The sequence below is a fragment of the Apteryx mantelli genome, chromosome 3 (genome assembly GCF_036417845.1).
Source record: "Apteryx mantelli isolate bAptMan1 chromosome 3, bAptMan1.hap1, whole genome shotgun sequence".
NCBI lineage: Eukaryota > Metazoa > Chordata > Aves > Apterygiformes > Apterygidae > Apteryx > Apteryx mantelli.
In genome coordinates, this window is record NC_089980.1 from 22894879 (window position 1) to 22966371 (window position 71493).

Sequence of the window (71493 nt, forward strand, 5' to 3'; positions counted from 1 at the left end):
TTTCCTAGAACAACTATTAAAACACTGGATATCCTTTGTAACCATACAGACATCCCATCCCTTTCCTCACCTTGACAGATACTGAAGACCAACAATGTCCAGGGACAATAAGCTCTGCAGTTAAGTTGCACTATCTGCAAAATGTATTTCCTTTGACCAGCTTTAAATTTATTACTTTGATATTACACTGAACATCCCCTTCTCCTGGAGGAAAGCAGGTGTCCTCAAGAGAGCTCCTGGTAAACCCACTGGCTAAGAGGCCAGGTTTTACAAAATTGGGAAATAAAGGAGGAGAAGACTTATAAAACCTACTAGCACTCTTAGGAGACTTTGTTTTGTTTTCAGTAAAATATGGGGAAAGGGCAAGAAGGATCCAGACTTTAATCCACTTCCCAGCAGTGGTGGAAACCCAGAAGCACCAATGCTGTATGAAAGCTGATTGATTGTAATTACTCTCCTATTCTTCTATTATTTACCTGTCTATACTGCTCCATATGCCAGTTGCAGTGGCTGCCTAGCTCTTGGGGGTACAGGGTGGCTCGTTTCTGTCAGCATCGTGTGGAAACGACTAGTTTGGGGGCAGATTGTGCTCCCTGCATGCCATCTGTTGATAAGGACCTAGTTACCTCCTAGATTAGATGGCTCTCAAGACCACATAGTCTAGCTCCTGGGTATTGTAGGACCAATAAAACTGTGGATGTGCACTGCAAATGGCTTCCTCTGGCTGTCGTTTACATGAGATCTTAACAAAACCCTGACATCAAGCAGTAAGTGTCTCCACAGCAGTCCCACTGATTTCAATGATACTACTCAAGTAGTATCTCAGTGTGAACAAGAGCATCCATCTGGTCCTCGGAGATGTAGCTGCACCAGCTGAAGGATCTGTCAAGCATTCCCCAAGCAGCCTGTGCTCGTAGACACAAAGGCTAGCACAAAATTAGGCCAGGGGAGTATGCTGATAGAGTGATAACCAGAATAACGTGAGCGATGGATAAAGACCCGGTTACAATTCAGGAGTGGTTCCCCAGTGTAATTAGGAAGTGCACTGTTATGCAATTAAGAAAATTAGTTAGAAGTAATGCAGGTTGAAGACGTGTTACAGCACAGACGTTTCTAACTCTGTGGTGCTTTTAAGATCTGCTGGTGGTTTAATTGGTTTTGTAGTGTCTCTGAATGAGCTGTATTCCCGGACTTCTCTATTGACCCCTCCAGTGACAGCTGTCATAATTTACTACATCTGTCAGAATTCTCTGGCCTACCAGAATGAACATCAACCAGACCTGCTGTTCGGTCTTTGCTCAATGCAGTGAACCTCTGTGGCCTGGTCAGGTTCATTCCCGTTCTGGCTAAACACATCATCCTCAAAAAGGCTTCTGTTCTGGTTTAGTCATCTCCACCCGTGCACGCAATGATCATGAGTTCAGGGGTGGAAACATTTCGCCACCGAGTATCCTCAAGCTAATTATCACTATGTTGCCAACTACTTGGAGACTTGGCCAATGTAGTTTACATACCTTTGTTTTCAAGGAACCCTGAAACAGAAGTGTTAATTCAGAATAAAACAAAAATGAAATAAAGAGAAAATCACCTGCCTCATATTTGTGAAAACTTCCTCTGCTCTACACATCGGAATTCAGAGAAGTGATATCCTGGTTAGAAAAATACCATGTTTTTCAAGATATGCTGGTGTGTATGCGCTTCACAAAATGAACTTTGTCTTTGAAAACTGTACCTCCCTACTGACAATAAGACATCGCCGTTACATAACACCATCTCATCCCAGCATGGTGATAGGGTACCAGCTACAGAAGAAAGAGATACCCTTAAAACTAGAGTAATATTGGCAGTCGTATGGATAGAGCTGGCTCAGGGCTGCTTATGAGGACACGCAAAATTGAGCCCATGAGTGATGGCGGCCCCGGTCCCTTCTGCCGCAGGGTGCAGGAGTCAGAGAGCTTTGGTGGTCGGTCACCTATGCCAACCGGCCACCTATGGGCAGCCCTTCATTTGGGGACAAGACCTCAGGCTACACTGCCCCACGGAGGGGCCCTACAGCCAACAGCACTCCCTCTCACACAGGCCTGCTCTTTCCCTGGCACATGAACATTTGGGTTTGTTTTTGTGCAGCAGCACAACTCCCACAGGAAGGCTGGGAGGCGCCTCCCCACCTCTACCACCACCGAGATGGGGATGGGGATGGGGATGGGGATGGGGATGGGGGAGGCTCACCTGCGCCATCTGCAGAGACGGGGGGCTTGAACCAGAGCTTCTCGTGCCCTAGTGAAGTGCTTGGTCTGCTCCACCACCACATGTGGGAGGCAGGTGGAAGTGGCAGGGAAACAACTCCTCCTTAAATGTACTTCAAATGAAAGCAGTGCCACCACTGTGCTTCGAAAGGAGCCGGACCCTCTTGGTAAGCTTCAGGTATGCTCTAAGGTGCCCCTTGGACTGAGTCTCTCAGAGGACTTTTGTCTGGAGAAACATCTAGTAGCTGGAGCCTGGGTGGGCTTGAGTCTGAGCAAGATGCCAAAGACTGAGAACTGTCAAAAGTAGGAAAGCTGCGGTGCCTCCAGAGCTGAGGCGTCTCACAGGCAAGCAGCAGCTGAACACAGGCAAATCCGAGGACTGTAGCTTGGGGTCAGGGCCTCAGCTGCAGGGGGGAACAGTTTAAGTGACTTCCCCAGTGATACCCAGGAAGTCATTGGCTAAGGGGAGACCTGAACTCAAATTCCTAATTAAGAAGACTGTGCTTAATCTATCTACTGCTTTGACAGAACACATAGGGAACACCCCCGTGTGACCCACCTCCTTTTTAAAATGATGTTTTGTTCTTGGTACTTGTGTTGCTAGCATTACTATACAATGCAAGACATGAACTGCAAAATTCTTTGTAGTTTCCATGAAGCCTGTTTATTCTTTGTGCTTTTGTCAGCTTGGACACTAAAATGCGGTTAGATGATTTCTCTTCCAAGCTTTCATGCACCAGACCAGCATGTCTGAAATTCAAACATTATCAGTCTACATGAAAACATGCAAAAAATCTTACCCTGCAACAAAGATGTGCTCAAATTAAATTATCATGAAGAAGGCTGGCACTCTGCTGGAAGTAACTTCACCTTTCTTATTATTAAGTTGACAACTGCTGCTTCAGCTAGCTCCTTCTCACAGGATTTTGACTAAGGTGTTTTACAGATTAGAGGTCAGACTGGTACTTTTTCATTTCCTCATTTTCTTTGAATCCTCTTCCTTCTGTTTCAGTCATTCCATGCTGATTCTTTCTGAAACTAAAAGCATTTTCCAAGCCTCCTGTTACAGTTACCACTTCCTCAGCGAGGTTTTCCCAGCAGCAAGAGGCCACGCAATGCACAGTGCAGCATCCCTGTGTTTCAAGGAGCCCGCGCGTGCAACCTGAACACCAAACGAACACCCCGAGGGAAAATCGCCGGCGAAGCAAGAGTTTCTGCTGCCCTCTAGTGAGAAGACCCCTGGAGGTGGTACAGCGCGCTGCTGCCGGCTTGCGGCGCGATCTGATGCAAGCAATCCTTTGCTTAGTGACCGTCACAGCTCCTGATCTCCAGCCAGCTCCACTGAAAATTGACGAACAAATATCACGAGCTTTTGAAAGGTAGCAAAACACAATATACCATAAACTGTGTTGGCCACAGAGCCCCTTGAACTCCCAAGAGAGCATACCCGCTTCGGCATGTGTGCTGGGTAAACTTACACAGTAGTCTGAAGGTATCCTTACAGCTTGTGAAAACATATACAGTTCTCCAGACACATACAGTTTTAAGCTGGTTAGCTGACTGAGTGTGCCAGATATCTTGCTTTTATCAGTTACCGAATAAAACTCTTCAAATAAAGGGAAAGGTTTTCTTTCCTGGACAAGCCTACACGGATGCCGTTAGAGACGAATGACGTTAAAGCCCAGGTGTCCAGAGAGCCGTGCCCAAGAACCGGACAAGGAGTACTGGCTAATGGGGCAGAGTGAGGGAGATACAGAACTGAAAAATCTCCGGAAGTCCCAAATCCTAGGCTGTCTGCAGCTGAGCTGTACCAAAAGGATCCCAGTCACTATTAAACTGAACAGGGGTGGTTTTATAACTAGAGCAATGCGACACTGCCCCATTCTTCTCTCTCGTCCCTTTCGAAGCCTCGGCAGACCAAGCAGCGGTCTGGTGCCTTTTGTGACAGTGTCGGGGCAGTGTCAGCAGCAACGACGATATGAGAAGGAGGTTTTCCAGTGGGAGCAACTGAGGAGGAGGATGGAAACTCCCTTGCAAAAATGGCTTCAGTGCCATATCTGCTAAGGACGGCAAGGTACGTTTGGTCAGTTTGGTGTCAGGTGCGTTGGAGCCAGTGGGGGCCCGGTGCAGCAGGTGTCTCTCCCTCGCAGTGCAAACTATACTTGCTGGCATCAGAGGTGAGTTTAGGTGAACCTCCAGAAAGCGTTGCCGTCTCTGTGCCTCAGCCCGCGGTGTCACTGATGACTTAGGCTTGTCTGGGTCTACTCTCTGCGCCTTGTTGTTTTCCACACAAGAGAGGAACACTGAAACATTTTACCACATCAGCATCTTAAACATACAGTGAAGATAAAAATGTGACCCTGTGTGCAGTTAGGAGAATAAGAAAGAGAATATCAAAAAGGAGGTGGGAACACAGGGAGGGCTGAAATGCTGGAAGACACTGGAAGGCCCTTACCGTTGTCTTCTCTATGACAGCTAGATCAAGCTAGTCCGTCTAAACTAGCTTACGGAAACTTTATTTGCTTGAAGGACCATATTGAGATGCAGGTTAACTAGCTTGAACTTAAAGCATCACTGAGGGTTTTTGTTTTGGTTTTTTTTTAATGTACAAAGAGGAACTGAGTTAGAAAAAGTATCCAAATCACTCCTTGAGCTAACAATGTAGTTTTACACATTTCAAAGTGAGTGGACAGACAAGAAAAGCAATGTTTCGTAGAGTTTTCCAAATAAGAAGAGAGCAGTGGGAAAGGCATTTTGTTTTTTGAGTCAGCCCTGTGCGTTACGAAGCAAGTGCATGTACCTTCTTCCCAGAAAGCAGCAGGAGTCAAAGAAGAAAGTTTTCTCCAGTTCCTGACATCGCTCAGCTCCCACACTGCTGAAAAGCGGATTCACTCAGCTTCCTCCTAGCTGTTATCCCAGCATTTGCTCAGGTGTTTCTTTAGGCCATCACCCAGAGCCATTCCTACAGATTATTTTTGGCTTCACAACCTGTCTTTTGCATATTCACCCCTCCCCAAGCACCATAACCAGCAAAGCCCTTCCGCCCACGCAGGCAGATGACTTGGCACTGATGGGGGCCGACATTTCAGGTGAGAGCCGTGTCAAAGAAAGTCAAAGGCTGAGGAAGGAGGTAATGAGCGGCCAATAGTAAAAACTGAAGTCATTTGCTGTATTAAAGAAAGAGAGGATTTTATGCTGTACGTGCCAGTTCTGCAGAGAGAGACAGACACCATGGCAACAAGCTTGTCAGGCACTAGCAGGGCACTACTTTGAGATTAAATATCACGAGGGACATCATTAGTGGTGGAGAAACTTCAAAACCTTTGCAATTTGGGTTTGTTTCGCACCCAGAATCTCACTGGCTTTTCTGAACTTTATTTGGATCTCCAGTGTGTAAGTTTAGACCGGGATAACAACAGCAGCCTGGGATTCTGGATGCATCCCAAATAGGACAGAAAGGAAAAATGTGCTCACAGTATCTCAGCACTTCCAGGCAGGCCAGGCTGGCTAATTTATATGGAAATTAGGACCCAAAACGTACAACTGAGTCAGGTTCAGCACGACTGTCTGGATTGAAAGGACGAAATGAAGTCTGAAAAGGACTGTTCCTTCTGTCCTTACTCATAAGCCATGAATGTGCTCATTAGCCTGCGGTGATGAGAAAGGCGAGAGCCCCATGTAAACCTCCCATTCTGGGAGGATGAACAGGTGACAGATAATTGCGCATGCTAGGTTTGACTCTTTTTATACTCCAAGCTCTTAGGCACAATCCCAAATCACAGTGATTGTCTTGTACCTCATGCAGACATTTCCTCTGGTGCGAAGCTGGTGGCAGATGCTGATGTGGTAGGATTTATACCCGCAGGAAGTTCGTGTATAAGCAACTGCAAGACAGTTAGGCCACAAGGAGCTTGAAAGTCTGAATCTGCACTAATATGAATCACATTTTACAGGAGCAATAGGCAGAGTTCAGGTTTTCAGGGCACCCGGCTGCAGTGCAAACAAAACATTTCTACAGTGAGAGGAAGGAGAGAAGGGGAAGGTTTGAAGAGCCACCGCAGAGCTTCCAAGGAGGCCTCTTTGGCCCCACCTTACTTACAAAGCACAGAAAGTGCCACGTAGCAAGGTTCTTATAGTAATGATGAACATATCACAAATTCATGAACTCTTGCGCCTTGCCTGCATTATGATTCTGGCAAAGCAGTATTAGAGCGCAGGGAGCCCAGACGCCCAAGCGCTTGCTCAGCCCACCATGCCTTGATGCTGCTGCCGCCATCGGAGCTGCTGCAAGCATCTTGGTCAACAGCCCACCAGGGCTAACCAGGAAACTGATGAACACAGACATTTGTTCAGCTTGTAGCACAAGGAAGGAGAATAAGGGGACCTTAACCATCGTTTTGCAGACGCATCAAGTAAAAAGGAGAAGTGCATTCAATCCCATGAAAAGGCTCATTTTTCAGCAGTCGTTGGAGACCTGATAGCCAAGTGCTGTGCTCAAAGGACAGATGAGAGAGAAGTGGCTCCTCCTGAGCTGCCTGCTTCCCAAAGATAAAGCAAGATGGAGTGCAGCTCTCTGCCCAGCCTGTACGGGAGGGTGAGAGTCATTGAGATAACTATGAAATGCATTGTAATGGGGGCATCTCACTTAATGTGAGGGGAGAAGAACTGGGAGCATGCAATGGATTTCTGTGCCTACTTGTTTCTTCCCAATCCTGTTAAGAGAGGCCTCTCTGCGACCATAATTGGAATAAACTGATGAATAGCTGCACGTGAGCAGAAAGCTAATCCAGAGCTGCAAGCAGTTAGCTCACCCCGCTGCATCATTAGCAAGGAGATGTGGTGCGTACTCAAGCTACGGAGCAGAGAAGGACATGTTCTTCTTACTGAACAGGCAGAGTATTTGCTAGAAAAGCGCAATGGTTCTTGAGACCTAAACTTGTCCCAGGTAGCTCTCTCTTCCAGTCAGGTGGAGGGGTGAAGATTCCCGTTGTTGGTTAGCAGGCAAATATCTACCACGAGAAACTGGTGGCAATATAAGACGGCTGTGTACATGTCATGACCAATGATACACGCACAGAGACGGCAGGGGAAAGCTTGCAGTTGCCCTCACCGGTTGTTTTTACCCTGCAACCTGAACTAAAAGGTGTTTATTTCTCTTTTACTGGGAGAGGATTTCTAAATGAGTGTAGCAAATACCATCTACTAGAAAGGTAGAGTAAGGCACTGAAACAGGACATAGTTCCCTTTTAGTCAGACAGCTATAGCCAGCACCAATGAGAAATGCTAGGAGATGCCAAACAGAAACTTGGAGGCTGTCATGAGGTATTCTGTGTTCGGAGACAAGGAGCAACCAACGTTTCCTTCCTGCTTAAGAAAAGAGCTTAGGGAAAAGCCAGCATGGAAGAAAGGACTCTCTTAAACATAGCTCTGAGGAGACAGGGAGCTAGAGCCATGGCCCCACTGCCCGCTTTGAGGGTACAGCTCTTTGTCTGCACTCCTTTGGCTCCCAGGTTGAAGTGTCGGAGACGTCATCGCACCAGATCATCACAATACTGTAAGATACAGAAAGCTTCTTCTAATTACTGAAGAGGCTGCTAGATTATCTAGCCTGCAACAAATACAGTTATTCTTTATAAGACCATGAAATTAAAGGCAAAGGGATTTTTTAAAGCACAAAGGTTTTACAAGATATTAGGGAAGGAGAGCGCTGTTAGCCAATGACTATTAGCTTCTGTTTCTTCTTTAAATCACGGTCCACCTTAGCACATCCATCACACCCAAGCTCCAAGACCCCTACAAGAGCATTTTATATTCCTCTCCTCATGTTTGCCTTTGTGATCTTCTGGACTTCAATCACCTGAAACGCCAAACCCCATCCTTGGGCACTGAAATATGCAAATGGACAGGTATTCAAAGGAGAAAATCTCAGCTGACGGAACGGCAGGAACGTGCCTACGGCCTCCCATCCCTGCTCCTCTGCCTGGAAGAGTGAGCCAAGCCTGACGGACAGGTGCCATCATGTTTGCCTGCTTCCCCGTTTGGGCTTGGGGCCATGTCCATGCCCGATCCCTGCGTGCTTTCAGCAGCTCCTCTTGCTCCTCAGGGCTCCTTCACCCCAGCTTCTGCTAACACTTGGCAGAGCCAAAGCAGGCAGCTGGCTAGGAAGGGAGGTGGCCAGAGCAGCGAAACAGAAGATAGCTAAGGTACATGCGCACTGAGTTTGTGCTGTTCATCTGAAGTCCCGAAGACACCTGTGGATATGCCACACCTTGGAAAATGCCACTTCCAATAAGGTGGGTACCTTCTCCCACACTGTGTGGCACTCGGAAAGGTCCATGGGCACCTAAGAAACGCTGGACAAAAAGCTTTTCTTTTTCATTCCCTGCGGCTCGTTAAACACAGTTTTTGCCCTCACTCAGAGGGCAAAACAAATGCTCGATACTGCAAGCAACAGAGATCCGTTCCTGGATTTTGAACACTGCTGAGTTATGGTACACAGTTAGAAGACAAATCAAAGCCACCCAGACCCATCTGTGGAAAGTCAAAACTGTGACACTTCAGCATGACACCAAGAAATAATCTTTGGGCAGGAAAAGGAGGACAGATCTGGATTTGCTTCTTTTATTTGCGCTTTTTTTGATCAGGAACATATGTATCTTCTAACTAACAGGAGATCATTTCATTTTTCATTGGGCTTAAAATAACTTGCCAGTAATCAAAAAAGGTTTCTCTCTCTGCTGTCTGTGATTGATAGGCAGAAGCCAAACAAGTCATTCCACGGTTGTAAGAGCTGCAGAGGTCTCTGCTGAATTCATCTATAGTGCTTCAAATCAGTGTGCAGCACAGCCACTGTGGGAGAAACAGAACAAGGAGTTAGATCGTCTGGAAGGGCCACGGCAGGGACACGCTATCATGGCTCTCGGTAATGGGCTCTGAGAGAACATGCTGCGGAAGACTGGAACTGTATTTTTATGCTTTATGTGTAGGATCCATCTGCGCTGGAACTTTGGGGAAATTTATTGCTGGGATGGACTTCAGACATTGCATGTGGGGTTTCTCTTGAGGAAGGACAAAGTTCTCCAGGGCAAGCTGCATGCTCTTTTAAAATTCTAGGGCCAGATTATGCAAGGTACGCAAACGTAATTGGATTTAAATAACTCTGACTGAAGGCCATAGGGCTTCCTAGCCATCCTCCCCCCTTTACAGCCAGTCTTCAGCTGAGAGGACTAATTCAATGGACCTCTTGGGGCCCCTTCCAGCTCTGTTTCCTGTGATACATTTGGATTCCGCAAAGGGAAGACTGAAGCTGATTGCTTTTATTACAGCTTCAACAGGAGAAATTTGCATTAACAACAATAAAAAGAAGACCTGGCATCTTAAAAGGTCTCTTCTAATTCTGGCAGGTGGTTCAGGTCATTTTCTGCCAGACAGGAACAGTTTTCTACTGTCTGTTTTCTAATGCATTGACCACTGCCCCCCTGAAAGTGGACAGTAAAACACACGGTGAAAACATTTCCTCAAACAACTTTAGGTGTTTTGAACATATCTTTACTTTTTTGCTCATAGAAAGTAAGTGTTTGGTCTACTAATCTGGACAAGCCTTCTGAGCTGATGAGCTTTTTTGCATAAGTAAACTTTCCCTTTGAATCAGTATTTAATTTAATACTTACAACAGTCATTTTACAGAAATGAATTTTAGTGGTGTCCATTGTTACAGCTTAACCACGTGGTATTTTAATTTGACTAGCCTCACCTCAGCCAAAGAGAGCTGGATGACTCCACTCTTGTCTTTGTCTAGGAGCTGGAACACTTCTAAAAAGCAAGAGAGGGAAAAAATGCATATAAACCACAGAGTTTGGCATATAGAGAATCCCTGTCTGACAAAAGGTAGACGTCTGGCCGTTTGCCACGACCTGCTGCAGACCTACTGAGAATATTACAGCTGTTCTTCTCCTTTCCTCTTACAGGTAATTTCTAAGCCACTTCACAGGGCAGAATAGCTAGAGCTACAGCAGCAAGCTGGGAGTTGGCAGCAGGACAACTACAAAATCTAACACGCTCGTATCTGATATGATTTGAGGGGTGCACATGTAAATCAGGTCTGAGTCAGCACTCTAGATGATAAATGGTACCATTTAGAGGAGATGGGACAACTGGGGGCCACAGCACTGAACATAAAGTGTAGATAGCCATAAACCAGAAGAGCCAACTCCATGGCCGCTCAGACGGAATGGCGTTTGCCATTTCTCTGCTGCTTTTTGAAATAGGCACATTTTTGCTGGCTCCCTCACTTTTCCACGCACTTTGCCACATTCAGAGTTAAAAGACACCAAATACTTAATAAAAACCCAAAGTTATCAGGAATCCTCCTTGGCTGATGGCACTTGGCTGATGGCACTTACTGAACAGGGTCTCCAGGCGGATCATGCAGGCCACAAAGCCATCAAAATTGATGGTCAGTTTGCTGCTGGCATAGCGGACGGCAATGCTTTGCTGCACTTGATCGTTGAGAGTGAAACCTGAAGGCACAGGAAGCACACAAATCACTGCCGCAGCAGGTTAATACGCTGCCTTTGATGTGAGTCGTCTGTGGACTCCTGCAGCCGCAGGCACACCCGGAGCACGGAGGGGGTCCATTCATCCCAGAAGGTCTGCTGGGCACCTTTAAAGCCCATTGCACTGCGGTGAAGGCAGCCACAAAGCTCTCCCCCAGCATTTTGTCAAACTGCATATTTAACATTGTTTCACAGCATTACCAGTCCTCTGGTCCCCATATAAACCCATGATTAGTGAGTCTAGAGGATCCAGATAAAGAGCAGTGATGGCAGCAGAGCAGATTGCTCACGTAACACGTTGGGCTTTACTCAGACCCGTATTAGTGCTATTTGCGTCTCTGGATCATTCACATAGCACTCCACTGGGCACAAAAGAGATCAAAAAACAGTGCTCCTCTAGATGTCCCCGAGCTGGCAAGCCCTGCTGCAAAAGTGAATAGCACAGATCAGAGAGGACACGGTTGGGGCATGCCTTGATAAAGCTTGCGCCATCTCTAGTGTGGAGGAAGGTGGTGGGAGGAAATGAAGGGAAAAGAGGCTTTGGGCATAGCTTTGAGAGAGGATGGTTAGACTGGGAAATAATGAGGCCAAAAATAGAGCAAGTAATAATCAGATGGACAAGCAATGATCACAGCATAGACAAAAATATTAATGGTTGAGAATGCAGAGGAGAGGATGGGGTTTGACGTATATAACAGCAAAAGCACTTAGCGGCAAGTCGGGAAGCAAGAGCGGCACTGGCAACACTGCGATCTAGGAGACAGAAGCAGAGCAGTTAACATGCTCTGCTGGCCTCCCAGGGCTTGTTTTTAGCGGGCGATCACAGTGGCCAGAAAGCCTCCCCAGGCAGCATACCCACCCGCCTCGCTGAGGGCGTTCCGCATCTCATGGAAGTCCATGGTCCCGGAGTAGTCACTGTCCACTTTCTTATAGATGGCCTGTGGCAGAGGAACGAGGGAATGGGGCAGCTGCTTTTAAAAGCGCGCCTGCACAGCAGCGGGGTTGTGCGAGCACAGGCGGGCAGGCTCTGACTTCCACAGCTGGATAACAACAGCAGTGAAGACATGGTAACATGAATTCACCAGGGGCTGGCAACCAGAATGAAATATCAGGGCCCTTCTAGGCTCTAACCTTGGTTTGCTAGTCCACCCTGGAGCCCATGCCCTGCCATAGGCCCTGCTCTTGTAGCTAGACTGATCATGCCTGCCTGCGCTGCATCCACACCACCACTTTGCTGTGCAGACACAGCCTTAGCTTTCCCATGGGCTGGGACAGACGCTGCCCCTATCAGCCAAACCTTCTACCCTTTGAAATGTTAGCGAGAAGGGAAACATTTCAAGTAGCTCCTTGCAAGCAAGACGGACTGGGAAGCACATTCCCATGGGCTGGCAGCCTGCCTGCCTTCACGTTACCTGGTGACAGACAGAGCATTGAGGAAAATACCCTATCATTTGGCAAACACCACAGCAGACAAAGTCCGTTTTGCTTAATATTTCAGACGCAAGGACAGATGCTTCCTACTGCCAGCAGGTTTGTTATCCAGCACTGGAAAATACGTAGGCCTAGAGCTCAGGCTGGAACTGGCTCTGAGGGCTTGCTCTGCTGACCTAAGCCCCTCCATGGACCCAATGCCTCCAGCCTGAGGGGAGCTGAGCACTTCTTCACGAACATCCATGAAAGGTGCTCCGTGCTGAGCAGCATCAAACATGGTAGCAACAGACTTGCTTCAAAGGGATGTCATCAAATAGCACAGGTCCAAGTTCGACCTTCCTTTAAACTGCTTGATTCTTGGTGAACTTCTTGGGATATTAAACCCTCCATCAGAAAAGTTATTGTAGCATTTCTACAAGATTTTAAAAATACAAAGCCAGGCTTTTGGTAGATCCTGAAAATGTATGTTTCTTGTGTTTGCTTCAGCAGTTAACTGGCAAACTCTAGCGCCAGAACATGTCTCAGCGACCCTGGTGCTCAGGCGATAATGTAACACACCACAACAGCAGAGACAGGCAGCAGCTTTAATAAAGCAAGCAGCCGAGAGAGACTCTGTCTTTTGTCCAGCAGTGAAAGGGAGTTAATGTGGCTTTTCAGAAGGTATTGCAAATTATGGAGAATGGCGGGGCTAAGGTGAAAGAGGCTCTGCTTGGGCCCTTTTAAATGGAAGGTGCTTCTGAGCCCTGGATCAAGCTCCAGCTGCGAGAAGGGAAGCTTACATGTATATCTGCCTTTGGTGGCTTAACCCAACCTCACTTCTGGATCTGTACTTCACAGTTGAGAGGGAAGGGGAGACAGTCAGAAATAATATCTTACCAAATACTTTTGAATCTTCATCCAAAGTGTCTTGACTTCTACAAGTCCCAAGGAGCCAGTCCCATTCATCTGGGGTTGTTAAGGCAGGGTTCGAAAATCAGGATTCCTCTATCCTCACCAAAGCTGGAAGACAACTAGTTCTGACAAAAACAAATCACTCAGCACAGGGTAATCTTAATGCCACATTAGCTCTCCTTTGTAAAGTATCTCCATCTCCTACAGACAGGCCCACACTTTTATATTTGCTTAGGGAAAGGCATGCCAAGACTCTCCAGGCTATCTGCACTCTCAAGGAATGATTTACGGGATTGCTGAATACACAAGCGTGATTAGATCCACCCATATTTTGTACGGTTAACAGTGGATTAAAGTCCTTCAGGAAACAAAGCATCTGCCTTGGGGTGGACCCCTGTTAGACACCAGAGGCAGGAACCGCGAGTGAACTGCGAGAGCTCGTCTCAGGCTACGCCGTCGTCTGCACGTCCCTCAGGGCCCTGCACATCCCTTCCTGCAGAAGACTACGCACACGCTCTTGGCTTTCCCCCTCAGACAGTTCCTCCAGCCCCTCTCTGCCCCTTTCAGCCCCGTGCTGTGTAGGGAGAGCCTGACTGTAGAGACGGAAGTGGAGGTTGTGCTTAAAACCCAGACTCCTGCCAAGCACGCTGTCTGTGTGTCTTAACCTGGCCCCTGGTCTGGGGCGCCCAGGCTCAACGTCCTGGCTTCTCTCCACTGCTGCTCTTTAGGGAAACGTTTAGGCAATGGGAGACGTAAAGCCGATGAGAGAAGCAACCGGTGATGAAACAGTTGAGGTTGCTGCCGCCCTGAGCTGACAGAGCTTGCTCGGCTGAATTTTATGCCTTCGGTCAACAAAGACACGTGTGCCGAGGCAATGAAATGCAAACTTAGCCTTATCTTATCAGAAAAACTTGCAACAGAGATCCAGAAACTTTAACAGTGATGAAATGACATTTAAAGGATACATCTAAAAGGCTGATCATCTCCCTGCAAGTGTTAATGTTGAATCCATCGCTTTTAATATCCTTTCCTGCACACAAAGGAAGCAAAAATCAAAGTCAGAAGTACTTTTAGACCAACATTTCTCCACATGCCAGCCACATCAAAATCTCTCTAGCACGGTAAATGCTCGGTCATCTCTTCCACTATTTCCTCCCAGCCGTCTCTCTCACTTTATGAACAAATGGACACTAAAGTGGCTGTTTTAGTGCAGGGGCAGGGGATGCTCTCATTTTAGGGGGTGGTAAGCCTCTATCTGCCCACAGAAATCACGCAGCAGCACAATAAGAATAATTTCCCCTGGTGAAGGGGGAGCGATTTGGCAGCTCTTTGAAAGGGAGTGCCGGATGGTATTTTTCCCCCGCCCCGTATAAGAGGTTCAGCAGGTCAGAAGAAACTCAGCGGGGCTGGGCGGCGAGAGGAGCAAGGCGCTGGCGGGTCCCTGGCCGCATGCGAGGCTGCGGCACCGCTGGCCGGGAGCTGCCCCGTCCTGCCGCGGCTCCCTCCCCTCCCGCTGAGCCCTGGCGCAACTCGTGTGCCGCGCTGCAGCAGGTGCCTGCTGCCCCGCTCAGCCTGCAGCGCACAGTGCAACTCACGCTTTGCCAAAAGCTGGTTCAGGATGGTTTGAAGTTCAGCTGCAGTCACTTCACAGTCCTGGGCAGGAAACACAGCACATTAACGGCAAAAGCAGTTGAAGCAAACTGCCTTCATTCTCTGTCAGACATCTGGAGACTATCATACCTCCAACCCTCTTCTAAGGTGGGTAAATCTTTACTTCTTTTCTAACGCTTCCCATTTTCCAGCAGACAGCCCATGGAGGAGATCCTCAGAAACCACAAGTATTTCCTACCCTTTCAGATGGGAAATAAGCCTTTTGTCAGGTGCCGTGGGGACATGACCCAGCAAATGTTAACTTTTTACCAGGCTTGGCTCGACTGATTCAATGTCTCAGTTTCTATCGCGACTAAAGGGGTTCGGGATTGCATTCGAGATCTTCCAGGCTTATGGAAACTACAAGCAAGCAATACCAAAACTCCCCTCTCACAAGACAGAAAAGCCTTTCTAACTCTAAAGATGTTCTCATTCTTCAGTGCCTGTGGCCACCTATTCATCAGGAGCAAATGTGACGTGACAGCTGCGGGCTAGCGCAGCAGGCTTTGGCAGATACTGGCGTCTGTCAAATACAACAAATAAAGAGAAATTTCACCCAACAGTTTTCTAATTCTACACTAAAAGGAAGGAATTGCCCAAGTAGCCAGTTGTCACAATTAGGTGCTAACTCCACAGATAATTTATTTCACCATGGAACAATATTTTCACAGTCACAACTCCCATCAGCCCTATTTTCAGAGCTATTCCTTGCCTTGCATTACCGAGTGAACAAGTCACGTTCTGCACCGATAAGAGGAATAATGTAGTAGACCTGTTCTATTGTAGAACAAATTGAGCTGGAGCTGTGAGCTAACAGAAGGGGAGAACTGCCTGGTTTCCGAAGGCCAGACAGTAAAAGGAATTGGCAGGCCAAATATTTGCATGATCATAACAGAGAGGTCACAGTCTTTTTCTTTCATTTTAGTCCCCTTACCTCTCCCGAAAGCTTGTGAAACGGAGTCTTGAACTCTTCAGCTATAACTTCGTTATCGACATGAGGCTGGAGGAAAGAGATGATCAAGAATGTGATTTACGACGTGGTACTAGAAAGTGAGATATGGGTGTCATAAAGCAACTTTACAGGGGACCGTTTACAACCATGGAAAATATCCACTTGCACTGCAGCAGTGGCAAAACAGAAGCGCTCCTTAAATCAAGACCGGTCAGGGGGTTGCCTTCATTTGGGACTAACTGCTTTCCAAGACTGAAAATGTTTTGAAAAGGCTTTCTTGCAGTATCAAAATAGTCTTATAACTACAGAGCAAATGTTGCTGTACCCGGCTACAGGGAACATGTGGGTGTCTTAGTTCACCGGTTCCTTGGAAGTACAATTTTGCAGTTTCCCTCCGGCTTCAGCAAGACTATTTGTTTCTATGAAAAAGATCATTCTGTGCCCTCCCCCCGTCTCCTACCTATATTACACAAAAGGACAATTTAAGGTGTTCCTACCCAGTCTACAGCTTCTGTGCCTCATGGGCACAGTTACATGAAAATACACATGAAACTAAGCCAGAGAGATGTGTAAAGAAGCCCTGTAACCAAAATGTTTTCTCCTGAGCCCAAACATATACTGTGATCAAGTAGCACAGTACTCAAGAGAACAGTAAAAATCTTACATCAATTTTACCGCACCTTGAAAGAAAAGTGTGTTAGAGAAAAACAGTCTGCCCAGTTAAGGTGTTTACCTCATACGGGTTTGCAGCCACCACATCACCAATCACCCTAAGGAAAAAAACAAATAAAACACAACAACCAGTAATGACTAGTCTACCATTTGCCCATAAAATAATTAAGAAAATAACATGTTTTAATACAAAAGGCATTGCAAAATGCACAGAACAAGCCTCTAGTTTCCCCGCTTGCGGTGCTCCCCATTTCACCCCTGTCTGTACCACCTCATTTTAAGATAGTTTCATTGGGAAATCCAGCTTTCTTGTTCATTAGAAAACCCAGCTTCGTTGTTCTTGCCTCGTATCCAGACTCCTCGGTTTTTCATTCACCGGCTGCTATTGATGAAACAGTCCTTTTTAAAACCATCTCTTCATCACCGTACTCCCAGGTCCTTCCCTGCACTCCTTAATAGGGGCAACTTCTACTTTGTAGCCCTGGGGGCTCTAGTTAGGACATCGCTGCTTGCTGGAGGCCATCTGATAAGCCGTGACTGTGTGTTATGGATGTGTGTGCCATACAGGGAAGACTAGGTAATCAAATACGTCCTAGAAATGGGTCTCTTTGGCTGGTTAATTGCTGGTTAAGGGGAAGCGTAGGGCACGGGACATGGGTCTCTCGCACAGAGTGCAACATTTTCCTTCGTGTCTCTCACCAGCAGAAGAGGACGCTTTACAGAAGACACTTACCGAGTTTTAGCCTGTTTCTCAGAAAAAACTCGAAGGCAGAACTCCCCATTTTTGTCAGGCTCAAAAGTGGAGGGCACAATGATGTACTCGCCCCGGGGCAGCTTCATGCGCCTGGAGACTTCGCGCAGGTTGACGTAACTGTCAGACCTGGCTGCTGGTTTGTTCCTTGCAAAGAAATCGCGGTTCAGATGAACATCCGTGTTGTTTTCCAGCTGTGGAGAACATGTTTTTGTTAGAAACCATTTGACAATTGACTGGTAAGCCAGACACCCTGCTTCAATTTCATTGCTTAAAAGCCATCTCAAGAAGTTTTTCTTAGCATGAAAAAATAAATCCCTGAGTGACAGCGTAAAAGATAAGCACCAGGATTCTGTCATGGGAAACAGTCAGGCAGATAATGAGAAGGGGAAAAGTGTCTTGCTCTATAAAGACTATCTTTTCACATGCCTCTTCACAGTGGTATAAAGATAATTTAAAACATCATAACATCCACTCAAATTTGGTCAAATTAGTACTTGCTATACAAGTTGTCCCACCTATTGAGCATTTTTTCCTTTCATAGCCTGTTCATGAAAAAGATTTTGATTTTACAAATGCATTTCTTTGGAGCAGTTTATGGTCTGTGATAGAACTCCCAGTTGCATAGGAGTTATGCTCTCTGATTTCTTTAAACAGACGGAAAAGAAGAGCAAACAGGACAAAAATACTAGCATGAGGGTGAGATTTTTCAGGTCAGATTAGAGGATTTAGCCAACTTCTACTAATAATATTAAAGATATGTACATAGCCCTTTGGATTATGGGGTAAACAGTACTCAACTTTTCCGTAATATCCATATATCATTAAACAAGTGATACACTGTATAGCTCACAAAGCACTGATGGAACAAGGAACAAGGAAGTAAGAACAGCATCTCTGCTTTTGAACCTCACAGTCCTGATTTTTGCTCCACAGGGATGTCCTTCAAAAAGTATGAGCCAATGATCCACAAAAAGAGTTGTATGTTTGACACAGGCTGTGGAACATGACATACTGATAAAATTTCTGCCTGTCTAAGATCAGAGCATACAGAGGTGTTATCAAACATTTTACGATAATTCAGTGTTTTTCTCATAAACTGTAGCGTAACAGGGGTTTTCATCTTTTTCTGTTTTGAAGACAAGACTGGATTTGGGATTTTTTTCAACACCCCCATCACTTCTCTCCACTCAAGCTTCAGCTACGTGGGGCTGCAAAGAACAAGAAGTCAGATCGCACATCTTTTTCATTGCGTACAGTTCATTTTCCCTTGCATCTGCAAGGCTGTTAAAGGAGCAAAATTAATTAGTTCCTGACCACACATTCATTTACTGAAAGAGAAGGAAAGGGTTGAAAAGCCCAGGAAACATTGGCAGCACAGACCGCTGGACTTAAGTAAATGAGCACAGGCTGTTCCTACTGCCAGATAGCCCTGGGGTCTCTTTCTTCAGCAACGAAAAGTCTCTTTACCTTGATACTGACATCTCTGAGGATTAGGGAAGGTTGAGCTGGGTTTCTTCATTAACGGCAGCCCCAGCTCAGAACAATAAAAGGAATGGAGAGTGCCCCAGAGTTTGGCATTTCTTCCAAAAAACATTAGCTACATTTTCTCACCTTTAGAGTGCAGAGACCCTGTTCTGCCTTCGTCTTTAATAAACAGACAAATTCTGACCTCTGCTGTACAAAATCAAATTTCAACAAGGATAAAGGAGATCAAGATTGGGACTCAGATCTCCCTAATAAAACCTGGTGCCCCAGTGCCTTGGAAATGGTTATGGAGAACTTGAGATATTTGTGCAGTGACAAAGGAACAAAGCTCTCCAGAAGAACTGTCATCAGCAAGGAGGAAGTCCTGCTGGTAGTTTAAATCTCCAGTGCGACAGGAGGTGTTCATTTGGAGGCTAGAAGTCTTCAGCAGAGATTACGTACCTCCGGAGGAATCTGAAAGGAAGAGAAAGAGCTGATGTTAAAGGGCTGCTACGCACATTCTTCAGCCATTAGAGAAAAACACCAGATAAAGCCTCATTCAGACACTTATTGTTCATTCCCATTTATAACCATATACTGTAGTTTACAGCTCTGCATGAAGTTCTGTCTTGTGCTAGAGCTGTTCCAAAGGAAAACCAGGATTTTCAGCCAGACAAATCTGTACAACACTTAATTGCTGTTCTCCAGATATGATGGTGTGAATGATACTGTTGGCTGGAAATATTTGGATGAGCCTTGAAATGTTCAGTCAGGAGACTCAACAATCGTTTAGCCCCACCTTGCAAAACTGACCTCAGAATTTCTCAGAGCAGACCTAAAATCTGCAAGTCTCCTGTTATGGGAATGCTGATAAAAAATATAAGGATACTGTCACCGGCCATCAGCCTGAGGATGAGTACACTGTTGTAAGGCAAATGTAATGAGCAACAAATTTCAAGAGTTAGCCCTTGCTAAATCAACTAGACAGCTATGTTAATTGGTACCTCCGAATACAAGGTAGCTTTTCGAAACACAATCAATTGTCTTGGGAGCGCAAATTCCAGTGAGAGCCAAAGGGATTGTGCTCCCAAGTCACCAAAGAGCTTTTGGAAATTTCACTCGTACAACGCTTCTGGACTACCTGAGATGGCTCCTGGGACCTCAGGCCTTGTTCCTTATAGCCAGCACAGCAGAAGTCAGGAGCTCGGGGATAGGTCCTGTTACAGGATTTTTCACCACGCAGTTCCAGCTACATGACCTATAAAAGCTCTGCAGGGCAGGTGGGCTTGAGCACACACCTTTTTGCTTTCTCTTATAGAGATCTGCTTTAGATCACCATCCGTGTTGGCCTAACTGGCCTTCCTCAGCCACAGCAGCAGCTGCAATGATGTACATCCACAGCACTGAGTGACCCTAGGAACTTGGATCGTGGCTGGATGTCTACGCCAGGTGGCTTAGCAGCCACTTCGTTCAAAAGGAAGAGTTTGTCTTGTTAAGAGTCACTTGCTTCTCTCCCCTCACATCACAGAAGTTAGAGATGTCACTGTAGAATTTTTCCCTACATTATATTTACAGAGACAGAAGCAACACTGGGGAAATCAAAAAAAAAACAAAAAAAACACCCTCCTGAACCAGAACAGTAGCATGGTAGACAATGAATCAAAACAATTTTCAAATGCAAAGAAAAAAAAATGCAAGCAACTACTGAGCACTAACGGTAGGCTGTAATCAGAGCCACTTATCTGGGATTGCCAGGCACCATGAGCCTGCCCCCATTTAGATGCTGAAAGAGAAGGCTCTCCATAAGACTGTTACAAATTAATTGCCCATACTTCTACACCTCTCTCCTGTTAAAGTGGGACAAAAACTGAACCAAAATTTGTCTCACACTTCCCGTATTATGTGCGTCAGGAAAAAATGAGAGAAGGATTTGAATCATCAGGCAAAATCCAGGTCTTCTTGAAGTGTAGTGTTCAATGTGAAGATGTTGCACATTACTAATTTCTTCCAGGGGAACAGAACCAGGGGAATAAAACCTTTAATGAGGAACAAACTATACCCGATAGAGTGAATAGCCAATACTAAGCAGAGCTTCCCCCATTTTCTTCTGTTTCCTGCGGTTCTTCTGCATCAAGCCCACCAGCAGAGTACAGCACGGCTCATTCACGCTCCCTTCGTGGTCATCGTCTGGTTTGTCCAAACGGATTTTAAACTGGGGATTGGTCCAGTATGTTTCTAAAAAGCCCCAAGGCAAAACAAAAAGGAGAAGATTTTGCTCTCATGGTAACCAAGATGGTTGCCACTTGAATTACAAAGAACATATCTTTGGAAGAACCTTTGCCTGCAGTTTGCCCCTATGCTTCCAGTATATTATATAGTTCTATGTTTTCACGGCTATGCCAAACATCAAGTGGAGCCATAGCAAATCAAAGCACCCAGATATTTCCTGGGCAGTAATAACAAACAGGCAGGAGCTGATGCCATTAATTCCAATCAGGCATTTATCTCCGGGAGACATCCTTGGCTGAGGCTGCTATTGGTGCAAGAGGACCAAATGCCAGCAGGCCTCTCCAGAGGTCTAACCTGAAAAGGCATGCCAAACCACGCTGCCGCTGACCTGCCACACTTTCCTGGCCTGTCTAGCCCTTTGGAGGATTATTCCAGCCAGAAGCAGAAGGAGCGTAAGCAGGAAGAGCACGGAGAGGAGAAAGAAGAGAGGTGTGAATTAACTGCGCAGTGGGGAGATAATGCCCTGATGAGGAAATAAGTGTGAATTAGATCTTGATTTAGACTGCCAAGCTTTTGCTTACTATCTAAACCCTGCAGAAAGAATTTCACCTCCAAAACCTTCCTATCTAACCCCCTTCTGGTTCAGAAAGAGTTTGCTGCTTTGTTTGTTTTCTTTGTTATTTCACCAAGTGCCTGCTTGGCTGAGTCTTTACCTGGGTGTTTTCGGCTGCCCCCGGCAGTGGAGCCACGTCTCCACTGTCCATGAAACAGGGTCAGGTCCCACTTATTGACTGTGTTTCCAGTCAGTGTGTCAGGGGTCAGGTTGCAGATCTTGAGCCAGGTGAAATGCGTTTGAAAATCTGAAAACGCCATCCTGGCACACAAAAAGACCGGGTGAGTTCATCACCTGTAACAGTCAGAGCAAACGGATCCCTTTCCCAACGGGGCAGCAGATATCCGTGTCACAGAACTGCCCAAAGTCCCATTTAATTGAACTCTGAAATTTAGAACTGGCTTTTGGGAAACCCCATTTCCCACAGCCTGAAAGACCTGTATCTCATGAAGCCAATTTTTATCTGTGGCCATTATGCATTATGGCCTCAGTCGTACCATTTGCTGCCATGCACAGTCATGGGCAACCAGTCCCTCATGGATTGCACTTCACAAGTAAATTCACCAAAACTGGTGGAACCAAATGTGCAATAAGATGCTATTTAATGCGAGTAAGAGTTGGCCCTTCTGAAAGAGTCTCTCTGTAAAAAAAAGAAAGCCTCAGTTTGGTGTTTTGCTCAAATTTGACTGTGGATGTTGATTTTTACCACTCCTAGTACGTCTGCATGAGTGACAGACCTTTCGCATCGTGCCGTGAGCATGAGGCATGTTCTCAGCTCTCCCCTGCCTTATGTCCCACACAGTTGCTTGTACTGAAGGATGGTGGGTGTTCATCCTTTAATCCAGTCTAGGACAGAGTTTGACATGGGCTCAATATTGGTCTGTGTAATCAGCTAACTGGGATGGGCTTTCCATTAGCTCTGGGTAAATAGACTCTTCCCAAGCGGGGAATCTAGACTTTTTCATTAGCGTGTAGCATTTTGGCAAAAAACAAGCCTCAAAATATAGAGCATCTGAGGTTCATTCTTGCCACTTCATTAATTTTATTGCCATCTGGTCTCTATATTTTGGATAAGCACTAAGTTACGCAAGCTCTAATAGAAGGTAATATTTGAATGGGAATGGAGATAAACAAGAGGCTAGCAACTCACACATGTCACTGGTACCTTAGTAACCCTTTTGGTACTGGTAGTTTTTCTCCATCCAAATGAAAGGACTGTTAAAAAAGCATATGTGCACACAAAATGTCCAAAAGATTAAGCTAACGGAATGATTCTCACCAAAACTCTCCATCATTTACTTGCTTATGCAGAGCCTCTTTTTGTCTGCGATCAATATGATTCCATTCAGGAGCACTGCAGGCAAAAGACAAAAGCAACCTGTTCAGTTGTTACATTTAATTTCATGACAAGAGCAGAGAGTTAGGGTCTGTCTTGGGTTGCAGCTGACAAAGGCATATGTATTTCTGCAACAATTCGACCTTCTGTCCCCACAGCGGCAGTGCACCCAGCAACCGGACTAGACAGAGCTGGGATCACATTTCAGCTGCACTTACAACGAATGAGCCTTAAGCGGGATCATCCCTGTGAGGTGCCAGAATGCACAATGTCACAGAGACTGACTGGATTAGGTAATACGCGGGCTGCAGGTCAGGTGGAGCTTCTCAGCTGTGAGATCTACTGGAATGCCTGGTGTCCTCTCTAGGGAATTAATATAAGCTCCACCGTTTGGATCACCGAAGAACAAGCCAAAAGAGGGAATTAGAAAATACACTGCAGAAAACAGTATTTCTTCTCCGCTGTTCTGATGTTATTGTGTGACAAGCTGCATTCTGATTTGATCTGCTCCCATGTAGCTGTAAAACTCTACACCTGCTTCAGCAGGGTTGTCCCATGCTAAAACAGGTGTAGTAAAATCCGGATGTGGCATGCACATGCGCCTGAGGCAAGCTCTGAGAAAGATAAGAATAATCCTAATTTTTATCTGTATTTTCTATCCTCAAGTATTATACAACATCAGCATCAGTAATGCAGTCAGTCGGGACTGGAAACAGATCTCAAAATACTGCCTGAAAAGATATAGCCTGGTCCAAATGAAAGGAAAATCCATGCCATTCTAAAAATAAAGATAAAAGAGATGTTTTCACTGGCATTCTCATGAGACTCCAAGTCCAGTTTAAGACCAGACAGTTCCAGACACATATTCAAATTTCAGGGTCTTTAGCTGAATAGACCTTTAGCTGCACTGACCTTTTCAAGATTCTCCAGCAGAAATAAAATACAGGCCTGACGCAGAGCCCATCAACCTCCTCAGAGCTGCCAAAGAGGCAAAATGGTTTAGCTCTGTTCTGTTATTTCCCAGGAATGGAATTGGTCTGCATACTCTCCTAAGGTCCTGGCAGCATCGGTAGGATCGCTCTGGGAAACGTCATCTTGCAAAATGACATGGCTATGGCTTGCATTGTGTTGCTCACAATTAAAATGTAGACTGTTCTCTCTTATTGGAAAGCTCTGTCTGTGGCAGGGAAGAATGTCCACTGGGCAGAACAGATCAATATCTAGCCTTGCTACTGATTTAATAGTGTTTTATTCCAACTGATTTAGTGTCTTTCCTGAATGTGCTCTGTGATTTGATTAACTGCATACTCCCAATTTAATTCTGAAAAGATACCAAAATACAGTGAAGAGAGAGAGGCAGGGGTGTGTAATAACCTACTCATCTTTCCAAGCTCCAGTCCATTCCACTTCACCCCAGGGATTTCTAAGCCTCACTAGTTTCTCTGGCTGTCCTCGGTAATTTACCTAAAGGAGACACAACAAACAGAGACTGAGCACTTCCATTATTCCAATCACCATGTAGCAATTGCTTTTCAAACAGGTTAAGTATGATTTGTACTTGAGTGATACGGTCCATTATAATCTGCAAGAGTTACAAGACACCTACAGGTCTTCCACCCTTATTTTACATTCTCCTGTGCCACCAAGTGAGCTGTTAGCTGCATCACCCACGATTTCGTATAATGATAGCAACCTGCAAGGAAAAACAGCAGCTACAAAATAGCACAATATCTACATTCTCAGAAGCAGGAGGCACCTCACAACACAGCAAAGTTGGAAAGAGGTTATTTGGCATGAACATCTGGCATCTGGCATGAACAAACGATTCCACTTTCGGAGAAGCAGGAATATCTAGGGCTCCCTCTGCAGGAACAGACATCGAGGGGAGTTCCCTAACGAGGCTTTGGCACCTTTCCCCTTGATGCCGACTGGCAAAGTTCATGCTCTCGCCTCACGTGGCACAATTTTGTGGTGGAGCGGCTGCCCCCTTTCCTGCTCCTCCTTCCCTTCCCCCCAGCGCAATAACAGCTAGGGTCACCAATCTCTTGGTACAACACAGGTTACAGGCTGCACACTGTACTCCGTAAAACTACCAGTAGTGTACTGAGCCTTCAACCTGGCTAAGTATTACAGTCTGTCTTCTTTTTTTTCTGTAAGGGCTGTGCACAAGTTAGCAACATTTTTATTTGGTCAGCCCCACAGAGACCCTGGAAAGGTGAAGACACTGCACTATTGCAATCCCAAGCTGTTCTGTATGATGGCAAGGGTAAAACCTTCATCCAGGCTCGATGAGCTGGATTAATCAATGGGTACCTAGGAGAGGCTGGCTTACCTCTTCTGCTCCAGTGACGGAGTAAGAGTGTCCCTCTACCAGCTTCAGACTTGTGACTGCTTCTGTTTCAGCTGCATCAGTTTTCTGGGGCAATAAAAATATACACATTTATTGCTATACATTGTACACAAGCACACAGCTTTCATGTACAGGTGAAGATATCCAGATTGGTATCCACAATGAATATCGATATTCTCAATGCCAAGTATATTAAATAGAAGTGAGGTCCTCAGCAACAGTTCACATCCAGAGTTTCATACCCCCATATACGCAGCCCCAGTCACAGCCGAGATTCAAGAAAGTACTGTGAAATCTCAATCTAAATCCAGACTCCCATCTCAGGCAACAGAGCCAGTCACCTACAAAGACATGTCCGTGTGAACTCAGCTCCAGACTGCCTCAGTTTGCATCCAGTATGTCCAAATCTGAACTCTGCTAACCCTACATGCTACCAACCAGGATTTGAAACAAGATTATGAAACAGGATGTGGAAGGTGTGGGGTTTTCAAAACGTACAAACATCTTTTCTTACTCAAGAGACTTTGCATTACGGGTGTTGATAATTCTGGGGATTAAAAATCAAAGCCGGAATCAGACTACAGACTCCTAGGAAGTATCTCAGAGAGTGTGTCTCCAGCAGTTGAGTATCTGGAGTTGAAATTACACAGATTTTGAATGAGCAAAGATACTCCGAGAATGAGACAAAAGAACAAAACTGAGGGAGTCCAGTTCCCAGTTCATGGCTTTAAGTGTTATCACGGACTCTCTTGTAAAAAGGGAGGTACGACAAGAGTAAATTATTTAAAACCTAGCCCAAAGGTTTTATCGCTGAAATCAAGAAAAGTTTCTCTCTGATTGTAGTTCGCTTTTAGTTCAGACCTTATGACCAATGCCTAACACTGATCTGAGCTTTTGTTACAATATGGACCATGGCTCTGAGAAGAGGAATGAGGAGAGTAAAACAGCAGCAGCCTCTTACATTGATGGAGCAGCTCAGCAATGACCCAGCTCGCAGAGCCTTCTGGATGATTTGGTACAGGTCTGAAGGAGCCGCCTTCAGTTCATAGGACTCAGAGATGCCTCCAGTGAAATCCTCAAACGCTTCTATAGGGAAACCTCCCTTGAGAGCTTCATAAGAGCCGTTCAACCTATGGAAGAGCAGAGCAATCCAAAGGGTAATCTCCACTTACAAACATTTGCACTGCAGAAAGAAGGGTTTGCAGTTCAGTATCTCTTGGTCTTCTGATCATCAGTGTGACTTGGGGCACCAGAAGTAAAGAAACTTGAAACAGACAGTTGGTAGTGTCCTTTATGGACCTAGAGTAAACTAAAAATGGGTGGAAAAGAGACTGCGTTTGGGTGAAGTACATTGTGCCTCACACCACAACTGCTCAGGCAGTCAGCTTTCTCCCAACCAGGAATGCTGCCTCGCAGGTAGCCAGCTTACTTGGCATAGGCCTTCTCCAGCAGGGCACTCCAGAACTCGCTGCGCTCCGCCGAGTGGACGAAGAACAGCTTCCCGTTCTTGGTGGGCAGCCGGTCGTCAACCACCACATCCACCCACTCCCCGTACTGCCAGAACTGATGAAAAGAAGAGAGAAATCGCTGATCGGGGCTGATATGCATATAATGGCTCCATACTACCACCTTCCTGACCCTATTTAATACTGGCTCACGCGCTACTCTTTCTGTTTTATATCAGCTTGTGGCTTCTGACTGTCATCCACAGGCACCTGTCATCTAGTCCCCCTGGACAAGCTACTGTGGGCTGTCGTTCCCATGTTGGACTCCACCTCCTTGTAATAGAAGGAAGAACTCCTCTTTCCCATCCTTGTGAGCCACTAAGTAGGCTTCTTAACATGGTATTCAAGTTTTGCAGATAGCTAATACTAACAGCACCTTCTTGCACATCTTGAATATCTGGAACATCAGCACTTCTTGAACATCTGGAACACTGTTTGTGCTCCATGTGTAGGTTATGTGGTGGAGACCACAGAAAGCTAATGGGTGCACAGGATACTCTGAAGTCTTCTTTTTCTAATCTGCTCTTTTAATGCAAGATACCTTGAAGAGATCCAATTTTCAGAAAGCGCTGAAAGCCATCCACTGAAAAAATCAAGCCCCTGTAAAAACGTTGCAAGGAGAGGTGACCCAAAAATGGAAGTACCCAATAGTGCCAATCCGCTCTAAAAATACTGGAAAATGTGAGAAACATTGCTAATATTATTTTTTTGCTTGAACACTTGAAACATTTCCTCCAGAATTTGATGCAATCCTGGATGCAAAGGAAAGAGGATCGTTTACACAATTAACCCTCTGCTGAGATGAGTTGGCAGAATGGATCTGGGCTCCAGCACACCTGCCCTCACCAGAAGACCTCCTTTAGTATTGCAGGACAAACCTACACTGCCACGTTAACCCAGCAGCAGAGCTTGTGCTTGAGCCTAACTTCCACATCCTCGACACAGCCTGGAAGGCAAAGTAGGTTGGCTTAACCCTGAAACTGGTGCACTCGCTCTCCAGGAAGGAAATTCAGACAAAGCAGCAGGGAGGGAAGGGAAGGAGGAGAGAACTTGTCAGTCTGAACTCCATCTCAATAAGCACTTCAGACATAGCTTGGCTTGAGCCACATGGTGTGATGGTTCAGCTCAGTTTAAAAAGCCAGTATACTGTCTGCTGTAAAAAAAGCACAACCTAGCCCAGTGAACATGTGTCATTTAACACGATTTAGCATTTAACTCTGCTCTTCTTTTCTCCTCCTCTTTACCCCCAACCACTTCACTTCTGCACTGTAATTCTTGAATATTTAACCTGTGCCAAAGACAAAAAAGCTGCTTTTAGCTAAATATGGGCGTATTCTCTTTTATTCACAATACGCTGATCATATAGGTACCTGGAAATGAAAGATCCCAGCATAGTCCTTTTGGAAACTCTGAGCCTTGGGAACAACGCGGTACAGAACATCTGGATTCAAAGTGAGAGATGCCATGGCAGCTAGGAGCCAGCAGTCACCTAAAAACATGCAAGTTCCAAAGCAGAATAGTTCATTAACAGGGTTTTGCCAAGCTGATCCTTACACCAATATGTAATGCTCCTAGACTAAAATGCCAAGATTAAGTGCCTTGCAAGGTCCCGCCAGATGCAGTATTGGTTTGGCTATTCATTTTTGTTGTGTTCTGTTTTTTATCTATTTGGCTCATTTTCTACCCACCCAGAGCTCACAGATATCCTGGAGTCTCTGAAGCTCATAATGGTGATAAATGTCATCGTGTAATTTGGCACTCTTTCCAAGGCTTTACTGTTTTGTTTTTTCTTAATGAAGCTGTGAAAGCAGGGTCCTCTTCTACATGCTGTGAAAGCAAGATTTTTGCATGCTTTGCAATGCCTTCTGGAAAAAAGGGCATAGCCAGAGAGAAGGGATTTGAGGTATGTTGGGTTGCAAACCCCGGCTGGCAGTACAGAGTTAATGACTTGCGCATCCTTAACCAGCCCTGAGCTGCCACACCTGGGAGAGGCAGGGGCTTGGAGGGCATCCAGAAAAGGGCAAAAGGTCTGAGTTGCTAGCAGGGTGGTGGGATTTTCAGTTTTAGCTTTTGGAGAAAGCTTGGTTGATAGCAGGAAGATTTGGGTGGCTAGTCCTTGTTAGGCCTTTCTTTGAAGGTCTGAATTTGGACCATTGCTGTTTTCCCTTGGAGAGGCAGAAATAATGGTGCCAAGTCTGGGGAAGAGTTCTTCAGAGGAGGAAGAGGAAGAGTCTTATAAAGTTAGAATTGAAACCCTTATTTTTCCAGCTGTCCCCAGCTTTCTTGCTGTCCTGACTGTTCCCGGCCCGCCGTGAAGCACAAAAGGCTATTTCTGAGCAGATGCCGGAGCAGGGCTCCTGGTGTCCCTGCTGTGTGCCTCCGTGCCCTGGGGAGACTAGAGGAAGTCTGTAGGAGTGACAAGGTGCTGCACTCCCAACATGCAGCATCTGCAAGGGCTTCCCTCTCCCCGGCTCAGGCCAGACTTTTACAGCCAGCGAAAGGAAAGGTGCGTTTGATTCACAGCTACACCAAGATTCAGTGAAATGGGACTCGGAACAAAACAATTTCAGACTCTCATCCCCATAGGATACCAAATGCCATGTGAAATCCTTTGCAACTGTCTACAGTATCAATTAACTTCTTAACATCTGGGAGAATGAGTGACATTGGTGTGGACGCTTCTGCCTCCCGCAAACGTACAATGCAATTTAACTTTCATGGGAAGTATCGGGGCAAGTCTGCTTGGAGTATTAATGGAAAGAATTGTATTGAAAGAATTGCAGTGCTGAACTTTGTCTTGAAAATTACTATACCTGCCTTGAGCAATGCAAAGTCTCATCTCTAAACCTTACTTGGGAGCCTAATATCTTTGTCTAAGCTTTTGACTGAACAAGTATTAACCATGTCTTCAGAAAGGAACAAGTTGGGAATTGGCTGTTGTGTATTAATGAGGATGCAGGAAACTGTCCGTACCAAGAAGCTTCCAGGACGGGGTCTAAATTACACAGCCTGCCTCTTCACAGAAACACAGACTCACAGAATGGTTGAGGCTGGAAGGGACCTCTGGAGATCATCTAGTCCAACCCCCCTGCTCAAGCAGGGTCACCTAGAGCACATTGCACAGGATTGCATCCAGGTGGATTTTGAATATCTCCAGAGAAGGAGACTCCACAGCCTCTCTGGGCAACCTGTTCCAGTGCTCTGTCACCCTCACAGGGAAGAAGTTTTTCCTCATGTTCAGATGGAACTGTCTGTGTTTCAGTTTGTGCCCGTTGCCTCACGTCCTATCGCTGGGCACCACTGAAAAGAGTCTGGTCCCATCCTCTTGACACTCTTCCTTCAGATACTTGTACACATTAATAAGATCTCCTCTCAGCCTTCTCTTCTCCAGGCTAAACAGGCCCAGCTCTCTCAGCCTTTCCTCATAAGAGAGATGCTCCAGTCCCCTAATCATCTTTGTGGCCCTTCGCTGGACTTGCTCCAGTAGTGCCACATCCCTCTTGTACTGGGGAGCCCAGAACTGGACGCAGTACTCCAGATGTGGCCTCAGCAGGGCTGAGTAGAGGGGGAGGATCACCTCCCTCGACCTGCTGACAACACTCTTCCTCATGCACCCCACGATACCATTGGCCTTCTTGGCCACAAGGGCACATTGCTGGCTCGTGGTTAACTTGGTGTCCACCAGCACTCCCAGGTCCTTCTCGGCAGAGCTGCTTTCCAGCAGGTCAACCCACAACCTGTACTGGTGCATGGGGTTTTTCCTCCCCAGGTGCAGGACTCTGCACTTGCCTTTGTTGAACTTCATGAGGTTCCTCTCCGTCCACCTCTCCAGCCTGTCCAGGTCTCTCTGAATGGCAGCACAGCCCTCTGGCGTATCAGCCACTCCTCCCAGTTTTGTATCGTCAGCAAACTTGCTGAGGGTGCACTCTGTGCCTTCATCCAGGTCATTGATGAAGAAGGTGAACAAGACTGGACCCAGGACCGACCCCTGGGGGACACCGCTAGCTACAGGCCTCCAACTAGACTCTGCACCGCTGATCACAACTCTCTGAGCTCTGCCATTCAGCCAGGTCTCAATCCACCTCACTGTCCACTCATCTAACCCACACTTCCTGAGCTTGTCTATGAGGATGCTATGGGAGACAGTGTTGAAAGCCTTGCTGAAGTCAAGGTAGAAAACATCCACTGCTCTTATCTTCTTGTACACCACAATGAGATCTCGGCCTATAAGTAAAGTTTCTTGGCCCTACTAGAATAATAAATTGCTAGTTTAAAAAAAGCACAAGCTGACAGTGCACATTTATTTTTTCCAAGTTCAACATCATTTTGCCAGCAGCAGCTTTCACAGTTTTGTGTGCGGTTGTGCCTGCATGGTGCAGCAGCACATGCTCCCTGTCCCTGGTAAGGCAGCCTACGTAGGACCACTAAAACTTGTCGTAATACAGCTGCACGTTACAAGTCACCTTTCAATATGTGAGGAAACTGTTCCATTCCCTTCCTAAAAAGGGCATCTAGAATTTCTGGAGCGAGGGAAAATGAGGCCAACTGGCCAATGAATTAAATATTTAATTAGAATGTATTTCCAACACAGGTAGAGCCCAACAAAATGACAGCAACAAAAAACATTTCTGCTCACTGTATACATTTGAAGTTGTACTCTTTTTAGCTTACAAAAATAAAGAAGTCTTCCCAGCATTAGCCCTGCAAGGCTGTGTCACCTACGGGCACATAAGCTGCTTTCTGCTGAGTCTCATATTTCATCAATAAAAGTTTCAGACAAGTGCCAATGACAATGTGTGCTGCTGCTGTTGAATGTGCTAAAAAGGAACCAGCTTGGTTCTTGGATCCCAAGTCATTTGTAATGCTGGTAAGATCCAATTTTTTTATTTTTTAATTTGAAATGAAAAATTCTGACCTTGAGTTTGTGATGCAAACATGAAACCTAGCTGTGCATATATATGCAGTTTTGAAGAACTACTTTGACTATTAGCATACTTCAAATGAAATCACTACCTGCTCACAGATGCATGCTCACAGAAGAGCATGTGGGGTTCAGCCCACAGGACACTGGGCTGCGAAGCCCCCAAAGCCAGCACTGTCCTTGTATTCATGGGAGGTGTCTGGGCCCAGTTCTCTGGTTACCACTATTTGATGCATTTGGGCCCTGCTCTATACTGAAAGCCTGTTAAGCCCCACAAACGACCGGGAGTCCCTAGAGACATTCAGGAGGTGACAGAAATAAAAAGGGGCTCGAGGTGCTTGCAATCAGTTTCTAGGCTTAGCACAAATGATGCATTGACCTCTTCTAGCTCAAGAGCGGGTAATATTCCTCAGTCCTTTAGCTTGTAAGCTGTCAAGGAAAATGAGGCTTTACTGCAGGCATTTTTTTCTTTTAATGCTATTAGAGAAACTTCTCAAATTGGAGGTGACAAGAAATGTCGCTTTTCTTATTTGTCAGAACAATTCTCCTAAAACAGAGGAAGTGATTCCCCATACTCTGCTCTAGCACCCACCAAATAAATATCCTGGAGCAAGCATATGATTGGGCATCTTATTTTTAGCCTTGGGAGCATAGGCATGCACACTGGGGAATTTTTTTAGCCATTGCTTTAGTGGTGCTGCGTTTACAGGACCAGCACTGGTATCATTTCTTGCCAATGACTTGCAGAAATTGTTTCAATCGCATTTGCACGACGCATGAGACACTAGTGCAGTGAGGTCCGAAGTGCTGCACTAAGCAGCACACAAGTGAGAAAGGCTGGTTTCTCTGCATTTGATCTATCAGATTCTCATTACCAGAGTTGCAGCGCTCTCGCCTCTGTATGCAGTCAGGAGAGGCTGCTGCTGCTGTCTTCCGCAGCTGCGTTTTATCAGCTGGGCAGCCAGGAAAGAAGGCTGCGACAGCAGGTATTCGAAGGGGGAACAGAAAGCGCTTGCAGCTCCATTCTGGGCGTTTGCCTAAGGGCTCTGCTTAGACGATGACAAGCGTTGGAGAAAACAGGCAAGACAGACAGTTTTGCTGTGACAGATCTCCAGGAGAGGGTGCTTACTGCCTGACAGATGCCTTACGGGCGTCAGGCCCTGGCGTGGGAGCTGCCTTTTTGGCGGTGTTTGCCCAGCGCGCGGGGCGTCCCGGCGCTCCTCTCCGCTTGCTCGCGGCTCTGCCCGTCGGCTGCACCAACACACTGAGCGTCCAGCACGGAGGGTCGGGACCCACTGCCTTGTCGTGGACGGTGCGACACAGCTGACAGGCTCCGCTAATTGTTTTTTTCTTTTCTTTTTTTTACAGTGTGGTCCTTGTTTCTAGTTCGTGCCTGCAAGCGGATGGGCACGTCACAGTCCCAGGCTCCGCGCTAAGTCAGCCCCTATTCTGCCCCTCCGCTCCTGTGTATTTGAGTGGCGTGAAACCGTCACTAGACCTTGCTCTCCTTCCCAAATGAAACCCCTAAGGACTAGGCTGCAGGCTCCAGTGTCCTCGGTGCCCTGTCCTCGTCCCCTGAGTCTGGGAGCTGCTCTTTGGGGCCAGGCACGGAGCGCCGGCTCTCACTGCGGGGCACGTGCACTAACGCTGCTGCTGCCATCCACCTCTGTCTTAAGAGGAGGAAAAACAGCAATCCAGCTTCCCACTTCGGAAAGGGATAAGCAGGTGCCCACCTCCAGGAGACAGTTCAGGCAACCGCAGGTTTGACACAGCTCTTACAAGCCTCTATATGCCCCATCCCACCATCAGTGTGCTGGTTGCATGAGGACTGGTTGTGGTATCTGGCACTCTCCATACTGTCTCATGTTGAGCCTGGGTGCCTGGCTTGCAGCTGTGGGCTCTGACCCACATGTGGGGGCTGCGATGCCCAGCCTCAAAGTCCTTAGCCTGCCTATAGGGTAGCCAAGAGGACGTGGTGTATGAGGAATTTTTAAATTAAGCTTCCTTTTTCTTCTTCCAGAATAAAATTCAGAACTTGTCTACTTACCCAGATTGCCTTGGCAGATGTCCGTTCGAGTAGCTCCTCCAACTATAAACTGAGGGTTGGTGCATAACTCCTGAAAAGAAATGTTTTGAAAGTACGTATCATCCTTTCTGGTCTGAAAAGTCTCCATTTCTTGTTCGTTGTTTCAGTATGAAGTTCAAAAAATAGTAAACGTTTCCAATATTTCTTAAAAATACCCACTTCCTCCTTTCTCTGATTAACCAGCTGTCACAACAACATTGCATCGTTAAATTGAAAACTGCTCTTACTGGGGGGTGGTGAGCCAAATCCTGAAGCGCTTTGTTGCTTGAGACTGTCCGTGATACTAGTGAGAAGTTTTGCAGGTATGAGGACAGAGGGAAAACTCACCTTTGGAGTTCAGATCTGATTTTCTCTTGCCGTGCTTTGGGCTAGTGCAGCTGATTTGTGGCAGTGATTCCCTGCTCTCACGCACCGGAGAGGTGCTGCATTTCCACTACTGCTTGTAGTGGTGGCGCTTCCCCACCCCAACCGCACTTCCCGTGCAAATACTCTTATTAGCAACTCCCCCGTTCTTCCCAGCCTTTTGGGGGCAGCCAAGCAGGTTATGTTAATGGCTTTTCTTCTTCTTCCGACTCCAGACAGTCTATCACAGAGCTCAGCCGTCCCGGTGGACAGGAGACCGGAGGACGTTGCCACCCAGAAGAGTTCTTGTGGGGTTTTCCCCCCCTTCCAAATTGGTGACCTGTTACAGCACCTGATGGCAGTCAGCAGTAGGTGACATATTACTCATTTAGACACCTGTCTCTTCTAAGCCACCGCCAAGTGCCACGTAGGCACTCTTTAGAAGGGCACTTTCTACCTTTTCTCCTTTTAGAAACCCAGTGTCAAAGCCAGAAAATAATGATGGAAGAGCACCTGTCACTCACTGCACCGCAGCAGTCCCAACCCAGGGCGAGGTGCCCTGAGCAGTGAATATTTGTCTTGCAGAGGGCCATTGCTCCAGCAGGGCTCTTCCCGATCACCCGCTGGGCCCCGCTGCTTGTTTCGGGTGCCGGCAGGTAAGCGAGCAATGACCCCACCAGCCTGGAGTCCCAGGCAGGGTCTGGAGCTGGAAACCTGCCGGCTGCCTGGAAAAGTCCAGGAAATGAGCCCGGTTTCCCAGGCTGTCACCTCCGACGGGGGTTATCTGTCGCCTTTACAAGCGGCTTAGATGCAGGGCTCCGTCCCCAGGAGAAGGAAGCAGAGGGTCCGTCCTCCTGGGCAGGGCGCGAGGGCTCTAGCAGACGCGCCGGTGCCATCCTGGCGCTGGGCTGCCCTCCACCCCGCGCGCGGGGACAAGCCAGCGGGTCTCGACGCTTGCAGGTGAAGCGACGACAGAGCTGCCTGGTTTCTGGGGAGCACGGGGGGGTGCTGGGCAGGGCTGGAGCAGTGCACCGGGCTGGCTCGCAGCCCCGGGCTGGCCCTGCCTGTGCCGCGCATCTGCTGCAGGCACGGAGCTCCCTCGCACGGGCTGGACAAGGATCATTCAAGGGGCTGCCGAAGGCCCCTGTCCTCCCAGGGCAGGCAAAACCAAGAAATATTTGCACGGTGCTTGTTGCTGAAACACCCAGGTACCAAAGCGAAATGCTGATTGACAGATGGGCGCACCAGGGGAGGTACGGGAAGTTATGAAAACTGGAAGTTTCAGTGTCTCACTTTTCAGGAAAATAAATTTCTAGACCTTGAAATTTTCTCTCTTTCTCTCTTTCTCCTTCCTCCCCCCTCCTCATTTGAGGAAGGCAAGTTATTGGGGGGGGAGGGGTTCCTTCCTCCCTCCCCCCTTTTTTCATTTTTTTCTTCTTGATATCCCAGGCAGGGACAAAGCAAAGGAAGGAGGAATGAAGTATGGACAAACGACTGGAAAATGAAAGACCAGAAGAATAGTGAGGCCCTTACCTTGCGGTTTAAAAAAATCTCAGCATCTATTCCTGTCTGATGAAAATGACTATTTTAAATGAATGGCTATTTCTAGGATATATGCATTTGGGTAACAACAATTCCAATCGGTTGTTCTTTAATTGCTACAGGCAGCTTGAAGTCATGCAAAGGGTTTTCTTTAAGCATTAGCCTAATGGCCTTGGAGGCACATCGGAAGGGACGTGGTGCGCGGACGCTGTTACACCTGATGATCGGTGGCTCCTGGGGGAGCCCTGTCTGGATCCCCTTCGGGCCTTTGTGTGCTGCTCTGAATTTTAGCGCAGCTTTCTAGCTCCGTGGAGCTGGGCTGGAAAGCTTTAGAGAGAAAGGAAGGAAGCAGGTTCTCATGCAGCAATAGGCTTCCTCGCTTTATGAGGGATTTCAGAAAGGTTGGTCTTCCCCTTTTCAACCTCGCTGCAGCTAGCAACCAGGGAGGTAAAGAAAGCGAGAAGAAAAAACATAAAGGAATAGCAGATATTCAGGATCAGCACTGGTTTAGGATGGACGTCCTGGTGCCTTTGATTAGATCTGGCCCTAGGGAAACACGCAGTGATAAAGCACTCTTACCGTGGGGCGCTTCCAGGTAATTCCCTGGGTTTTGCAGGAGTCTGGTCCCAGGTCCTTGTAGCCCAGTGTGGAGGGACAGGCTGGGAACTTTTCATCCTTAAAGAGCACCCTGGCCTGCAGGCACTGCTGCTTCAGGGCCTCGTAGTCCTGGTTTAAATACCGGATGGCATTGCCGTGGGACCCCAGCCCACCCGCTGCTGCCCGCTCCTTGCACAGCCTGGCCGCGGCGCTGGACATGTCGGCTGCTGCTGCGGGGCTGCTCCGTCCTCGCCTCGTGCCCAGGACGGGCCGAATATATGCAGGCGGCCGGCTGGGGTGGAGCGAGGGCTGCCCCGCGCGCTTCGACGGCCTCGGAGGGAGGAAGCGTGCGAAGAGCAAACACGTCAGCGAGGCCGGCAGCAGGAAGATGGCAGGGGCCGGAGCCTGCGCTGCCGGGGCTGCGGGCACCGGCCTGTGCTACTCCCCTTGTATTTGCTTAAAAGCTTGATAATCTCTTGCCCCTTCTTAAAATGCGCTTTTTGACAAGGAGCAAAGAAAAATGGCAATACTGCAGCCACACCTGTTTACACCATTGAAACCGATCCTGTGCCTTGCGTGCTGAAAGGCAGGCTTGCGGCTCAGCTCTCGAGGAGCCCAGATGCCCACGGTTTCCAAGCTCCTTTCCTTCAAAGGTCTGGCCCCAAACGGTGGGAGGTCAGAGCGACCACAAAGCCTGCGTCTGGACTTCATGCGTTGCTGCAGCTGAGGTGGCCGTGGAGAGGCCAGTGAGGGTTAAAGACAGGGAAATGCTGGAACAACTGCACGAGGAACGAGCTTCTAATTTAAATGATCTTTAAAAAAAAAAACCTGTCTTTGGTACTCTCAAAGTAGTGCAATTTTATGAATTAACTGACTAGCAAAAGAAAGGGTGAACTTGATAGAGCAAGAGATGGCCAGTTGGCCATATGACCTGCAGGGGGGCAACGCTGGATGCAATCCAGCTGCATGACCTAGCCCCAACATTGCAAACTGTATGTTAGTGTATAGCAGCAAACGGGAGGCAGGCTGGTAACCCCTGCTCCCCATCCGCCAACACCATGTACAGTGTCGCCTGGGGCAAAAATCACTGTACTCTCCCCACCTATAAAAATAGATTCTTATCTCAGGCAGTGGAAAGTCACCCATCATATTTGCGGGCTTTTGGTGGTGCTTCCTCCATATAAAATGTTTACAGCAGAAAAAAAGACCTTGGGTGCAGAAGTCTTTTTGGACCTTAAAACGTGCGGTTCCTGCCCTCCTAATTCATTTTGTCCGGATACATAGACAGACACCCCCCCGGCAAGGCGGCTGCAGGTAGGCCTGGGAGCCGAAGCAGCAGCTATTTTCTGCTCCCTGCTGCCTTCCGACTTAGCGGTTGGGTTTCCCCAGTAAAGCTCACCGTGCATCCAGCTGAGAGCTGGGTAAGCAGCAGCTTTGCTCACAGAGAGCGTGTGTGGCGACTGCCCCTTCCTTGGTAAGTTTAGGCAGAAGGTGTGGGAAGGGAAGAGAGAAATCTCAAGGAAAGAAACTTCTTGAGAAAAGGAGTCCAAACAGAGGCTAGCCAGCTTAATTCCCTGCAAATATTTGAAGAGCATAAATACAAAAGAGGAAGCAGGATGACTCAGTCTGCTCCAGGTGGGCCCAGGTAGGGAAGGCTGGGCCAAAGGCAATATTAGACAGAGGATCTGAAAATTCAATTCGCAGAGCAATTTGACTGCTGAAATTGAGCAAAGGAGAGTGTGACGCTGTGCTCCTTTCCCCCCCGATGCGCTCTCTCCCCCTCAACCTGACCTCCCTCTAAACAGCACGTATGTAGGGGCTAATTGAGCATGTGCCAACTAAGGCCCATCTAGCATGCAAATATGACTATGAGTCATATGCCCCCCCCCATAAACAGGGGGCAGCCCAGAGCCCATTGAGCTCTCCTGCACGGCAGCGGGCTGCACTGCAGAACCTCCTCTCGAGCAGGGACGCCTCTCAAGGTTACTCCTCGAGGTTGAGAGATTCCTTACCCGCGACAGATGCTCGGTAAGTGATTAATAGCATGCTGAAATTTTTGCGAACTTTGTGAAACTTTGCTGAGTTATATCTCTGATGAATTGCGCACATAATCCTTTAGACATAAACCATTAACCAAGTCTGGGACTAGGATTGGATCCAGCCACACCCAGGCTCCTCCAAGGGGGAGTTTGGAAAGCAAGGGGGTCCTTTCTGAACCTTGTGACTCAACGGGAGGGTCTGCTTCACACATACTCCTTTAGACATAAACCGTTGACCAAGTCCGGGACTAGGATTGGATCCAGCCGCACCTAGGCTCCTCTCTGAAGGAGTTTAGAAAGCAAGGGGGTCCTTTCCGAACCTCGTGACTCAACGGGAGGGTCCCTTTTGCACCCACTCCTTCAGACATAAACTGTTGACCAAGTCTGGGACTAGGATTGGATCCAGCCGCACCTAGGCTCCTCTCTGAAGGAGTCTGGAAAGCAAGGGGGTCCTTTCTGAACCTCATGACTCAACAGGAGGGTCTCCTTCGCACATACTCCTTTAGACATAAACCGTTGACCAAGTCTGGGACTAGGATTGGATCCAGCCGCACCTAGGCTCCTCTCTGAAGGAGTCTGGAAAGCAAGGGGGTCCTTTCTGAACCTCATGACTCAACGGGAGGGTCTCCTTCGCACATACTCCTTTAGAAATGAACCGTTGACCAAGTCTGGGACTAAGACTGGATCAGCCGCACCTAGGCTCCTCTCTGAAGGAGTTTAGAAAGCAAGGGGGTCCTTTCCGAACCTCGTGACTCAACGGGAGGGTCCCTTTTGCACCCACTCCTTCAGACATAAACTGTTGACCAAGTCTGGGACTAGGATTGGATCCAGCCGCACCTAGGCTCCTCTCTGAAGGAGTCTGGAAAGCAAGGGGGTCCTTTCTGAACCTCATGACTCAACGGGAGGGTCTCCTTCGCACATACTCCTTTAGACATGAACCGTTGACCAAGTCTGGGACTAAGACTGGATCCAGCCGCACCTAGGCTCCTCTCCGAAGGAGTTTAGAAAGCAAGGGGGTCCTTTCTGAACCTCGTGACTCAACGGGAGGGTCTCTGTTGAACATGCATCTGACCTTGTCCTTCATGCAGTAAATAACTGAGTGAACCTTGCCAATAGAACCTCGTTACATCATTCTTATTTATTCTTATTCTATTTTACCGCAATGAACATAGTGCTGCTTCCCTCTTACAAGTGAAGTGCATCACTCCTTCGTGACAGAGAGGAATGCTCAGGATTTTGTTTCTCTGTTACATTTCAATACTTCTGCATGCATTTGTGTCCTGAATCAGAATGAAGAGTTGAATAATAAGAGGTTGGGAGAGGGGTTGTTTTCTTTCCAGAATGGATTTTTTTCCTAAAAAATAGACCCATTCAGAAGTACCCACCTTCTCTGACCCCAAGGCAGAGCCCTTGTTTCTTTCCCTGCCTGCACCAGCTTCTTACCCTGAATTTTCCCCTCCTCCCCGTAGCCCAGACACAAGCTTCTGTTTTGCTGCGATCCTCGTGAGCGGCAGGCTTTGGTGACATTATTCATGGAAAAGCGAGGTGCTCTGGCATTTGAGAGTGCCGTTTCGAGCAAGAATGGCTTCTTTCCCACCGACTGCTTGGACGCGCATTTGATATGCTGGAACTACTGGGCACCCACAGAAGGGGTGAAGCCTCGGGCATCAAGAGCATGGTAAGGCACGATGCCGAGGAAATGCAATCAAATGTGACTTTTCAGAAATTTCAGTAAAACGTGCCACAGCGTATTGCCTGTCCCGTGACTCACATTTGGGAAGTGGCTGAGGACCACGGTAGTCTCTGGCGGAGAGCTGGATGCGGCAACCACCCGGCATGCCTACCTCCAGCTCCTGCTCCCAGCCTGCCAGAGCGCTGCACTTCCCAGCCACTTCCCAGCTTGGCTGGAGGCAGCGTGAGCCACTTTATGTGCAGAAAATGATACACAAGCACCATCTAAAGGTTATAGAGAAGAGGGAAAGATGGTCATTGTGTGGTTGACTACAATAACAGCTGACAGTTATGATAGGGGGGGAAAAGGGTTGAGGTTTTCCAAGACTCTGTCTAGCCCTCATCAAAAACTGCTGCTAAAGTTACGTGAACATACAGGGAAATAGCAACGGGGAAAATTATAAGAATGGTTTGGATTTCAGTTGCTTCTGGGATTTGCATATTTTTGTCTGTCTCTTCCTGCTTTCCTTCCCCCCTCTCCCTTTCCTGAAGATAGCGAGGGGAGAGAGAAACGGGGAAGAACAGAATAAACCAGGAAAACGCCTCAGCTTGGTTTTCAGAAAAGAAGCTGCAAATTCCATGAAATCAAAACTGTTCCATCTCTGTGGAAGTCTTTGGAAGAAAATAACTGCCACTTACCGGGCAGTCCTTGATACGTTCTTGCCGTAGTGGATCAGCAAGAAGCGCAAGAGCTGCCCGGGACTGCAGCGCTGTGCTAATGAGAATGAAAGCTGCTGAGCTGTATCGTAGACCCTCCGCTGTGGAAAGGGATTAGCTTGATTTCAAGAGGTTGCCTTCTCCCGGTCTAGCTGTGCTGGCTCCTGTCCACGCTATTACTGCGCCAGTGGAGCGGCTGGCAATAGGCAGGCTGGCGGGAACTGTGACGGATCCTAAACGGTGAACTGTCTGCGTGATTATTCTTTCAGAGGACGAAATTTTCCACCTGAATGTTGGGACGGGGAGGGGGCTCATTGCTGTGTGCTGCAAACCGGTGGATTCCCTCTGGGGAAACCTATCTGAAATTGGGGTGATCCTGTTCCTTCATTTTATAAAAGCCGGACCATTTGGGGCACCTCAGGAGGAGCAGGGTGACTTGCTGCACACGAGATCTCAGTCCCCGGCCCCGGAGGTGTCCCAAGCCCCACGGATGTCCCCAGCCCCGGGGTGTCCCCACACCGCCTCTGCAGCACGCAGGGAAGGCAGCTGAGAAAAGCAAAGCCGTTATTTGGTGAAACTTGACCCAGCCTGGACTTCCGCACCCACCGGAAACTGCCTAGAGGAGCTGGCAGACCCGAGGCGGTTTTGTAGGCCAGTGACAACGGCCTCTTGAAACCAGCGGTGGTCTCATTTTGCTTCGACTCCCGACCCAGCGCAGCTCTGAGCTGTGGTAGTCCTGCAGGCTTCAACCACTGTGCGGAGCCAAACAAGCATCTTTTGGGCGAAGGAGGAGAGCTGCCGGGCTCGCGAGTCAGACGCTGAAACACAGAACAAATGGGCTGAATTTGCCCTCGGAGGAGCAGGGGGCCACAGCGTTGGCGTTTGTGCCACCCCTGGCAGCAGCGCATGGCTGCAGGGTGAAACCCTGTGCCGAGCAAGTAAAGAGTTAACAGGACTGGAGAAGTCTGCCAACTGATATGCGCAAGGCTGCGGAATAGAAGAGTTAACAGGATTAAAGAACTCTGCCCCTGATAAGGCTGTGGAATCAAAACTGCACGTACCCCCAGGGAGGGAGGAAGTGATACAGAGGTGTTGCGGTCTTGGCTCCCTAGCAGGGACTTTCCAAGCAGAAGAAGAAACAGTCCTGTGATTGTGTGACTCACAGAGGTCAGCAAAAGCAGTGTTTGCCCAGAGCCCCAGCCGTATTAAAAGAGACTTGGAAGCTAAGAGAGTTTGAGCAGGGACGGGAACGTGACCTGACCATCCTCTCCGGCTAGACCGTGAGTATTCCCCCCCAGATCTCCTTTTCCTGGGACGCTGGGTTAAGGTAACTCCTCGAGGTTGAAAGTCCTCTCACTAAGAGAGTGAACAAGCTAGCTTTCAAGTTGGGATAAGCAGTGCTTCCAATTAACAGCACAGTAGCCGACGGTTTGGGGTTATCCTTTCTAAATTAGTAAACGCATTATTTTAATGGGTGTTACTAATCTGAGAGCTTGCGTGAGGAAATAAACATATTTTTTATTATGCTACTGTCTCAGTTGTTACTATCAAACCTTCATAGCGTGACAGTAACTTTTGGCGTAGTGGCAGGATAGGATACAGACTCAGTAGATACATAAGCTAGGGTTACCGGACAGAAACATTTTGAACTATGTCGCTGTGTGAGTTATTGAGGAGACACGGATGCGGACCCTCCAGCCCTGGGATTGACTGGGCAAATGATAACTGGGAAGATGAAGCCTCTGTCGTGCGTAGGGTAGAGAAATCAGAGGCAACCAAAGAGACGGGAAAGGAAAAGGTGGTACGTGTGCCATCTTAGGGGCCTGTGTACTAGCGGCCCAACAAGCCAATCGGACCCATCGAAAAACTAAGGAACAGTTACAAGAAAAGGTGTGTAGATCTTGAAAGAGAATTGAAATTAGAGAAGGAGAAAAATCAGAAACTACAAAACAAGTTAGAACTTGTCCTTTCGACAGCAAGGAAGCCCCCACGGCAGCCCAGATTAGAAAGATATTGGTGGAGGACCCGGACGACTGGGGCAGAGATACATGGGGAAACAGCAGTAGTTTGGAGGACGATGGCGATTTGTACCCTCCAGGACCCTCACCTCTGGATGTGCGGCCAGTTGTAAAAAACAAAACCGCGACACGGCCCCAAGGGGGTAACACTAGAAGCACGATTAGAACTACCCCATACTCGGGAGACGAGATGGGAAAACTGCAAGAGAAATACTGCAGGCAACCTACAGAAACGGAAACCGAGTATTTGTGGCAGGTATCCTTAACAGGAGGTGATCGCATAATGCTAAAAGTGAAGAGGAGGCATCAGGATATTGGGGACCAGGAGTTTTCCTGACGGGTAGAGTTGGGAATCGTCCCCTCACCTCCCGAGTAGCCTACTGGGCAGGGGGACAAGACCCGAGGAACAGAGGAGAACCTTTGAGAATAGATATAAATACCCACAGTGGGCTTACAGAAGCCATACAAAAGGCGGCTTGCGTACAGCAGATATATGAAAGGGGAGCCTATGACGTCCCCATGCAAGCCCCGGTAAGCCCAAACGGCCTAACACCGTGAATACGGGGATTGCCTACAGCGTTAAAGCTGAAGCTACAAGCAATACGAGATCGCATTGTAGCTGCAGAGGCACACCACCATAATAAGGTCAGTGCCCCCCCATGCCAATACCAACATGGGCGGATACCTTGTTGGAAGTGCATCCAACTGCGCAAGAGATGGGGATGGATACCAAACCATGGGAAAAGCGCATTAGACAGGCTACTGCCTCGTCTGCCCCGAGGAGAGGACATTCCCCCCCCAGGCAACACAATAAGGAAATAGGGACTAAACAGGGAGACAGGGAGAAACGAAATAGATTGTGGCAACATGCCCTGGAGTCAGGTGTCCCACGATCCATGCTACATAACCAGAAAACAGAGGACATAGAACAGATAGTGAGCAAATTGGAACAAGCAAAAAGGGCGACTCTGCCGTCCACCTCACCCGGCTCACAAGACGACAGACGAGAATACAAGCCTAGTAACCCTTTCTCGGAGTTATGAGGAGAGTTGCATGATCTAACAAACAGGTAGCGCTTGTCGAAAACCAGGCCAACCGACCCGAGTACTATCAATAGCGCAGTGGCCTGAAGGTTTAGAACCCTGGATTGTGATCCCGGTAGGACCTAGAAGACACAAAGTTTCTTCTTTAATTGATACTGGTGCACAGAGAAGCGTTTTGGACAAACACACGGCCAATAGGTTAAACATTAAACCATCTAAACGATCGATTTTTATAAAGGCAGTTACGGGAATCGCTGAATCTTGTCCTCTGGCAAAACTTTGTCCCTGGTTCCCAGGAGACAAATGTCTTACCAAATTCGAGGTAGTAATAAACCCAAAGGGAAACGATAATATTTTAGGGTTTGATGTATTACGAGGAAGAAATCAGATACTCCCAAACGGTACCCGGTGGAGCTTTGGAAAAGCTAATATCAAACTTTTGCAAACCTCCCCCACGCCTAGTAAGAGAACTAATGTTAAAAAAACACCCTTTAAAGATAACCAAATACCAATTACCCCTAACTAGCCTTGCACCAGAAACAATACCGGGCTACCCAAGATCTCCCATTGCAATAGCTGAACCACTCACTGAAAAGTCCAGCCTAAATGGGATGTGGTTCACCGATGCCTCTTCACATAGAACAGCCACGGGATGGCAATAGAAAGCAGCTGCCTTAGAAATAAGAGCAGGGCTTACTTAAAAGACAGGCTCAAGTAGAAAAAGCGAAGTGGGACCCATGCATTAACCATGCTGTGCATCTACTTAATAATCGATGGGGAACATTTGGCAGTCCCAGAACCCAGGCCTTTTGCCCTAACAATACGAGCATCATTAAGGGTAATCCTGACATTGATCCTGCACGTGGTAAACCAGGACAGCCTGTGATGGTAAAACTACCACAAGTTGGAGTAGTCCCGTTGACGCTGTCTAAATCCTGAGGGCCCCTTGCATGGGAAGCGCTTGATGCCATGGGAAAATATCATCAAATCAGTTCTCAATGGATAATTCCTGATTATTAACTACTTATCCCGAGGCACCTCCCTCGAGGAAAACCTAAATGTGGTCTCTTAGAGGATACCATGTGGAGGTTCATGTTCCTACGCCACACGGCCCTGGTGACAACCTTGATCTCAAACCTATGGGGCAGCAATGTCAATATTTGGGAAAAGTTAGCTAAAGAAATACTACTCACTTTTGTCTAGAAGGAGGAACTTTGGTAGTTACTTAAAAATCACAAGCAATGCCTTTCTAACGTTGCTCTTTCATGTAAACAATTACCATGAAGCATGTGATCAAGCAAGGCAGAGATCTCATCCCTATTAATATGTGCTTCTCACTATGAGAAACTGCACGATACCATTTCTCAGGGCTCAAACCTAACTCACAACATTTCTTATTTTTTTATTATTCAGAGGAAGATGTTTCAAGTGTTTGGAAAGATGCCATGTACTATCTCAGACATTAAGGAGTAAGGCAAATAAACCACACTGTAAAAGCTGCCTCGGTGATTTGCTTAAGTAGCAATTTAAGTGAATAGGAAATGTGCTGCTCATTTCTGTTAAGAGAGGCGCAACCGAAAAATCCCATCAAAAAGGCCGTATCATACACATGGATTAGGAATTTCCCCAAATTCTATTTTCAGAAGAGAGTGCTGGACTAAGATCCAGAAGATCTCTTCTCAGTCCATGGCAAGATCTGCTTCTTATGGGAAACCTTTAAGTCATTTAATCTTCTTATGGTCATTCTCCTCCTCTACAAAACGAAGATAATAAAACTTATCTTCCTTTACAAAGTGCTTTGAACTCTATGGATGAGAAGCGCTACATTAAAAACAAACCACTTGCTTATCATTATTTGTACGCTTACGAAAGTAAGTAGTGACACTATCAGAAAAGGCCCATATTCTACTTTCTAAAGTCAGTCACCCTGGCAAGAACAAGGCCTGCTCACTGCAGAAATTCTCCCAATAAATTCTTGCACTTCCCTACAAAGCAAAAGCTTTGTATAATCCTTTAATAACGAGCAGAAGAGCAACCTAGCACAGACACCACGCAATTTAAAGTGGCTCTGACCAGCTACAAGAAGCAGCGATTCAAGGGTCACCCATCAGAAGCACGAAAACGCATCTAACACATTGTATCAGCATGCGCTCGGTGTGCACAGACGGCATCCGCAAACTGCTCCAGCGCTTTCGATGCACGGAAAAGGAGGCCCCCAGTTTGGACAAATGGCACAGGCAGCCCAGCTGCCCAGGGAAAGTCACCGAGGGCCCCTTCCGAAAAACAGGCGGCCAAACGCGGCGGCAACACACGCAGCGGCGGCGTAGCATCGTCAGCGAGCACACGCGTAGGTTGAGGATCGCTGCTGGAAATCTCTGCCCTGTGAAATCTAGGAGGCGCACAGCTTGTAACGCGTTTCCTGATGTCGTGTTCGTGCCGCGTCGAAGACAGTAGCTGAGAGGAAGGTGTAAAACTAGTGAGGGGACGGTGGTTGCACAGAGAAATGAATTTGAAACAAAATGAGTTTGTAAGATGCACACCCTTTTGGCCTCCTCCATATGTAAGTAAAGGTAATTTTGTGCACACACTGAATCAATTTGTACACACCACAACTCTGTATCCCTAGAGCGCCTTTTCTTACCAGTTTCTGTTCACCACTGAACGTGGCCAGTTTTTCCTTCATATTTACACTTCCATATAGCAAATATGAATCGGGGCCGCACTTCATCACACGCCTTTTCATGCCTCAAACCTCACTGAAATGCACAATACGTGAGTGCAATGTTTTCTATTCTTAACAATGTGTAATAAAAATATGAGTATCAATCAGAGGTAGATGACATTTGGAAAAATGGAGCCCATGATCAAAGCGATAGAAAAAAGTCCATAAGAAAACTTGTAGAAGTCAAAGGGGATAACATCTTCCTAATTGTGTTAACAATACTTAATTATTAATCCATAAGACCAAAAAAAAAACCCAAAACCCATTGATGTTAAAGACCTTTTTATTTTGGTAAAGTTTGGATTTCACTTTGCTAAAATACGCTTTTCTCACTCCTGTAATATTTTCTGTGGGAGGTTCTCAAACTACCTCACAACATGTCCACAAAATATATTGCTTCTCTACTATACAGGTGAGAAAATCAAGCACAGAGTAATTACTTCATCCTTCTAAAGTTGTAATCATCCCTTTCACAGAGATCAAAGGCACTATATCCTAATTCTGGGAGTAAGAGAGTAAAACAGAGAAGTGAAGCCAACCTCAACCTCTGAATCCCAACCTAGTGATGGACAAACCTCCTCCTTGCGGGGTGCCAGGAAACTGATTTAAGATTAATATATCAAATATGCCTCCCTATCACAAGGTTGTAGGGGGAAGGATGTGCCACTAAGACAAATGATGAGCTGCCATCACAAGATGTCACTGGCCTTGCTACTTATAATGAAAACGGACACAAAAAGGAACTTAAATGGTAAGTCAGCAGAGAGGGGAATGGAAGTTACATGCGACGGGTCTGGCATTGAGAATAAAATCAGAGGACGATGTCAGAAATCTGTTCCTTACAAAATACTGAGTTCCTCCAACAAGTCCGAGGTTAAAACCAACGCTGCAAACTAACCGATGATTTCCTAACACATGTGGACCATGCTCGGCTGAAATGAAGGGTCGGGCCTATTTTGCTTGGCAAGTGAAGCAAACACACTGAGAGGGAGCGAGTAAAATACATTAACTACAGACTTAGCGAGTGTGTCAGTCAAATAAAAGTTTGTGCAGAAAGCATTATTCTCTACAATGTCAAAAGTTTATGCAAGGCAGTTGGAGGGAAAGGTGTCAAAGTATGCCCTATGTGGGTCTGCACCATCAGCACACACAAGAGCTCTCTTACCCCAAGGCAACAAGTACGTTCTCCTCAGAAACCTAAGGAACACGTTTCTGGTAACCACTAAATCCAAAGGCAGGCACAACCAAGACTTCAGTCCATACACTAAAACCACAGAGCAACGCAAGAATCAGCTCAGGTCTAGAATAAATCCACGATTCGCATGGTATTGCTAACATTCACCGTGACATTCGAAGGCTTTGCAACTTGCCAGATTTCTTTACCGTCATGCACGATGAATAACATTTCCTAAAAAAGCCCACCAATGGGAAGGGACGCTGCCTGCAGAGCCCAGGTCGGGGTAAGCTGCCAAAGACGCTGCAACTGCAACCAAGCACAAGCGCAGGACGGGAACGACGGGCCGGATACAGCCCTGCAGCAACGCACCTAGCAGCCACCAGGGATCAGAAGCCAAATACAAACCAACAGCATCCTATAATGACAGAAAAGACACCCGGATGTCTACACAGGAGCAGAGCCGCTAAGACACTGGACGTTGTCCTTCAGCTCTACTCAGCGCTAGCAAGGCCTCGTCTCAGGCGCCCTGGCAGGTCCAGGGCAGTGGATGCGGATCAGCGGCAGCACGCACAGGGCGGCCGTCTGCACCACCAGAAACCTGGAAAATAGCATGCAGAAGAAAGTTTGAAGGAACTGGAGCCTTCCAGTCTGTGGCAGAAGACCGAAAAGGCGCAACGGTACATAAAAGGCAGCCACCAAGCCGAGGAGAAGAACCTCTTTCGGATGCCTGCTGTGAACAGGACAAGAAAGCAGCAGCAAGGAAGCTTCAGGTGAGACCCGAGCAAACGCTTTCTAGTGCAAGAGCGGCTGAAGGCAGCAGAGGTGCTTGGGGGAGAGGTGGAGCCTTTCAAGAACAAGATGAGACCAAGAAGGGCTCCCACACAGCTGAACCCGCCTGAGGCCAGCGGATAAAACTAGGCGACAGCCCAAGGCCCCATCCAAGCCTACGTTCCTCGGGAGGCGCGAGCAGGTTACAGCCCCCAGCCTCTCCGCGGGGCCGGGCAGAGGAGCACAAATCACCCAACAGAGCTAGGAAAATAAAGTAGAAACGTCCCCAGGCAACGTTTGATCCACATACAATGACAAAATTCCAGTGCCACAGACAAACTTCAGAATCAGAAGCTTACTGAGCTTTTTTCCTCCCACACACTCTTTTCAGAATTCTTTTCCCCCAGGGAATATTAGAATTCCAGGAATCTGGAATACATGTAAAAATATATTGTTGTAGCTATTATCTCAGTCCAACAGGTTGAACAGGGAACTTTGCAAATGCCTTAAAACTCAGAAATAACTTCCCATCAGCTCCACCAACCTGCGGATTTCATTTTTCCTGTTACTAGCCTTCCCACCCTGCTCCTCTTTCTTATTTTCTTTCTTTTGTTTTTCTTCATTATGGAATTATAGGGAAAAGCAAGCTAGACAAAGATGATTAGATGAAAGCCACAAGCGAAAGTAGGTGAGATTTACTTTATCCTTGGTGTCAGCAGAGTTAAATACATCAGGGAGGAATCGGGTATACCGACATCTGAAACGTTTGCTCATTTGAGCTCACTTCTACGGCAAACTTTCTGCTGGATACGCTTTTGAGAAAGTAAGAGCGTTATAAACAGAGCTATTCTCTGTAGGGTTATCGACAAGAAAAAAAGAGTTATAAGTACTATTGATTGGGGGCCAAATGGGAGAATGGGACAATCAATAGAGCTTAGTCAGATATAAAATAGAAGGAGTCACACAAGTCATGACAGGATTATTGCCGGAGCAAAACTCTGCTATCAGATAAGGAAGGGAGGAATGGGATCCAAAAGGTAAGCAGTGAATACTTAACTGCTTTACAGAAAAAACGAAACTATCAATTTGTATTTTTTCATATGTGAGAGTTTTTATTTTAGCATGTTGTCACTGCTGTTTTTCTAAAGCTTTTGAAACAAATGCTCTCCACCTCCATAGTATTTTCATTAAATGTCATCAAAGCGCTTTTCAAATCTCAGAGAGAAGTATGATTATCCTTATTTAACAGATAATGAGGAGATACAAAGAGATTGGGGCTACATTTTCCAAAGTAGTCAGTAATGCTGAGTGCTTTCTTTAGGGATATGCAAATCCATAAAATGAGAGTCCTGCAGAAAGACATTTCTCAAAGGTCCTGGGAAACCACAACTTTGGCTGATGTCAACAGCTGCTTTGAAATCCTTAAGACTGTGGGTCACAGGCTGAGGATGCAAAGGCTGAGCCTGCACAGTAACCTGTGGAAGCAGCTCGCTCACAGATACAACGGAGCAGAAAATAGGAAGACTCCGAATTTACAGTCAGTCCCCTGTTCTAACTACAAAACCCACTGTTTCACCACTCCAATGATTCAGGGTGGGGGGAGGATCACAACGCAGGTACATATATTCTACCACGTGAAAGATCCGTACGTTTACCAGTACTTTTATGGTGTGCAACTTCCCAGTACAACCACCCCGGAAAATAACAGCAATCATAACTTGGAAACAGCAATGAATATTTTTCACTGGTTATCTTAACCATGCACAGCCGTTCAGCGCATTACCCTTCCCTAGACTCTGGACAAAACATTTTATTGGAAGATCCTAAAATGACTGAAATGCAGTAATGTTAATAACAATCAACATCACAGAAGAATTTATTACAGGCTGTGATGAAAAATACTACATTTGAGAGAGACATAGACCGTACTCTGAAGAACCTCTCCCACTAATCGGCTAAATCAATGCTGACAATCAAACCGCAGGATACACATGGCTTCGGGGAGGAGGGGGTCCGTGGAACCATCGCTCTTTTACGAATGGAGAATGACAAGCGCTCGTGCAGCCACAACTGCAAGGAACGCACAAGACAGGCAGAGTGGCCTCGCCACGCTGAAACGCGGGCTGGCCAGGCAACCGGGGGGACACACTTGCAAAAAACGCCACTGATTTCTAAAGAGCAATGCTTAGAGCCTGCAACAGTTTAAAAGCTTGTTTAGCTGGAATCGCATTTGCAGTCAGAGGATTTCTGTTGAAAAAATGGCATTATAGTCCTGAGAGAAAATTATGACTGAATCGTATCAGGAGGAGGATGGACAAGACGACCTCTTGAGGTCCTCTTCAGCCATATTCCTCTAATTCTGTGTTTGGTGGCAGAAAACACGTCTGGATCGCAGCTGCTTGCGTTTAGGCACTCAAGTGGGAAAATTCTGGCATAAGTCTTTGGCATGAGAAGCCCGACCAATTTTTATATTCAACTCTGACTGCCATCAGAGATGCGATTCAATCATAAAACGGCTTATTCCCCCAACACAAATATAAAATACCATGCTGGAGCAGAAATCATTTGAAGCTGCTCACATTATCTCACCTAAGTTCATTTTACAGCAAAGCAGTTTACTTTAAGACTTTTCCAGCAATCCAAGTCTAATTACAGAATCAGTTCCAAGCAATTTTGTAATTAAATGTACCTGCTCAAAATATCTCAAAGGCTCAATAATTTAAAACGGTGGTGTGAAAATGTAATTAAAATTCCCCCCCCGCCCAAAAAAAAAAAGAAAAGGCCAGATAAGAAACTGGTCATGCCTCCAAGAGGATAGGGCTGAAGGACGTTTCAGCCGCGGAGCTGTTCGCCCCAAATCACCTGCTTCCTCCCAAAATACCTGCTTTCCCCAGGGATTACCAGTAAGGCTAATGAGAGAGGCATTCGAGTGGGGCTCGGGGAATAAGGCGGGGGGGGGGGGTATTAAAAAAAACCCCAGCATAACAGGGTCTTTCCAAATCTCGCCGCACTGGCAGCGGGGCTATCGGGGGCTCCCTCCCCGCGCCCGCGGTGCCCCGCCGCCCCGGGGTCCCCGCTGCTGCGGTCCGCGCCCGCGGAGGGCGGCGGGGGGACGGGGCTGTCCCGCCGGCGCCGGGAGCAGCTCCGCCCGGGGGGCCGGGGCCGGGGCCGGGGCCGGGGCCGGGGCCGCTCACTCACCGCCCGCCGCCGGCCGCGGGCCGAGGCTCAGCGCCAGCTGCAGCCACAGCGCGGCGGCCAGCGCCCGCCGCCGCGCCGCCGGGAGGGCATCCCCGCCGCTCGCCTGCTTCCCATGACACATCTTCTACCCGCCAGAGGCATCCGGTTCGCCGCCGCCTGCAACGACACAGCCGCCCTGGCTCGCCGGCGCCCGGGGCTGCGCGCCGCCGCCGTGGCCCGGTGCCCCCGCCCCGGAGCGGGGCGATCCGGCGGCCCCGCAGCGCAGCGCGGCGCAGCGCGGCGCAGCGCGGCCCGGCTCCGCTCCGCTCCGCGCCGCCTCCCCGGCCGCGCCGCGGGGCGGGCGGGCGCGATCCCGGTTTCCACCTCCTCCCCCCGCCGGGCCCCCCCGCGCCGCCCCCGCTCCCGGGTTTTGCTTCGCCGCCGCCCCCGCTGCCCGCCCCGCGCCGCTACCTGCCGCGGCCCCCCGCGCCGGCCCCTCCGCGCCTCCCGCCTCCGCCGGTGCGCTGCGCTGCGCTGCGGCGCACTCGCACGCTCGCCCTACCTGGGGGGGCAGCGCGGCCCCTGCCGCGGGGAGCCGCCGCAGCGCGCACCTGCCCGGCGCGGCGCGGCCCGCCCCGCTCCGCTCCGCTCCGCTCCGCTCGGCCCGCCCTTGCGCGGCCGCGGAGCGCGCGGTGCGCGGCGGGGAGCCCTGCGCTGCGGGGCCGCCGGCGCGGAGCGGAGCGGAGCGGAGCGGAGCGGCGCGCACGCATGGCAGCCGCCGGCGGGGCTGCGGCGCCCCTCCGCGCCCGGCCCGCCGCCGCCCCCGCCGCTGCCCCCGCCGCCGGCGCAACGTGCGCGCAGGCAGCGCGCCGGCAGCGCGCGCTGCGGGCCGGGGGCTGCCGCCGGGCGGCGCGGGGGGCTGCCGAGCCCCGCTTGGTCGGGCCGGCTTCCCGCGGGGTGCGGGCTGCGGGCTGCGAGGCGCCGGCGGGTGGTGGGCGCCCATCGCCGCGCTCGCTCGCGCTTCGTGGGGGCGCGGGGGGCGCGACGGGGCCCCGTGGCGCGGGGAAGGCAGGACGCCCCGGCCTGCGGGCCGCAGCAATTTGCCCGTTAGGAAGCAGCGCCCGGCCGGCTTTAGGCGGTCTGTGAAAGTCACTGACACAAATCCATGAATCAAACGCTGTCTCGTGCCTTGAACGATTACGGGATAACCGTGCTTCCCGGTGCCATTTACAGCACGTCGAGGTAGCGGTGTTCTCCCCTTTCCCTTCCGCTGGGTAGAGCCAGAGCGGCTCGGCTGAGCGCTGCAGGGCCTCCCTCCGCTGCCCGGCAATAGCGCGGGCTTTCCTCTCACGGAAGAGGTGCAGAGCTGGTGTTTCTGAAGCACACCAGGGTGTGCAGCGCACACGTAACCAGCGCTCCTGGACAGGCCTGGCGGGATAGGCCAGGCGGCTGGGATTTTGCCCAAGCGTGGAAATTACGCCGTGAGAACAGGACCCAAGAAGGGGAAGAACACGGGGACAAGAGAAGACCATGCCCAAAGATCTGCTGGCTCCTAGTACAGGCATGTGGAAATAGCATATCCTGATGCTTCTGAATTAATAGTCACTATTAATAAAAATATACATGGGGCTGGAGGTGTTTCCAAGTATCTCAGCTCCACGATGTTATTTCTTACAAGTTAAAATTTAAGGCTATTCAAGAAGGATTTGAGGTCAAATCAATGCATCATGTGTCGGTTCAAAGAGCACGGTAAGAGGCTCTGTCTCTTTCTCTCCTTATACTTCCCCTGAGAGAAGGGGTATCTCATAGTGGCAGTGACACTTTCTTCCATTAAGGAAGTAGAAGTATGTTGTAGATTTTCAGCTAAGGAAGTGTTCTACCTCTGAGGTACTTTTGCTGCTCCTCTTGCACAGGAGAGGTTGGAAAGTATAGAAACTTTTCTTCCAAGGGTAGTTTCATGACCAGACGAGTCTTGAGTTCACCAGCCAGCCCAAAGAGCGAGTTCAGGTTGGTAATAGCTTCCGTAAGCCAAGCAAACACAACCGACGCTCAGTCGCGTTGTGGAGACAGTTGTTCTGGGGTAACAAGCTATTGGCGACCACAAGTGGCAAGACAGAGCAGTAATGCTGCAATTCCCATTGTCTATAACAAGAGGATCTTTATTTTTATATCACTGGCTTGATAGCTTTATTTTTTGAAGCCAAAGAGCCAAAAATAATGTCTCTAGCTAGCTAGAAGCATTGCAGAGAAGAAAATGCAAAGCACTAAACACTAACACCGAGTTCGACGTGGATGGGGAAAGCGTACCCAGAAATAGAGTTGCCTTCTGATGCGTCTGCCCTTGGTGACAGGTACTGGTGAATCCTTGCCCCTGCTGTTTGCTCTTTCCCTCGCGTGCTTGTGGCTGGGCTCCCAAAGCCTTCCAGCCTTATGCTCCGTGGAAAGCAAGTCAAGCGTGCTCTGTTTCTGCCAGCTACCCACCGCAGCTCTGGGGCTCCTGCACGTGCCTCCAAATAGACAAGCAATATGAAATCAGCATTTCCTAACAGTAAGATCAATTTCCTGTTAGTCTTAATAAATAGTAAAAATCAGTCTTTTAGTGAGCAGCGTACAGCTGTACGACACAAGAGTGACTGCGGGCGAGTGACCGTGGGGTTCAGCGAGAGCAGGCCGTCGTTTCTGCAGAGCTGACCTGGCTGCCGAGAGCGAAACAACTCCTGGAGCCAATAGACGGGCCGGACCCAGGTGTTCCGGATTGCTGTCGCACACCACACACTGTGAGTACGGCAGGGCTTCGTGCCCAATCCCTGCTGCGTTTCACAGCTGCAGACTTTACTCCTTCTCACCCTTGGTTGCCCCCCGCTATTTCTTTCAAGGAAGTTTCCAGCTGTGCCTCGGAGCCGTGGGGAGTAACCCCGCTGCTCCTGCAGGTATAACCCCTCTCCAGCAGTAGCGCAGGTGGGCTGGAAATGAGTCAGAGCGCCGGCAGGACACATCTGCGGGTTTTTCCTCCCATCCTTCCCCACTGAGCTGCCTTCATCTCCCCACGTCGCCAGTGTGGCTAAAAGGACCACTTGCTGGCAGCCGCCCTCCAGAACCGAGATGGGAAAAGACAGCGCGAAGCTGCGGCCACCGCCGACAGACTCCCGTTGTTGGGGCACGTGACTGTCGAGGCGGTGATGGTGGGAGACCTCAGCTTTCTGGTGGCAGGCGGTGGGTGCTGCTGCGCAGCAGGAGGCGGCGCGGGCTCGCTGCCCTGTGGTCAGGCGGGAGCATCTCAGCTCCGCTCCAGCCGGTGCAAGCGGCAGGTCTCTGGCCTGCTTCTAGCAAGGCCGGGGTGGGCGTCCTAGTTAGATCTTGGCTATTTGTGGGGTTACAGCTTATCCTTGCCTGGAGGAGCTAGCATTACTTTCTTCGTTTAGTTCCAGGTGGCTTGCAGATCCGCACCTAATGACCACTCGTTTTTCAAGGGAATAACAGCAAACTCGGCAAAGAACTTCATTTAATCTTCTTCACGGTGAGCCTCCCACAGGTAAAACACTGTGCATATACTTGAAAGTACAGGAGTTTATTTTTATTTTGCCATACACACTTATTTATTTGATCCTTATTCTGAGATCCTTACTGGCTGGAAGTCTAGATTGAAACAATGCAGCTAAATGCACCCAACCCCCAAAGTGGTCCCTTGCTCCAGGCCAAGTAGCAAGAACGGTCATATCAACTCTGCTCAGGACTAGGGAACGTGAAGACCATAGCCACCCCACATAGCACGTTGCCCTGAGTCTGCTCTGAGCCCCATGTTATGGCCCCATGGCCTTAATAGAGTTTAACCATGTTCTCTGTGCGTGTGTGGGAATGCATAGGAAGTGCTCTTCAAAGTGTCCAAGACAACGTGCGGGCCTGTGCTGTCACCGATACCAGTGGTGCTGTTGCGGCATGACACTGGTGGTCGGCGCTGCACGCCTGGCACTGTGGCGTGAGCAAGCGCTCAAGGATGCAAAGCCAGCTAACACGGTGCTGGACAAGAGCGGGGCAGAGGGAGCTAACGCCGGTGCAATCTCATTCACACGCTTTGTTGGGAAGACCTCTGCACTAAAATTATTTCCGGAACCGCAGGCAGGTTTTGCTTCAAAGGGATCCACTCTGTTCACTCCAATAGCCAGCTGGGGAATGAATTAACATTAACACAACGTTGAAACTCTGGGACCAAGAATACTGCAATACAGATCATCTCCCATCACCAAATGAGCTATTGCTTAGCCCAGGATATGCCAAAACTCATTAGATTCTTCCCCGTTTATCTGAAGCTTTTGGACACTCAGTACTGCAATTAATGCAGTGTCCCACACTCAGCCGCTCTGCGCTTGGCCGGGACCAGGAGACACGTGGGGCTGCGTGTGACCAACGTGGCCAGAGCACTCCTCAAACGCCGACCAGCTGAAGCTTTCCACGGAGCAAACTGTGCAAACTAGGTCAGGCCTCACTCGGAGCAACGTGGTCCTGCCCCTGTTTGCTGGATACCGTAAGAGTTAGAGCTCTCATCCAGGGACTGGGAAACCGAGCTCCTTGGCCTGAAGGAGTTCAAAGCCCTATCTCCTCCCTTTTCGCAAGTGTAACCCATAGACATTGAAACTACATCTACTTAAGTAAAGTAAACAGTTCTAGGACACCAGATCTCATTTCTCTGTATGGTTAATTTTTCTTTTTATTTATCCCCCTGAGCTATTGCTTTTCTGTATTTTCCCTGCTCAACAGCAGTCAGAAGGAATTGCCCTAGTGATGGGACTTTGGGTAGGTGAGTTTCCTCCTTTAATTAGATTCCAGTAAGGCTGAAAAGCATGTAGTGGTGATTGGAGCTAGTGAGAACGAGCGAATTTATTTGTGTCAGTGTGAGATTGTAAAGAAGACATCAGGGCAGGTTAGTTTCAGCTGAATGAGTACAGGGGTGGTTAGTCCATGGGGAAAAAAACCCAACAGCTTCACTGAGAAGTCTGCAATTAATTATTTTAAAAATATAAAATGTCAATGGCTAGCTCTGAGATTTGGCTGGCAGAGTATCATAGGAGGCTGTTAGTACATATTGTTGCAATACATCCTCCAGACCTTCTGGCCACAAACCAACTTCCTTTTTCATCAGCCACGAGGAAGAGCTATCGCTTCCCAGCCCCCTAGCCCCCATATATCATGCTGTTAAAGACAATTCTGACTGCAAAAATAAGAAATATTAGTCCACCATCATCCAATTAAACACAGGGATGTGGTGAAGAGAGCTCCGAATGCCTTGTAAGGCACAAAACTATTAAGGACGGAGGTTTACTAATGCTCTTGTCATGTCTTTATGGCAGGTAATAGCCTAAGATGCATGACATTTCTTGTACTCCTAACAGGCTCAAGTTTTCAAACATCTTCATACAAACACACAATTCATTGCTGATTTCAGCAGTTTAGTTTAAGCCCTCTATAAATCGGAAAGCAAGATATTCACAGCAAATCCTTCATATATGGAGTATGCTCTATTTCTGTTTTAATTTGGAAATATTAATGAGCCCAGATCTCACTAAGGTAAGGTGTACGTGGGTGACCTGGGGAAGCATTCCTTGTGAAACCATGTAAGAGTACACAGATCGCAGAATCACAGAATCGCTGAGGTTGGAAGGGACCTCTGGAGATCATCTAGTCCAACCCCCCTGCTCAAGCAGGGTCACCTAGAGCACGTTGCACAGGATCGCGTCCAGGCGTGTTTTGACTATCTCCAGAGAAGGAGACTCCACAACCTCTCAGGGCAACCTGTTCCAGTGCTCTGTCACCCTCACAGTGAAGAAGTATTTCCTCATGTTCAGATGGAATAGTTTTAGCAATTAGTGCGAATTACATTTTGTTAGAAAAACTGGTAGCATAAGGAAGGTGGAGATTGAACTACTTCTTTTTTGTTTCCTCCTGACCTACGTAACTGATGAAAGAACCCAACTTTAAGAGCATTTTGATGACAACCGTGGTTTGATAAATGTAAAAGCGTGCTTTATTTTTATTTCCCTCATCAAAGTTTAGAAGAGATTACAGGAAAAACGATGTCTGGCTAACTGGAGAACAAACTGCACCGCACATACTGGGAGGTCTGTTCTTCACCTAAACACATCAAGACTTTTGTACTCTTCCGCTTACAGCCAGATTCTACTTGCCACTACTCCTGTGACTAGATTTGGCCCTTGCTTTCCATTAGACAGTGATTTCTAGCAAAAGAATGTCAACAGCGGTATATCGTTCAAAAGCAAACCCAGGAACCAAAACAATTTAAAGAGGTTATAAATACTTCTATTTTCATCCCACCAAACAAGAAGAAGCTAGCAAATACAAAATTCCATATGTGGTGTTCGATTTGCAACACCATTCTAGACAGGTACAGTGTTCATCACTCTCAAGTATGAACTCATGATTAATTTCTCTAGGCTCATAGCACGCTTGAAAAAGTTAATTTTCCTCCTATTGTGATACGTTAAGTTCTATATGAGAGGAGCCGGTGTCCTTCACCTCCAGCTCACAGATTCATTTCTCCTTGAAGGCTGGGCTGTGGAAATTAAGGTGCCAGTCCCCATCCATTTCCCCATGGGAAACATTTCTAAATCACACCCTCCAGCCCTTTTTGCCAGTTGAGCAGAAGCAGCTGAGGGCAGGATGAGGAGGCAGGCACTCAGCTTCCTCCCGGGGACCTCGAGAGGGGGCAGCACTAAGGCGTTAAACAGGGACCCATACAGCAACCGAAAGACACAGACACATGTGAAAGACACGTTGCTTCCTGCTGCTGGGTGAACTTCATAACCCCAAGGTAGTCCCTTGCACTCAGAGCCCTGAAAGGGCACTTAGATTCAAAGGTGATCTTCAAACCCCTGCTCAGCTGCTGCTTAACCCAGGGGCGCTGCACTGTTTCTTAGCAAAATTTCCCAAGGGGTTGGAGCTGTGTGTCTGGATATGCCCTCAGCCTCGGCAGCGCAGATCTGGTGCTCATCTAGGTGTATCTCCACATGCTTCACGCCAAGGAGCGTGTGAGCTAGTGAAGGCTCAGCAAGACGCTTCCAGTTCGAAGGTTCTGGTATTTTACACCAGAAGGCACGTGCCTTCCCATGTCCAAACCTGAGCGGCTGAGCTCTCCGCGAAGGCGCGGAAGAAGAAGGTTGCGCTGCCTGCCCTTCGCATCTCACCTTGCTGTGGAGTTTGTGTACCCACACTTTGGTTTGCCTTGAAGCTTTAATTAACCGTGCAGAAAGTAGAAAATTGTGTGCTACCTGTTCTCTCAGATGAAGAGTAGCTCTATGTATTCCTTCAGGACGCAAGAGAAGAGAAAGGAGGAACCGGAGTGGAGCCTCCGTGAGAGAGCAGCGTGAAAGGGATAAAGCAGGTGGGCTTATGTGTTGGCACCTAGTCTTTGAAAGGCTATAGCAAGAATATAGCTGCTGTTTAAGAATCTTCCAGTGTGAATACCTTTACCTTCTTAAAAGCAGACTAAGAGAAAAATGTAAACTGTCACAATTTTATAGCACCATGTAACGATTCTCCAAGTTGTTGAGGCGATTTGGATTGGGTCCTAACCAAATGCCTAAGTCATGCAAAACCTAGACTTTGTAACACATGGTCAAATGTGAATCTGGTAAAAATTGACATAGTTGCATTTTCTGTATTCCGTATTTACGCATTTCTATATTTCTTAATAGAGATACGGTGGTTTGTATTAACTCCATTTCATAGCAAAACCATACAAGTTCTACAAAAGGACAGTCACGTCGTTGTTACACTAGAGTCATTGCTACTTTCTTCTGCCTCTGTTCTGATGAAGATAGTAAAACCCACAAATATTAATTGCAAACCTTTTAGAAAAATCCACAATGTAAAATAACAGCCATACAGTGTCAATTAGTGCAGCCAGAAGAAATGGCCCAGAAGGAAAAACATGCTAGACAGCTCTAGACAGTAGCAGACTTTGAAGGAAGAGCGATTTGGATCTGAGCTGTGCTCCTCTCTAATTTCCGTGTTTATTTTTTGCTTTTTTCATGTAGCCACAAAAATAACTTGATTCAGCTATAGCCACATTACCACTGAGTTGTGCCAATTTTATCAGCTGTGCATTTGGCTCTCAGTATAGGCAACCGTTCAGGCTCATTCAGGCTTTTGCCTCCATTAGGTCCTTTTTCTTTTCAGTGCTACATTTTTGTAGATGCATATTTGTCAGTGGGAATGGGGATAAGTCCCAGGTTCCCAGAGAACTCCCACATGGCAGTCTGCTTGGGAGCAGGGGACAGCAGTAAGAAAAAGAAAGAGCCTGCCCCAAAGAGCCTGCAGTCTCGTTCAGGCACCAAAGATTTTTCGCGGTGGAAAGCATAATTAAATAATTGGTTTTGAGATAAACAGGCCCCAGTTCAGATTAGAGAAGATGCGCTTTAATGAAGGCGTCGTCCAGAAACCTTCATCTACAAGGAGCTGATTCTGCGTTATGGATTGCAGAAGATCCCTTCCTAAGGACTTCACTGAAAGCCGAAACTGCTCCTCTTCAATTATGACAGTGAAATAATTTTATCTGTGCCTAGGTCATCGGTCCATCAACAAGAGGCAAAGGATAGTGATTTCAAAAGTCGTATATCACATTTAATCGTGCTGGATCTATTTCCCTGCAGTTTAATTTCACTCAGAACTGAAACCACGTAAGTGCACAGTCCTCAGGCAGTTACAACACTGAGAATTATTTTACCACGGTTCCGTGTAATATGCCATGTCTCATGGTGCCTGAATACAGGAAGCCCATGAATGCAAATGGAAAGAATAATTTCATTAAATTATTTTTATAACTGCATAATTTTCTAATTAAAGCCTTTACTTATACCAATTCAGCAGTGGGCAGAATATTGTACTAATGCACTGTGCTTATAAAAATTGTAAGGTTGACTAGTAAATCTGTGGGTGGTGTAAGCCATAGTTGAAAAGCTTTGAGGAGAGAAATAGGGAAACAGCGTTCTGATTAATGCAAATATATTTATGTGAATGGCCCCCCCACCTTCAGTTTGGTGGGAACAGGCAGTCTTTTTCACATATCTGATTGCATGGCTATTTTGCTGTGCTTCAAATGTTTCCGAGGCACAGGTGTTTCTAGGCAACATTTACTGTGCTCCCTGAGGAAAAATATCAGCATAGGAAAAGCATAACTAAAAGCAGCCTGACCCCGGAGGAGCAGAGCTGTGCTGAATTAGCCAGTCGTCTCGTCCTTCAGTCGCTCAGCGCCCAGGAAACGTTCTTCTTGGTTTCTCCAGGCTTTGGGTCAGGCTTTTAGGGTATGATCTGCAAAAGTGGTGAGAAACCGAAACGGAGCAAAGCCCAAAGGAAATGTAAGGGAGCGCTGAAAAAAAGTTGCTCAGCAAGTGCTAACGGTCGTACGGTCATCTCCGTGAGCACGCGCAGAACATGAGAAACAAAGGCCCCAAAGCATGCACATTACAAGAAAACTGTGAATGCTGGATCTTTTCTACAGAGGTTGTAAATTTTATATATATTCTATCCTAAAAACAAAAAAGCATATCCTAAGAAAAAACAGGGCGCAGGGAGCAAGGGAGCAGGGCTCTGTACAGATCAGTATCAGGGCCCCACTTAGCTTAAGGGAAAAAGAGAAGTCATCTTACCTTTCATCTTTCATTAGAAATGTAAGTTAGATGCTACAATTTGATCCAGACAAGACCATGAGCCTTTTTTCATTGCCTCTTCTCTGTTTCTCTGTCAGCAAACTCTTCTCTCTCTGCTTTTTACAAGATTGTTAAATTACTCGTGAGAAGAACAAACCTTTCAAAAGATTTGGTGGTTTTACCTTGTGGATTATAGACGATGGTGATTTGATGCTAACACGCTGCAGTGCTGACTGGGGCAATTTCATTCATAACAATTTATGGGCTGCTCAGAAGCTGTCCGGAGCGGCGAGGGTAACTAATTGACAAGTTGCTCTCCAAGGAGGGGGACTAATGATGTCTGCATGTGTCCGTGTCTCTTAACCCCCCTCCCATCGCAGCAATCCCGTCTCTCCCGCGTCCTCCCCGCAGATGCCTCTTTCGGCAGTGCCAGCAGGGCTGGGGCAGAGCTGCGCACAGCTCAGCTGTCCCCACTGCTGCACAAAAACCAAACACCACGGCTGAACTCTGCTCACCTGCCACTCAGTGGGAACCGATTCAGGGCCTTTCGTCGTCGTTCGGGCTCTGATTTTCAGGAAAGGTGTAGAACCTTCCTTATCTAGGACAAATCCGCTTCTTTTTCAATTCTTGTTTTAAATTGGCTGATACATTCAGAAGTTACTGGTGAGGAGGAGCGAAAAGTTAGATGGAAAGCCGCGGTGTAGTGTGTTCTGAACGTCAGACCGCTGGGCACAAATGGAGAAGCAGCTGGTTAGTTGTGCTGGTGGACAGAGGCTTTGTTCTCCAGACGCCTCCACAAGTCTGCTCTTCTCACTGCTCTCCACGTAAAGACAGGTTTGCCCTAACAACTTTATTCAGCTGCCGGGGACCGTGATCACAGGCCTCTGAAATTCGTGGGGATTTCCCTTTGACCTCGGTAGTGACGGGATCGGACTTGAAATCTTCAGGCTCTCTATTTGCTCCTCTTTGCACTCGCACAGGTCACGTTGATGGTTATGCCTCCTACGCCTGATCGCAGAGAAGTACATATACGAGCATTACAAACAGAAAAGGCCTGGCTGAGAGTATACAATTTTCACTTTCACCTCATCCGTGCTCGGCTGTGACTACCAGCTACCAAACCGTAAAGAAAAAAGGAGAAGACAAAAAAGAGAGGACAGTGGGGCTAAATTCCGGTTTCTCACACTGGAATCACTCTCTGGAGTGACACAGCTGAAGTGAGTGGATTTACCCTCAAGTAGATTAGAGCAGATTTCGTTCCTAGACCGTCACCCCCATCCATCTCTTATCTCCTCGTTGTCATGGTTGTGCTATGGTGTTTAAAACTGTTGAGGAATGCAATATCTAGCGGTAACTCTGCGAGATCTGACCTGCGAGCCAATGGAAGTCAATTGTGCATAGTGGGATCCTAATTTCATTTTCATTTACGCTTGAATATTTAATTTGAGGAGCCTAAAAATGAAGTTTTCTGAATGTTAGAGGAAAATCTTGCATGGAAGAAAGAAAATTATAAAGAAGAGATATGGTTTCATGCCGGTTTTGCACTGGAGTAAATCTAATGACTTCCAGAGAGGTCCCTGGTTTGCTTTGATATTAGGAAGATCAGAAACAAGCCACTTTGCTTTTCTCCAATTTTACAGCCACTCAAGCCATTGCTTGACCAGAGTTAAAGTGAAATTTGTGCTAGGGTTATGGCACTATGAGTGCTGCTCAGAAGAATGCTAGGAGGGCTTGGAACTTTTTTCTTCACGCACCAAAACAGAGGCCAAATGCAGCAGAAGCGAAAACACTCACTGTTGTACAGTTGAAATGACAGACCTATGAGCCGCCTTAAATCAGCTCAAAAGCAAGCTTTCATTCCTTTAACTGTATCAACAGTACAAGAGCTACTTCCCAGAGCCATGAAGGTGCAGCAACCCAGCATCTTCCTCATCGCATACTTGGTTTATGTTTTCCGGGTCTCAATTCTCTTTTGTTGTGCATCATTCCACTGCCTCCGTTAGTATTTCCTTGGTAAACGTTGGTGGAAGGAGTAAGAGCAGGTCTGTTCATACAGATCTTTCGTGAGAACATCCACGCTGTCACATATCGGTTGGTGCCAGGTGGAATTTGTTTCAGTACCAATTGCTAAGATGGGAAGTAGTAGCTAATTACACACTACTGATGGGGAGAGAGTGGGAAACAGATGATCTCACGCACTTGCGTATTGCTCCTAGCAGTCACAGAAAACGGCTGGAAAGGAGCCCAAGCGATCTTCTACTCAGTTTTACTAGCTAAAGATTGGATCATTGATATGTACATGATTTCTGACAGAAACTTGTAGCATTCACTGTGGATGCAGAAAACAGATTATTCCCATCGTCTTTGCGAGTGCTCTCTACGTAACTGAAGACGGTTACGATGTCTTACTTCAATCTTCTCTAGACTATCAATCCCCCTTCCTTTAGCATTTTCTTACATGTCAGTTTTTCCAGATCTTTGATCATCGTGTTTGCCCTCTTCTAAACTCTCACCAGTTGGTTTAGATCTGTTTGATCTACAGTGCAAAAAGCTGAACACAGCTGGCAAGGAAAATGCCACTGTGCTCTGCTAGGTGTGCGTGCCTGGGAGGAAGCGCTGCCCAAGGCATGGGTCTGGAAGGCAGTGAGGCAGGTCTTTTGATCTCAGTGGCTTTGTTCTCAGCCTGTGCAAGACCTCTCACCCCTCTGCTATCTGTTACCTTACATTTACACCTATGATAGTCATTCTGGAGTCATAATAATTCTTATCTCTTGGTTTTCAGGTGCAATTTTGATTGATGATTCTAAAAGAAAAGCGTTACTGCACAAGAAGACAATCTGGTTAATGGCCCGAAAGTGTCACTCTCCTTCTGGCTGAATTCTGTTGTTGTCTAGTCTAGCCCTGGTCTCCACTGGAAAGCTTGCTGTTAGTTTTGTGTATTAGGGAGGAATGGTTATGTGCTTATTTTCATAGAAACGATCCACCAGTTTCTGAAGAAAACACAGAAGACTGCTTGCAAGAGGCCAGCTCGGACATCAGCTTGCTCTACGCCTCACTCCCAAGCCTTTCTACTAACACCGGAAGCTTGAGATAAATCTGAAAGTGCTTTAACCTCCCAGGCAAATGAACATACTCAGTTGTGGAATAGTAAGTATGATACTGAAAACTCAGCAAACTATGGCACTTCATCCTTATGCAGCCGTACTTGGATTTATGTCCGGTTTGGGGGGCAGTCACTGGAGGATCAGATCCACCTCAGCAAGTTGGGTATGTTATCCCCTACCAAGTAGTCTGACACACATCCATTGCGAGAGAGTAGCCAGCAAGCTGCTGATTTTCCCTCTTCGCTCTTTTCCCACCATTTAAAATACATAACACCAAAAAAAAACCCAATTCAAACCATAAACAAAACAAAACACAGATGTAGTTCTACATTGAACTTAAATAAATATTTGTTTAAAATGTTACAAGCTGTCGTATCGGGCAGCAATACAATGCCTAAACCAGAACCCCCCTAAAAAAGAAATCGTAACTCACATCTGAGTATAAAAATAAGCCTTAGCTTTCCCCCTCTTCACTGGTCTAGTGCTGAGATCTTGGTCTCCTCCTGGGCGGTGCCCTGCAACTTTGCCAGTCCGGGAGACTGGTCTCCGGTTTCTGGTAGTGCGTCTCGCTGCTCCCGCTCTTAGGCGGGCACTCGCTGTGTATGTGAACATGTTTCTCTGTGTTGCAGCAGGGAATCGAAATAGCTCACTACTCAGACCATTTATTTCCTTTCAAAATATGTATGACTGAGTTTTATGGCGCAGAACAAATCTTTTGCGTTAGAGAAAACAGGCAATGCCCCAGTGGTACAGTTAAGCGAGTTTGTTTTTATAACACAAAGGTTGGTTGTTCCAAGCATCTAAATAGGGAGGTAACTGGATGAGGTAGCATGTTATTAATTCCCTTTCCTTGCGGAAAAAAACCAGCGTATCAGTTGCTAATGTATTTTACTTGTATAATGAGCTTGAGTTTTCCTTAGCTGAACCCCTAAACAGCAGGGGCACTGAGCTCAGCTGAACCGGCCATGCGGAGTCATGACGATTCGAAAGTTGAGCAGGCAGAAATCTAATCATCCCCTGGCCCTCACCACAGATCAGGTCTCTCTGAGCAAAGGTTGATGGGTGTGACTAAATGAGCGTGGCAATCTTCTCCATTCAGATCCCTCCAGCCAGCTGCTGCTCTGGGGAGCAAGAAATGGTCTTGAGCTCCACAGTTCACTCTGCCTCCAGCAATTTCAAAGTAACCAGATGTGATCTGAACAGGTATCCGTTTTATGTCATGTCATTGTGAAACTTGTGTCTGCTTAATCCAAAAATTGGAGCCAATAGGAAGGATGTACTTCAAAATATCAAATTAGTTTAGCTGCATCTTCAAGGGTCATCTAGCTAACATGCAAGGTAAATTACATTAGTGGAGCAGTTCATCGTAAGTGAGGTTCCTTGAAGTGCCCCCTGCTTTCTTGAGCATTCAGCAGGTGGGATCAAGCTCGCTTGCAGAAATCCTCTCTCTTCTCACTTTGGCGTTGATCACCAGAGCTGACATGCAGCCCAGCACTTACAGGCAGACTGATGTGCTCCCGACTGTCCCCTGGGGGTCTGAACACTTCTCTAGCTTCTCTCTTATGCGACCTTGGGTAACTTCAGGTCCTGTGGTTGATTAGCCTGGAAGATTTGGAGTAAGAAACAGCTTTGGTTTGGGTCTGGGAACAGAGTCAAGCCAGAGTAGCATAGTAGCATCATCATTTAAACCTAATGGCTTCAGGAAGCTCAGTGCAGAAGAGTAATTTTCACTTTAGATGACACAAAAATGGTAGGGTGTGAGCAAGAAAAGAAGAGCATAAAATTAATATCTTCCTCCCACTTCTACCACCTCCGATTCCTCTCTGGTTATGCTTAGGTAGTTGGTTAACTTCTCGTGAATGTCCTGGGACAAGCAAGTTTGGAAGAGAGATTTGGAGACTCTGATCAATCTACACTGAGAGACCATCCGAGCATCTTGAAGTGGCCTGCAAGAAAGCGCTAAGACATTTGAGGGAAAAGCAGATAAGCAACTTTTCAAGTCTGAAGGATTTAGCTCAAACTCAGTTAGAAAACAATCCAACTTCAGAAACAGGAAGAAACTCCAGCCACTGCCGGCAGTTTCCTAAGATATCTCTGATGTTTGGCATTGTACATAGATTGCTAAGCCTCGTTCCTAAAGGTCAGTGACCATTAATTAAAATTTCAGTGTACGCTCATCTTTTGAAGCATGTCTCCTCAGCTTGCCATCTGGAAGGTTAATAAGGGACAGATTTGCAGCCCGTGCTGCATCATTCACATCCAAAGCTGAATTTCAAACACTTCTGATTAGTGCAGCTGTTCAGATCTGACTTTTGGGATGGTTTGGAGAGAAAAGGCCCCTTCCAAAAGTCCAAGTTCAGTGTCAGGGATTTAACAGGAATTGATTCTAGTGCTGAAGACCCTAATGTTAAAGACTGCGATGCTGGGCACACAAATGATCGCCAAGGGAACATGACAGACAGCAAAAGGTGTCTCTGTGGCCAGCTGAGTAGAGTGAGAAACTGAGTCTCCTGCATGGACACCATCCTAGGCCCCCTTGACAAGCAGACAACTTCAGTATTTCCTACGGTCTTCCCTTATGTGATGTCGAGCCTCAGACTTAGAATTCAGATGCAAGCAAGAACATGAGCAAGTTACAGCTTGTCTTTTAGTATCCGAGAGGGCAAGATTAGCGAAGGCTTCCTCAAACCACGAACTGCTTTAAGTTCTCTGTGACTCTCTGAGCATTTTGGGAATGGCTGGTGACACATTCACAACAATGACACCAGAAATGCACAACCTCTGGCTGGTGTTCATAAGTATGCTTAATCCAAACACATTTGCTGGTCTCAGCTATCTCTTTTCCAAAGAATCACCAACTTCAATATATCTCTCGGCATTATATAACTGCTGTTTGCTTGTGCTTGGTGTTTATAAAGGTCTCAGAGCCAACAATTCCTTGCTTTAATATTGGCCTCTGACACTGACCTCAAGTAATTTAACCACCTCTTGCATCAGAGCCATTACCTGAGAGGCGCGAGGAAGCACAATAACATATTTCCCAGGGATGCTCAGAAAATGATGTTGCATTGTGCACAGGCCTGTAACCTGTGCAGGTTTTTACCACACACACAGCAGCAGCCACAGCAATGAAGGGCAAGGGCGCTTGATCAAGCCGAGCTGTCCCATGGGCATAGAGTCTTTTTTCCTGGTAACTCGTTGCAGCCCATATAACAGAATAACAACGTCCAGAAGAGTAGACAGCATCCACTGGAGAGGAAAAATCTGCATCTAAAGAAAATGCTGTTATCTGGTACGATATCCTGGCAACGGTCAGCACTTAGGTCTAGTTTTGTTGAGGAAGGTGTCTCATGGTGGAGAAGGCCTCACCTTATCAGCAAAGGACAGCAGCCTCTGCACAGGGGCTGGGGGTCTTTAGGTGATCAGGTAGGCGGGGAATAAACTGAAGAGATGAAAGTTAATTAGTTCAGGATAAAGCAAGAAGGAATCTGATTAGTCAGCATACTAAAAGCCAGTTTCTTCTAGAGCACAACTAAATGGCTTTAAAAGGCTAAGAAAGGACAGCACCTGATAGCATTTCCGGCGCATGAGCCCTAATCACTAAAGCAATGACTTCATCCTGCCCTACCCCAGAAAATGTAGTTCTGGGTGGGGGCAAGTTTGGGAGGGCTTTGGGGGTTTGTTTTTTTCTAAGAAATAATTTCTGCAAAGACTTGTAGTAAGGCACCCAGCTACAAACAAGCAGGCTTTCCCGTGGAATAAAATGCATCACCGTGAAGCAGGATTTTTGGAGAACTATTGTTTGTAGCAAGCTGATCTTCCCCGCAGAATCGAGTTGTCCTTTCTGCAAATGGGGTTTGCTCTCAGGCCATCCAGCCACTTTGGGAACAGTATCAGTTCAGCCCTCCCACCGGCTGCCACCCTCTTCTCTGACAACAAGAACCTGTCACGCGTATAACTGAGAAAGTGGTGCTTTTTCTTCCCACGGGTTGCGCATTAAAAACATCTGAGAACACTGCTTGTGGTCTTAGCCCGTATCTGAAACATTAAGAAATGTGTTTCTGGACATTCAAACTAATTACAGAACACATTCAATAGTTTACATAACAGTTATATGAAAATAAAAGGCCATTGAAGGCAGGCAAAGCCAAGAATGTGAGCAAGAAATGGCCCATCTGTGGGCTGCTGCATGCCTGTCTCCATAGCTGCTCGCGCTCGATTCCAGCTGGACCTGTCTGTGCCTTGACTGTAAGCAGGCTGTCAATGAAAATTGACAGGAGTCCTCAGGATTCGAGCAGCCGAATGAATTCCCTTATGCGACGCAAACTGTTCAGAATAGGGCAGATAGAGCAGGAGAGGATGTTTGACTAATTGCGTATCAAATTATGTCCGAGCCAAAAAACAGTGACGGAAGAGGCAGTGTGCAATTGCAGGTGGGGTGAAATGGGATCATGTGAACACATCAGCTCAGCCACTTGGATTCTGCTTAAATTCTCATGGTAAATATTCGGTAGAACTTGCCAGGCCATAAGCTGATGCTCTGCAGGAATGTGAATTGCATCCCCGGTGCGCAGGGAATCGGGCGTTGTATAATTCATGAGACTAGCCACACGGGGTCACACCAAAGGCTCGTTTAGCTCTGCATCCTGTCTCCGAGTGTAAACAGTGAGAGATGTGTAGGGAAAGCGAGTAAGAAACAGGGCAAGCGTAGCATGCTCCTTCCCCTGCTGCACCCTCTATCTACTGACAGCCACGAGCTTAGGGATTTCTGGAGGTGCTTAGTGGCCCACGAGAGACCTCTCGTCCACAATTCGGTCTAATTGCTTCTTCAGCCCATTTATATTTGTGATATCCAAAACATCCTGTGGGCAAGGAGTTGCACAATTTAATGATGTATGTGTGCAGATGTTCTTCCTTTCATTTGTTTTGATTAATAATTGTGTGTGATGTCCACTAATTCCTGTGTTATAAGAAAGAGGGAATAATCCTTCCTTACTCACCTTTGCAATTCTCACTTGCTCTTGTATATTGCTCTGCATTATTTGGAGAAAAGTCAATCTTGACTTGACTCATCTCAGATATTAAGGTGAAAAGAGATCACATGTATTTGTTAACTCCCAGCCTTATCCTTACAGCAGGCTTGTTCTGAATTCCAGGTGCAAGCCATGATCTCTGGGTAGTGTTCAGACTTTGAATACAAATTACAGCACGAACCCGCCTCCACCATTATTATCCATTGTGCTACTGGGAATTAGAAACTCTTTGCATCTTGTCTGGTTACTATGGCCATTCTCACAGTCTGTTATTTCTATACTTTGTACCAGATCTGAAAATATAAGGCTGTTCTTTGGATTCACTTCAAAGGTATATGACATTTCAAGGAAAATCTCTCGATGCTCAGGCACGGGGGGTTGGGCAGGCCCCCTGACATGAACCCAACAACAACGAAAGAAGAAAAAATGAATCTAACGGAAAGAAAAAAAATAACCCTGTCCCACTTTTTCTTTGTCTCCACAAGTGACTTCTTGAAAAGTGTTGCTGCAAAGGTCCTCTCCCTCTGCAACTGCTCCAACCCTTCACTGGTTTCTCCATTTCTTGTTTGACCAAAGTCTCTCACATATTGCTAGTCTCATTTTGTCCCATGGACCCGTCTCCTACTAACGTACCAGAGGCATCCTCCTGACTGCTTGCCCTGGGCAACAATCATTTTCCTTTCTCGAGGGAAAGCCTTATTTATACATCAGTTCTCCACCTTCACACCAGAGACAAGCTCCTGCTTCTTGTTTTCCAAGTTCCCCTCCGCACCGGCTGCCTCCATTAGGGCCCAGTTCCCCACTGCTGTGGCCCGACCGGCCTCATGCATACACCACACAACAGCTGTGAAATGGCAGTAAATCAGGACACTTGTATTTTGTGCTCACCCAGCACTGGCTTGAGGGATGGAGCACCAAGCGCAGCCCTGGAGGTTTAGGAGCCCAGCTCTCAGCACCCTCATAGCTCTGGTCCTGTTGCAGGCTTTTTCTCCCTTGCCGTGTCTAGATTCGACCGCAAATTCCCAGAGGCAGGATTGGAGTGTCGTTTGCAGTGCTTCATTCCTTACTGCCAGCGTCTGGGACTGCGCGCAATTAAGTGCGCCCTGGCAGTGCTTTGCTGAGAGTCTAGAGCGTTACCGTGCTCGGCAAGGGAAAAGAACCTGGTGCTGCTCCCCAGGGCTCAGGATTTTTAAGCTCTCTTTTTAAATGACATTTCTGCAGACTGAACATTGCAAACAGAGCATTTAGTTGAGTCCTTCTGTGCAAACTGGATGAAATCTTCCTGGTGCAGCTCTCTGCAATCAGTATGGGCTGCAACATTTGAGGAGGCAAGAACGCAACCCTGTTCCTCCCAAGCAACAGCGTTCCCAGCCCCTCTGTGAACATAGCCTCCCCTTTTTCTTATCAAATACAATCCTAAATTCCGAGTACCTGGTCATATCCAAAACTGTTAATGAAATGCTTGTGTGCTTGGCTGCAGTCTGGGGGCTTTTTTTGAGCCTCTCCAAGCATGTGACTGCCAGCACTACAGCAAGCATTTAGCAAGACGCGCAGACTCTGTCCTCATTAGTCTAAACAAGAGCGGAGAAGCAGCAGATGCATGCGGAGTGGGCCTTTCTGAATGACACCAACCTAATTTGAGCTTGGCTGAAGGGAGCCTTTCACTGGCAGCCGGCCCTACATACTAACGTCAGCCCTACCGTGAACCAGCATGTGTGAGCCCTCAGACACATCACCTTACATATTGCTGCAGTGCCCTTAATTGGAATATGCTTTTTGGAACACCCCAAAAAGCCAAAGGCGGCTGGACCAGAGATTTCAGATCAAGCCTATATTAAACACTGTAGCCATTTAAAACTCCGGTTCAGCTTGTGTTTGAGAGCACATTTACTCAAGGTATGTTTACAGTTCCCATTACCATCATGTCCACCCAGTGCATTTTTTCCTTGCAGGCTTGCTGTACTATTGCCCAGCTTTTACAGACAGGGAGCAGAGCTGCAAGGGGAGACTCGGTGACTTGGTCAGGGTCAGAGTAGGCTTGTGTGGTGGAAGTGGCTAAACAGAAACAGTGTGAAAAAGGCAGGTCTGGTCTAAACAGGAGGGGCTCAAATGACAATGGAATTGCAACTATTCATCCCAAGTCTAAAACAAATCGTAATGTCAAGATTGTTTGCATTATCTCTTCTTTTTATTCTTAATACTGGCAATGATGAGACTTGAAAACAGAAT

The 71493-nt window shown here is 47.4% G+C and overlaps 1 protein-coding gene across 1 annotated transcript; it reads right to left on the reverse strand.

The window, feature by feature from the left end:
* Positions 1–8845: 8845 nt before the first annotated feature.
* LOC136991552 (calpain-8-like) lies at positions 8846–36611 on the reverse strand. Its single transcript, XM_067292906.1, has 21 exons — positions 36119–36611; positions 33617–33686; positions 28019–28137; positions 26573–26706; positions 26105–26273; positions 25126–25209; positions 24172–24257; positions 22737–22811; positions 21558–21718; positions 20675–20850; positions 19078–19089; positions 17131–17342; positions 16459–16495; positions 15708–15773; positions 14719–14776; positions 14089–14153; positions 13109–13177; positions 11661–11739; positions 10649–10765; positions 10000–10058; positions 8846–9095 (listed from the first exon to the last, which is right to left on the reverse strand). Exons 1-21 carry the CDS (start codon positions 36353–36355, stop codon positions 9072–9074), a joined length of 2109 nt encoding a protein of 702 aa, XP_067149007.1. The 5' UTR covers positions 36356–36611; the 3' UTR covers positions 8846–9071.
* Between the last annotated feature and the right edge of the window lie 34882 nt (positions 36612–71493).

Coding starts and splice junctions, on each gene's coding strand:
- LOC136991552 (XM_067292906.1), bottom strand. CDS start 36,355: ATGTCCAGCGCCGCGGCCAGGCTGTGCAAGGAGCGGGCAGCAGCGGGT. Junction 14,154..14,718: donor GAACCAGCTTTTGGCAAAGC/GTGAGTTGCACT, acceptor CTTTGTGTGCAG/GAAAGGATATTAAAAGCGAT. Junction 10,766..11,660: donor GAACGCCCTCAGCGAGGCGG/GTGGGTATGCTG, acceptor CTGTGCCTTCAG/GTTTCACTCTCAACGATCAA.